This window comes from Scomber scombrus, chromosome 11 (assembly GCF_963691925.1).
Source record: "Scomber scombrus chromosome 11, fScoSco1.1, whole genome shotgun sequence".
In the NCBI taxonomy this organism is placed as follows: domain Eukaryota; kingdom Metazoa; phylum Chordata; class Actinopteri; order Scombriformes; family Scombridae; genus Scomber; species Scomber scombrus.
Genome location: NC_084980.1, coordinates 10,873,623 through 10,944,788, shown reverse-complemented (window position 1 = coordinate 10,944,788; position 71,166 = coordinate 10,873,623). Strand labels below are relative to the sequence as shown.

General features: G+C 39.6%; 6 protein-coding genes across 7 annotated transcripts in view; 3 read left to right on the top strand and 3 right to left on the bottom strand.

The window, feature by feature from the left end:
• Window positions 1–4,488, top strand: part of LOC133990633 (glial cell line-derived neurotrophic factor) — an 18,146-nt gene extending 13,658 nt beyond the window's left edge. The window contains exons 2-4 of the mRNA XM_062429005.1: window positions 825–895; window positions 2,176–2,395; window positions 2,600–4,488. Of these exons, the coding sequence (XP_062284989.1) occupies window positions 825–895; window positions 2,176–2,395; window positions 2,600–3,111 (803 nt within the window). The 3' untranslated portion in view covers window positions 3,112–4,488. The remainder of the gene's footprint in view (window positions 1–824; window positions 896–2,175; window positions 2,396–2,599) is intronic.
• Window positions 4,489–5,828: 1,340 nt separating this feature from the next.
• Window positions 5,829–7,386, bottom strand: ptger4c (prostaglandin E receptor 4 (subtype EP4) c). The gene is made up of 2 exons (XM_062428886.1): window positions 6,526–7,386; window positions 5,829–6,395 (listed from the first exon to the last, which is right to left on the bottom strand). The coding sequence occupies exons 1-2, from the start codon at window positions 7,384–7,386 to the stop codon at window positions 5,829–5,831; spliced, it is 1,428 nt and encodes a 475-aa protein (XP_062284870.1).
• Window positions 7,387–27,411: 20,025 nt separating this feature from the next.
• pif1 (PIF1 5'-to-3' DNA helicase homolog (S. cerevisiae)) lies at window positions 27,412–36,881 on the top strand. Its single transcript, XM_062429291.1, has 12 exons — window positions 27,412–27,963; window positions 28,095–28,218; window positions 28,435–28,560; window positions 29,584–29,737; window positions 30,522–30,636; window positions 31,580–31,686; window positions 31,830–31,969; window positions 32,419–32,525; window positions 32,670–32,757; window positions 33,864–34,009; window positions 36,250–36,441; window positions 36,694–36,881. The coding sequence occupies exons 1-12, from the start codon at window positions 27,412–27,414 to the stop codon at window positions 36,742–36,744; spliced, it is 1,902 nt and encodes a 633-aa protein (XP_062285275.1). The 3' UTR covers window positions 36,745–36,881.
• An 812-nt stretch (window positions 36,882–37,693) lies between these two features.
• On the bottom strand, window positions 37,694–40,099 carry LOC133990594 (cytochrome b-c1 complex subunit 6, mitochondrial-like). Its single transcript, XM_062428955.1, has 4 exons — window positions 39,968–40,099; window positions 39,418–39,468; window positions 38,208–38,369; window positions 37,694–38,103 (listed from the first exon to the last, which is right to left on the bottom strand). The coding sequence occupies exons 1-4, from the start codon at window positions 40,013–40,015 to the stop codon at window positions 38,071–38,073; spliced, it is 294 nt and encodes a 97-aa protein (XP_062284939.1). The 5' UTR covers window positions 40,016–40,099; the 3' UTR covers window positions 37,694–38,070.
• A 178-nt stretch (window positions 40,100–40,277) lies between these two features.
• Window positions 40,278–44,614, top strand: nsun4 (NOP2/Sun RNA methyltransferase 4). The gene is made up of 8 exons (XM_062428958.1): window positions 40,278–40,377; window positions 40,840–41,059; window positions 41,256–41,421; window positions 41,727–41,881; window positions 42,027–42,187; window positions 42,313–42,437; window positions 42,586–42,718; window positions 42,908–44,614. Exons 1-8 carry the CDS (start codon window positions 40,279–40,281, stop codon window positions 43,049–43,051), a joined length of 1,203 nt encoding a protein of 400 aa, XP_062284942.1. The 5' UTR covers window position 40,278; the 3' UTR covers window positions 43,052–44,614.
• Window positions 44,615–51,399: 6,785 nt separating this feature from the next.
• Window positions 51,400–53,956, bottom strand: dmbx1a (diencephalon/mesencephalon homeobox 1a). 2 transcript variants are annotated; one of them, XM_062429401.1, is made up of 4 exons: window positions 53,609–53,956; window positions 53,040–53,218; window positions 51,963–52,365; window positions 51,400–51,839 (listed from the first exon to the last, which is right to left on the bottom strand). In XM_062429401.1, exons 1-4 carry the CDS (start codon window positions 53,760–53,762, stop codon window positions 51,400–51,402), a joined length of 1,176 nt encoding a protein of 391 aa, XP_062285385.1. In that variant the 5' UTR covers window positions 53,763–53,956. The 2 variants fall into 2 exon arrangements, with proteins under 2 accessions (XP_062285385.1, XP_062285384.1); XM_062429400.1 differs by having other exon boundaries at window positions 53,040–53,235; window positions 53,611–53,956.
• Between the last annotated feature and the right edge of the window lie 17,210 nt (window positions 53,957–71,166).

Here is a 71,166-nt window from a genome sequence, read left to right as displayed (position 1 = left end):
CAGTGAAAAGGTCCAGAACAGCTACTTATTGACCTTGGTACACAATTTTGTCAACTGCTGTTTCCAAGATCAAAAATGAACTTTCGATGTCAACTTAATACATACTACATATTTGGGTTTAAACCCGTTAATTTCTTCTCATACTTTTTTCCACTACTTCTTTCTGTGCCAATAAACTGATGCAACATAGACGAGGAACATCTACAAACATGATGCTCTGATCTCCGCTGAGTTACATATTATGACTTCATGTTACGGATGGGTGGCACTCTGCAGCCAGTGCAACTCTCCACACTGCACGTACTATATATAAACATCTCTATCCGTGACACTTCTTATCACCTGTCCTGCATCTCTGTGGTTTTTGTCCAGGACCTCCGCGAAGTGCTCTCGCTATGCCTGGTTCCCCCTGCTTGTACCTCTGCCACAGGAATAACCCTGAAGAATGCCTTTGACAAGTATATCGCAGATGTTGCCTTTTGTTGCTGGACTGAGGCTGTTTGCATGACTGTATGAACTGACAAGCCAACACTAGCCACACTAGCTGGCAGCAAACACTGGTCTTTTACTGAAGCGGCAACAAACACGCCATCCTCGTGCATTGAGGACGTGATTTATGTGACATGTCGGCTTGCTCAGGGGCCCACACGGCTGTTTTTTTTACAGTATCTGGACAATTGTGAATGTATAGACTTCATATTGCCCGCATATTGTGCCTTTAGTTTATGTTACCCTTTTCAAAGGGAGTTCTGGGAAGGGGAAAGTTGACAGAGTGAAGCCTTGTTCTTGTTCTTACATTCCTCTCTCTTTCTCTTTCTCTCCAGGTGGGACCAGATGGAGGGTTCGGAGGAAGGATAGACAAGAGATTACTTCTGTAATGTCAGCCAAGGCCAAGGTTTGTCAGGAACAGACGTCACTGCCAAAAGAGCACCCTGAAACGTCCCTGTCTTTCTTTATCATACTCTTTGTCATCTATCTGTCATTTATCTCTTTTTTTATCTACTTTTCTTCTCTTCTTCCATTCATCTTTTTTTTGCATGATTCTTATTTGCCATCATCTTCTATGAAATCACCATCTCTGCAAATAACCTCCCCTTATCATTTTTCATTTCAACTCTACAGACCTCTATAAACCAGAGGATGAGTTATATGTGGGTATAAATTGTTAATGAAATCCATTCCCACTAGGCTCAGAAGTGAGCTTTCCATAAAATCATGTCAGAGCTGAGGCTTTCATTGCTAAATTATAAGCCAGTGGACAAAGCTTGATCCGGGGACGAAAGGAAGCAGAGTTATTTGACTTCAGAGTAAATGAGATCACTTTAGATGGAAAATAATTAAGTAAGAGTAGCTGTTGCTCCTTCATATAGCTTCTGGATTTGATGTGCTTACATGAGTATTATCTCATTGTCCTTATCAGTTTTTTTTGTCTGTATAGCATCCTGACTGTGACTATCTTTACTTTGTATGTAAGCTTGCTTATGAAAGAAAAGAGCTCAGAGCAAAAAGGAGAACTTTATGCTGCTGCATGTTGCTCTGACCCGTTGTATTCTTGCCTGACTAGAAGTCAGTCATCATACATCAAAAGTCAAAGAAACAAAATAAGCTTAGCTTAGCATAAAGAAAGGTTAAAGGTAAAGGTATGTTTATGTAAACAATGGAAACAATCTCCAAGCATTACATAAAAGGTGTTTTGGTTCAGTCTCACTGCTATCATCAGCTTTGTCTCCAGCTGTTTCCAACAAAAAAGTATGCTACCTGCCATGCACCAAATGACAGACACAGTTAACAACTAGCTAGTGTGTAGCTTTTAGCAGCTAAAGAGCCAAATATTTCCCTCAGTAATGGGATGAGACCAAACAGAGCTGAAAGAACAGTAAATATGAGATGTAGACTCATCACATGGACCTGAAACATGAATCCAAAATAATTCTAATTATATCATAAATGTTAACATTGTACCAAAGTACTTCATAAAGTACCATGTAATGAAAAAGCTACTCAATTACAGAAGTTAGAGTCCTTGTAGTAAGTTACTGGCAACTGCCTTTTTAAGGCAACCCTTGGGTTCATTTGCTCCTTCATTAATTTATTGTACTAAATGTTAGCATGCTAGAAAGTACCTGCAAGTTAATTAGAGAAGTCCCTCTCACATTTGTCCTCTGTCTCTTGTAGGTGCTGCTGTGGGTGCTCCTGTCTCTGTTGCCTCTGGCAGAAGGAGCTCATGTGAGAGCTGGTGCTGGTGTAGCTGGTGTGGGAGCAGACTCAGGCCCTGCTGTGGGCCTGCTGGGAGGCCAGGAGGAGCGAGAGCTTCCTGTGACGCTGCCAGAGGTGGTGGAGGATGAGGAGCAGGAAGACGACAGTGACCCTTACTCTACTTGGCATGCTCTATATGGTACTGAAGCCCTTATGCAAGTGTAATTTACAGCACATCTGCTGTAGCAGACAGTATTAGAGTGGAAAGAGGGCGCGAGTTATGGGATCTGCTTTGTATCTCAGCCATCAAAATATATTTCATATGAATTCAAGGAGTGTTTCTTGTCTATTGTATTCACTTGTCGTTCTGTCCACCACTCCTTTAATTTCCTCTCTTTTTTAGACCCCTTTGTAATGGATGAGGTGGATGACCATCCCAGTAGTCGCTGGGTGGGGCGCTCTCCAAGATCCTCCGACCCCTCTGAACCTCAACCCAAGGGATCACCAAAGAAAAAGAAGAAGAGGAAGAAGAAAGAAAAGGAGGAAGAGGAAGAGACAGGAAAAGGAGATAGAAGGGGTAAAGGTAAAAACAGGCAGCCAAAGCAGAGCAGCAGGGACTGCCGTGTGGAGAAGAGAGAGATGAAGGTTCGGGACCTGGGACTGGGGTTTGACTCAGATGAGATTGTCCTCTTCAAGTTCTGCGTGGGCTCCTGCCAGTCTTCGCGAACAAACTACGACTTGGCACTGAGAGCCTTGCTGGAGAATGGCTCGCTGCCCCGGCGTACTACCCGCAAGGTCAGCAACCACCCCTGCTGTCGGCCTGACCGGTATGAGCCAGTTTCCTTCATGGACGCGCAGACCACATGGAGGACCATCCAGTCATTATCCGCTGCCAGCTGCATGTGTATGGGCTGAAGAAATTAACAAAGGAGAGGGTGACAAAAAGGGGGAGGGTAGCTGTTGCCCTTCTTGAACAGAAATTAGTCAATAGGCTCAGTGTGGATGGTACAGTACGTACAAGAAAGCCGGGGTGCAAGGATGAGCCAGATGGGGGTGCTGTAACACACACAGAGCAGAGGACGTGATGGAGGCCGCTTGTTCGCTTCCTGTTAAGGAGGAAGAGGTCTGGGTGCAGCTGAACAACTGAGGGCAAAGGTCAAGATCAGAGCCTGAGGGGGAGGTCGTCAGGGAATCACAGTCTGGATTTATTGTTTGCCTCTTCAAAGAGTGAATTGTTTTCAACTGGTACCCAATGCAGTACACCCCAGACCGATTATTACTCATAAAATAGACTCTTAATGTGTAACAGGACTGTTTTGATTTGGGTGAGACCCAAAGGCTGAAGCTCAAGAGATACAAAGAAAAGACACTGTTAAAGGACTGACACTGTGTTTATATGCTGACTCAGACTAAAGAAAGAAAAAGACTGACACAATGTTCACTATTACTCACAGTGAAGACAGCTCCTCCCAGAAGTTCAATATAATTTTTTCCCACACAAAAACAGGGACATTACATTTTCTATGTTCAGGTGAACTCATCCAAATGGATGCCATGCATCTTCATGTATTACTGTATAAAAGTAAAAATATATTTATTTCTGATAAATTATTTATTTATTATAGCTTCCTATGAGAGCTGTTTTTACGAACTATATTGTAGATGAATATCTATTTATTTCAAGATTCAGATTTCATGTTGACAGTTATTCTGCTCTCGTACATCGTTTATAAAGGTGCTGATTTTCTTTTTCCGAGCTGTCAAATGCCTCATAAACTTGGACTCAACAGATTCTGAGTGGAACGAGACTGGATGCAATTTATGTTTCTAAAAATGTGGAAACAAAAACACCAAAGTTTAAATACTTCCTCACATTTCACACCAGATAGACATTTAGACAGATAGACAAAAATCACAACAACAGATTTTAAAAATAAATTGACCTACAGTGAAAGATGTGGTGTACTTACAAATATATATGCGTAAGAGTATCTCACATATTTGAGTCTGACAGCTGATCTCTACAGTTGTGGCTGATATTGAGTCATTATTTCAGCTTATCCCAAACTGTAATGGAAACTGAAAATCAGTTTTATGTGTCCAGAATGTAGCATGAAGCATTTATACTACAGGACATCAACATGTCTCATCTTAAAGTGGTTGAGTAATTCAGTTACACACTACCAGTATGTCATGTATAATTATTATTATTATTATTATTATTATTATTATTATTATTATTATTATAAATTTATTTTTGTATGGCATTATCCTCCAAGGGAATAAAGTTCTTTTTTTAATATATACCTGGTTATAACTGTTTATTACATATGACATAACTTCAAACTGATCTTAATGATGATGATACAGTAAAGGATAATATAACCAATACTGTTTTTTGCCCTATGCTGATTAACCTGGACTTTTTTTAATGTTGTTGCGCCACCTGCTGGTTGAAAATGCACAGGGCAAAATGTTAACTTCATGTCTCTCTCTTTTTTTTTAAGGCAGTATCGCTCTCCTGCCACCTGGCTGTTCAACTGGGAATGTTTGCTATAAATAATATGATTTCACTTTTCTTTAAACAGCAGAACAGACAGTGTGCCATCTTCAGTGTCATTTTATTTCTCTGCACAGACCCACCAACACATCCAGCAAACCCCACAGGTCATGCAGCTCACAGCAACAGTTTTTTTTCTTATTACGTTTTTAAACAGGTGATATGTTCACTTTGACTGGTTTACAGCAGCGGTGATCAAAATATCATATGCAAATGTATAATATAAAAACAAGATTAAACAAATGGTATACATTCAGTTTCCCCTGCTTTATGCAACACTGTTTAATTGCACAGAATAGATTAGCAGCATGTAGATTTAAAAAAAAAAAGAGATACAGTGTAATATCAACCCATGTACATGAGTGATGCCTGGTATGAATACAGAAATGGCACATTTTCAAAATTCATACAATCACACTTTTATTTGTACCCATAGGGTATGATAATATTTTGTATAACTTCCCCTGTTTGGAAATTGTCACAACTGATCTACATCACTTACGGCACACACTTTTTGCCATTAGCTAAATTTGCTAGGGAGTACATTGATACCCCGCCCTTGATACCCCGTGTTCACTACACACACACACACACACACACACACACACACACACACACACACACACACACACACACACACACACACACACACACACACACACACACACACACACACACACACACAAGTTAGATTAACAATTATACAGACAACGAAACTCCATTTGTGTGGAGCACTTATCCTCTCCATAAAGCACTTTAATTTTTAAGAGACACATTTCTGCAGGAAGCTAAATGATGATGTGCTAGAAATGCTTGATAGCCCAATACACCTGTTGAGAGGTTGATTTGAGTCACAGTCAGTTGCTAAGGGTTGACTCAAGTATTTCATAATTGAAGCTGATATGGCTCTCTGATGGAGAGTGATAAATTCAGTGATGATGGTGTACATTTAAACACCCACAGCGCTGATTTTTCTCCAAGTGTAATTTTTAAAGTGCCAGTTTGCGGTCCACCTGACGTAGCTGCTTCTGCTGAGATTTTAAAGTGGCGTAAGTAAATTATAAACTGTCTATCAAAGGCATTTCGCTGACTGGCAGGAGCTCGGTGTGCTGAACGTGCAGGTGACAATGTCCCCTCTTCGAATGTGTCCCGGAGAAGCCTTCGCGGCCGCCTCCTGTTTTGAATCAGCTACTTCCTCCTCACACCCGAGGATCGCGGTGGACTCAATACTGAACGGGTGGAAGTTGATCCGGGCGGTGTCGTAATCCCACGCTTGTCTCATTGTGAAGTCTGTAAAGGATTCAGTCTTGATGGTGACTCGGCTTTCCATACCGTTCCTGTAGCTGGCTGTGCGTAATGATGCACAACTTGTGTCTTCGCTGTTTAAAGACGGAGGAGAGTGCTGACCCCCCACCCAACCAATATTGTCCTCATGTCCCTCTTTAACCCGAGTCACAACCCTCTTCAGCTTCTCGCAGCCCTTTAGCAGCAGGTTCTTCCTGCACAGAATGTACACCCAGGGGTCTAAAATGGGATTGAATGAGGCGAAGCGGATTGCCATCAGGTCACTCCAGTAGTCAGGCTGCCCCCCAGCAGAAATATAAGCAGGGTCATAAAGTTGGTTGACGAAGATTCGCACCTGTCAGAAACACACAGAGAGACAGAGAACGTCTGAGATGTAACGAAGTGTAATACTTAGTAAAGCACAATGTCTTTGGCACACGCCCTGCATATCATAAAATATATGAATACAAAACTGTTGTCCTTACCACTAGAGGGATGGAGCACACCAGGAAAACGATGGTCATGAGGACCAGAAGCCAGAACATTTGGATCTCTGCTGCAGAAGTGACCGACGGCAGCCGAGGGAAGCGGCGACGTGAGCCTCCCTGCTCACACAGCTCCGTCCTCACTATTCCTGTTCTCTGGTTCATCCCCACCAGCGACCTGCACACCGCCAAGTTACACAGAACTGTCACTGCAATCAGCACCAGCATCACTCCGCCGTACAAGAAGGAGTAGCAGGCGCCGAGTGGATCCATCGCCCTCCAATCCAGGAAACACCAAGTACCCGGAAAGTGCCTGACGTGCTGCCCGAAGCCAAAACTGGGCATAATACACAGTACAATGTTGGCTAAGTAGGTGACCAAGAGCGCAAAGCGCGCCATGGTTCGGTCTATGTGCTGGGAGTAGAAATAGGCATGGTTTATGGCCAAGTATCGCTCCACAGCCATGGCGCACAGGATGGACATCCCGGCTGAGCCGAAGAAGAGCATGGAGAAGGAGAAGAAATGGCAGAGCAGGGCGCCTCCTGGCCAGCGGCTGGCCACATAGGTGGCGATCACCACCGGGCTGGTGAAGCATGTGCCCACAAGATCAGTGATGGCCATCCCGCAGACCAGAGTGTAGAAAGTTGTTTCCTTCTGCTCCTTTTTGGAGATGCACAGCACAACTATGGCTATCAGGTTCCCCAGGACTCCCACGGCGAACATCGTGGCCGAGGTGACCAGAGACTTTGACTCCAGTCGGAGTGCTGGGAACGAACTGTGGTTTTGGATAAGAGAGAGAGGCGGCAGCGGCTCAGAAACATTCGTGTCCAGTTCTCCAAACGCAAGTGTGTCGTTGATCATCCTTAAAACCAACAATGCACACGAATTAAAGAGCGGGAACTTTCTCTGATATTCAGAGAACCTGCTCTGGAAATATAGAGCGTTACTTAAAGTTAAAACAAAGTGAATTTAAAGTATTACATGATTAAAAATGTTATTCCAGAGAGAGCATAAAGTGCATCACTCTGAAGTGATGTTCCTGTTTGGTTCCCAATGCGCCCATATGCAGGTGTGCCTGGTTGTGTTTACAATGCTCCTTGCTGCGGGTATTTAAGCTCTGTGCTGATGTCAGGAGAGTGACGCGCGGGCTGTAGGCTCAGCGGTCCAGGTTTCCCATTATTACATTTCTGTAGTCAAACAATCAATATTCAACACTTTTCATTACTCGACACGTATTAGAAATAAAAAGCTACCAGCACCGGAAACACAAACCCAAGCTCAAAATGCCAATTCACATTTCGTATCGTTTAGAACAAATACGTCAAACTTAAGTAAAAGCAAGGACTATGAACTAAATACTATGTTCTATGATCATTATAATACGTACTCATAATAATTGGAGTTTCACCAGAATATTAGCCTTGAAATATTCCCTTATTTAAAAATATGACTATCTCTTACTAGATTTGCTTAAACTTTGCTCACCATTAAATTCTAACCATATAAACTGCGAGATCTACTCTGAATTGAGGCCACATGGAGTGTTCGTCTATACAATTCCCTATTGCAAGATTCCCATGAATGGAAGAATGTGATGGTTCCGCAATAGAAGCGCAGTATTATAATTACCTGGGTTTCTGTATACTGGGTAGGTTATTCAGGGAAACAAAAGCAGTCTCTTCAGCCACATATGACCCAGAAATAAATACAAAGACACGGAAATGGTGTAGGTCCACTTCAGCACCAAGGTCAGCACCTTCAACACAATCAGCACCACGAACAGAGACAGTCAACATGGTGCTGCAGCCGTTTGAAACCACAAACCCAATATTGATAACTATATGCCTGAAAGCTGCATTCGATAGTACAACCAATCCAAAACACACAAAAAGATCTATTGTTTCTCAGATAATGCTTTGAGAAAGTTTTTTGACGTTTGATAACAATCGACATCCTTTAAAAAGAATCCAAGACAGCTTTCTAATCCATGCATCCAAGGTATTTCTGATATGATTGCTACTCTGTAATCTGATTTCAAAACAGAGGTACAGTCTGATAAAGACAAGAGCCCAGATATTATAGTGAGAAGGCTTCCGGTAGTTGGCTTTTGGTAATCGGCGCAGTTTTTCTGTTGTTATTTATTCATTTTTTAAAATTTGAAACAAGAATTCCTGGAAGCAAAGTTTAACACTGAGGGTTTAAATGTTTAATGGAGTGTCTTCAGTCTTTCACGCTTAGTATAAAACATGATTCCACTGTACAAAACACTGTTGACAGCTCAGACAGCGACTTAAAACAAGGAAAAGTCTAGCACTAATGAATACAAAGGTGTCAGTCAAGTTCAGCCAAGCTTTCTTCTTTTTACTTTTTAGACGGGTTTGGGGTTTTTCACCAGTGGATCTCAACTCCAGCAAGCCTTCTGCACCTTGTGTACACGACTGCTCATTTTGCGTGGCTCGGTTTAATGTGGAAAAGGGTTCAACAGGTGTTAGGAAGGAAGGCTGTGTTGCGGAAGAGAAGCTTTAATTAATCTCTTTCTTTTTTTTTTTGCGCCAATCTCAGAAAGAGTGAGAGCAGCATAGAATATTAAGGGAGTTGTACTGAATCAACTAAAAGCGAACAAATGAATAGCCTACTAATAAATAAAAACGAAGATAAATAAACATCTGAAGAGATAAATGAACATCTAACTGACACGACCAACAAAGGGGAAAAGGAGAGTGGCTTTTTGTGTGTGTTAATTAAAGTTACTTTTTAAGTTGATGCTCAAGGACGTGTGAAAGAAGTGAAGTGAAAGTGTATTATTTCAGTCCTTTTCTTTTTTCTATTTCCTTTGAAGTTCGTTTAATAACTCCTACAATATAAATAGGCCCACGGCTTAGGCTGTATTCAAATTTGGTAAGTAATCATGATTAATAATTGAGTAGCCTATTTCTCAGCTGGAAATTGCACTGCGGGCTTGGTTTTGTTTGGAGTCTCTTCTATGCAGCATGTTTTTTTAACCTGGGGCTCAGACTGCAGACTGCGCCTGCAGGGCAATCCCGGTGCTGACTGCGCAGATACCTGCAGGCTGTTAATCGGGCACTAATGACAGTGAGCACAAATGAAATGTAAAAGGTTTCAAAGACTTGTTCTGTGGGAATCTGGCTGCATGTGTTGCGTTGCTGGCTCCTCCCTTATCATCACATTATGTGAATATATGAGTCATTGTGAAACGCAAGTTGCAGTTCTATTGAGGTTTTGGTTAAGAGCAGTATTTGGGGGATTTTGCAGTCTTTAGGGCATATAGGGAAAGACTGTAGTATAGCACAACTAAATTCTTTTGAAACGTTTGAAAAGACAGGGCCAAAAATGTATGATCCCATTAAAAAATAAACCTTCACACTTGGTTTGTGTTTAGGTGGAAAATGAAACCACAAACAGAATTACAATGTGGTGTGATAGTTATGTTTACTATATTTATTGTCATAATAACCTACCAGCTGCTAGATGGAGTGCAGTACAGACCTCTCACCAAAATGACTGTGTTGCCATGGAGATGACAAAAAAACTGGTTGGCATGTGAGCATAGAAGTTGAAAACAGGTGTAAATATTGGCTACATTGTTTCAATTGTTGGCTCAAAGTAATCTGTAAACATTTTCCACAACTAAACAAAAGATGAACAAACAGTTGAAATAATAAGAAAAAAAGTAATCTGACCTATGGATAAATAGTTGAAATGTCTTAGCTAAAATTAGGCTAATACATAAATGGTTGAAGGGTCCCGCTTCTGCCACTTATGGTAATGTGGTAATAGTAATAATAATAATAATAATTTTATTTCAAAGCACCTGTCAAGACACCCAAGGACACTTTAAAGAATGAAACCAAGTAATGAAAAAAAAATAGTAATAGTTATATATGCTAACTTGACCAAATCTGCCTAAACAGAAATTATGATTATTATTATAGAATTATAATTCCTGGCAAATACTGCAGCCTACATCAATAAACACTTGGCCTCGTATTTGCTTATGGCTACATGATAGTGTGTTATAAACTGTTTATCCTGTCAGACAAAAGAAAAGTAGGGAGGTTTAGTATTGCTGATGGTGATCTTAGAGCTATTTGATATACAATAACAGAGTAATATGTTCTAAACAATGTGGTATAAATGTATAATAATGCAAACCTCTACTGTAATAAATTAATTATGGTATGGTATAGTGTGTGCACAGTAGGTCTACTGTGCAGGTTGACTTCCCCATTTACAATCTTTACACACACACACACACACACACACACACACACACACACACACACACACACACACACACACACACACACACACACACACACACACACACACACACACACACACACACATACACACACACACACTTGAGACACCACTTTCTGGGTGGTTTAGAAGGAAGATACCACCATCGATAGATTACAAATGCCACCCATAGAATAAAAACCACATCACAATACAACCAACTAACCCTAACCATAACCATCAAAAAATCAGTGTTTTACCAATTAACTGGTCCTAAATCAGAATTTTCTCCCTGAAAGTAGCCTATTACACACACGCAAACACACACGCACACACACACACACACACACACACACACACACACACACACACACACACACACACACACACACACACACACACACACACACACACACACACACACACACACACACCTGTGAGCTCAGCAGCAGGATAATCTGATCAATAGGAATGATAGAATTCATCATATATAATGGAGGAAAGGTCTGTCTAATGGTAGACTGTGGCAGAGGCTGGAGCTCTCTGTCTTTGTCCATGTAAGTGGATTCCTCTCCTCTCTTGTGGACAGATGCCTCCTGAGTGTGTTTGTGTTGGTGTGTTGGAGTCTACTCTCTGTGGTGTAATAACCCAAAGCCTTCAGGCTGATACCCACACATAAAAATACAGTCTTTCATTCTCACACACGCACATGCACACACACACACACACACACACACACGCTACCTAAGGGACTCATTGCCGCCCACTCACTGAGCAGATATGGATTGGGCTTGAATAAAATTCGGTATTTCTTTGTGTGTGGCTGTGAATATGTCAATATTCTCCTCACGTGGCACATGTGAACTATGGTGATTCCCAGTTCAAATTACAGCACTTGAATCTCTAATTAGGGCCCCTGATCAAGTGTCTTTGGAGAGGCTGTGCACTCTGGAAGAATAAGTCTGAGACAGTGATATACACATTTATTAAACTGGCTATAAAGAGAGGGGGCTGATATACGTGGAAACCACACAGGCTGGATGAACGACTTCACTGGTCTTAATGGTTTGAATGGCCATCTTAGTTCTCATTGAGCAATAAAGCTCTAGAGCCTTAGAAGATTGTCCCTGATTATTATGTACAAAACACTATAATCAATGTTTGGTCTCGGGCCTAATCAATACCTATGCAAGTTAAGTATTGATCAGTATGAAACACATCTGCAAATTAAAAGTCACAGAGCGGTATTATTTTTAGCTGAACGTTGACATGCAGATAAAACAATTCATTTTTTAAAGTTAATTTGATATCACATGCTCTGTTTATTTGTGTTAAAGCACAAACGATCACCACTTTGACCTTTTACAGCTTCTAATGAAAAAATAAATCAACAGGCTTTTGTGTATGTGTGGCCTCTAAAAACACCTTTAGCTTATTTTTTTCCAGTTTTGCCTGTTGAAAATCATTGATTTACCCTCCTTTAAGAAAGCCTTCATTAATCTATGGGAAATGTTTTAAAAAATGCTTTTCATTTGATATAATTTGAGTGCCTGAATGATCAATGGCCTATGAGGAGGTTGAGGTGAAATATTAGTTCATAGGCAGAAATGAATGTAGGAATAAGAGTAAGTGCTTCAGTTTGCATTGGCCCAAAAGTGAAAAAGGTGTACAAGGACACCAGCACCTGGATTTTGTTTTCTCTCATCCCCATCTTTCAGTCCTGCTCCCAAACGCTCAGAGTGACGACAAGTTTCCTTTCTGGGTAAAGTGATTGAATGAGATACTGTAATGGCTCCACGTTGATGATGTCAGCATCGCAGTTGTAATTTGGTGGAGATGCTTTACTGTCTCACACAGCTCAGTGCTGCCGGTGGTACTGCGCCACTGCGACGTCATCATCCAGCTTTATCTGATTTTTCTTCTTCCACTGCTGTCTCTCCACACAGATATCCAATCATATGGCTGCTTCTGCTGCAGCCTGCCAAGCTTATTACACCGGGGAGCTAAGGCTCATCTCCCCTCTTCTATCCAATATATTTTTCTATGTTTCTCTCCATGCAGTGTAGACTTTTCTTCTTTTTTTCCTTTTCTGTTAATTTCCAGCTTTGTAGCAAAGCAGAGTCCCTGACTGAGGAGGAAAATGTAGTTTTTATTGCATTTAGTATCATTCCCTTGTTAATGTATGTGTTGATTCGAGCGATTGAATACTTTATTTGAATGTTCAATGTGGTCTATTGTTTGTGCTACATTAGATGCAGGTGTTATAAACCCAGGCACGATACACATCTGTTCCTCCCACACACAAAAATACAATTCACTAGACGGGTATTTTGTACTTTTTAACAATGTTAGACACAATGCGTGTGTGTGTGTGTGTGTGTGTGTGTGTGTGTGTGTGTGTGTGTGTGTGTGTGTGTGTGTGTGTGTGTGTGTGTGTGTGTGTGTGTGTGTGTGTGTGTGTGTGTGTGTGTGTGTGTGTGTGCGTGCGTGCAGATTGTGAAAACGAATTTCCCCATGGGACAATAAAAGGCTATCTATCTATCTATCTATCTATCCATCTATCTATCCATCTATCTATCCATCTATCTATCCATCTATCTATCCATCTATCTATCTATCTATCCATCTATCTATCCATCTATCTATCCCAGCACTTTAAAAGCTGTTCAAGGTGTGTCAAACTTAATAAATGTGATATTGAAAAGAGCCTTTAAATATGGCATTATATATATGATGATAGAAAAATACACCAAAATGCAACAAAAAAAAACCAAAACGGTGTATGTGGAGTAAGAAACTGGCAGAAAAGAATGTACACTTACATTTTCCACTCTGAGTGCTCTTACTCTGGTGTTTGTGCCAATAGAAATTTCATCATTATACAACTCATTATGAGGAGACACCCTACCACTCATGTGCTCTCTCTCACTGGAGATGAATTAACTTGTTCGGCCTGCTCAGACAAAGTGCCTCCATTAGTGATAATGGCCCTCCACACTGTTTTTTCTGAAGTGATGGTGGCTGCAGGATATTAAACACTTTAATCATGTAAGTCACTCAAAATGTAAACACACAGCTTAACATACAGGGAACACACAACTGGCTACTGTCACATCTGTGCCAGTTTTATATGTCCGTAAAGCCTAATTAGTGTCCTAATTTCTGATGTAGGAGTACGATGAAATAGTGTGGCATTCTCATTAAGGATGTATTCAGAAAAAGGTAATTATGTGTACACACATATGCAGAAGTGTTAGTCTTCAAAATCAAAAAGTGTACTGCATATGAGATGTTTATCAGGTCTATGATTATTTTAATTAGACATTCTCATTACATTCTAATATTTGGCATCTGTTACAATTTATATGATTGTGAAAGCATTTCAGCTGCCTCAAAAAAAATGATCAGTAAGCATGTGGCATAAAAGAGGGAGAAATTAAAAATTTTAATTCTCACTCCATGAACTGTTGGACAGTATTCCAACTTTTCATTGAAGGTTAAAATAATAAACAGTCCCACAACTCCATAGAAAATGGATCTACAGGGTTAATTGGAAAGGTGTTCTTTTTTATACATATTAAAGGAATAAAATAAACTTCTTGGGATTTAAAGCTTATTCACTTTCTTGCCTTGAGGTAGACAGGAGACGGTTAGCATACAGCCTGGAAACAGGTACCCTGACTCTATCTGAAGGTAAAACGGTCCACCAACCCACACATCTAAAACTTGTTCATTAACATATTATATCTTATTTGTTTAATCTTTAAAAAAGAAGAAGTGTAATAATGACAATTTGCTGTTTTACAGAAAGTTATGTGCCAGGCTATTTCTTGGCCAGGAGCAGTGACTTCCTGGAGTCTCCACTGGTTAAAGAGCCACTGTGAGGCTGTTTTGACTTGGTGGCCACACTTAGTACTGCAGTTTCACAAAATGCACAGTGGCCCATAAAGTATATGTAATCATTAGAGAAGAAGCAGCTGTGGAAGGGTGAGTTATTTTTTTCTAAACATCAAACACAACCTGAAATTACACTTACTTACTTTTCACTAGAGACTGTCCTTAATTTAATTAAATCCAATTCAAATCACTTTATTTGTCCCAGAGGGGCAATTTAAAAGGGGCATGACAGTAGCTAAAAAGAAACACACTCAACAAACACAAGCAGCACACACACTGCACAATCAAACAGCACACACACCGCAACAGACAACATTCAACACATGGATAATAATTTATAAAGTGCTTCGATTATAAAGTGCATTTAGATTTTGTGATCCAAAATTTTATGAGTTTATGTAAAAAAATACATTTTAAAAAGTTTATGCCAGCATGTTCATAAGTGGGTCAGTGATCAGCATTAAGGAGCTGAACAGCCCTGGGGATGAAGGTTGCCTTCCTCCTCTGTGTCCTGCAGCCTGGACAGTTAAGTCTGCATCCTGAAGGGAGCCACTCAAACAAGGAAACAGAATATGGGAGGGGTCCTGTAGAATCCTGCGTGCTGATTAAGTGACAGAAGCCCTTTGGCAGCCGTAGTAATTATGACAGAAGCAATGGAGGTGACATTTTATTGCAACGAAGAACACATAGGGAAGAGTTCAGGGTGATTGCATTGGTCGACACAGGAGATAACCACCCAGTTAGTTGTAGCTCTACAAGGGATGACGAATTTTCGTCATTTTAGCCCGAAACACACAATATGTGTTGTGTTGGAATGCACAGACCAACAAAGCACCACTTTGGAGCTCAGTATGTGGTTCTTCTGAATACATTCATGGCTAATAGACCTTCTTCACTGCAGACATGTTGACCTTTCAAAGCAGGATGAGCACAGCTGTAAATGATTCCATCATTCCTGTAACTGTCCTAGTAAGCTACGTCAGTGAGTGACCATGCACAGTATCAGAGCCCTGCAACTGGCTCACATAAATGTAATGCAGCCAACATTAATAATATTAATTCCACCTGTGCTTTTCCTGCTTTGACAAGTCAAAACATCTGTTGTGAAAAAAGTCTACTGCCTGGCAACTGCCTCTGGCCAAGAAATAGTCAAGCAAATAAGTCCTGGAAGATGTTTTTACACTTCAGTTTTTTTCGATGGATTAAACAAACAATCCAAACAAGATAAAGCAAGTCAATTAATGAGCTTTAAAGGTGCTGGGAGGCAGACTTTTTTTTTTTTTTTCTTAAACTTAGACAGATCCAAGCCAACTGTTTCCAGTCTTTGTGCTAATTAACCACCTGTTGGCTGTAGCTTCCTATTGACATGGAGACATGTTTGGTAAATAAATGAATAAATGTCAATGCACCTGAGTGTGTTATCAGGTGTGTTAATGAGTGTATTCCCCAAAATATCAAACTATTCCTTTGAGAAATTTCAGGTAAGAAATGATGTGAACAATGCTCAGGCTACTAAACAGTGTTTTCCTTTTTATAAAGGCTCATTAATTGATGTTGTTTTGATAAAAAATGATTGTTAGCAAATGTTTGATAACAGTATTTGTCCATAGCCACAGTGAACAATTATTGCTTCTTTTCCTGCAGTTTAGTTCTACCTTAAAGAAAGTCTACAGAACACAAAATTCACAATACAAAACTGTCTTCAGGGTCATTTAGTTTAGCATTCTGTTAGACTAAAGGTAGGAGGCGGCAGCTTGCTTCCACATCACCTCCATAGGTTTTATTAGTGTGACACTAACTGGTATTATTATCATCATCTCACCTCGTCCTTCCTCCTGTGAAATCCACAAGCAATATTAGTCTGCACCTCTGAAGCAAATAATGTTAATCCCATTATCATGCCTTAAAGTATCAGTTTCACATAAAGCGTATTGGTTGAATAGCCTACTGAACCTGTGTGAGGAAGAAATCACATTATCTCCAGAATTTTGACAAGTTGAATGAAACCAGGAGGCTTAATAAAGCTGATTTTAAGCCCTACCCCACGAGACATAAATATTAGATTTCATATCTCTATTATAGAGTCACATCATCTTTCATTGCCTGTAATGAAAGAAAAATTATGATTGATTTTACAAGGGTATATCCGCATCACAGAGATAATTGTTAAAATATCTGTGCAATCCAAAGAGAAAACACACATATCTGGATTTCATGAAGGTTACATTTCACAGACAGTGGGCAGTGTGTAGGATGAACATCTAAAAGCAGAGTTGCAGGCTATAAAGTTGTCTTAGGGGGAATGTGTGTGTGTGTGAGGAGAAGGGGGAAGAGAGGAATATCTCCCAGAACAACTTGTCTCTGCTATTTTCACCCTGTGGGTTTTTCTTCACATCTAATGCACACCCTAGCACAAAATATCCACAGGAAGGATCATAATACAAAAAGTACCGTACAATTTAGCGATTCTTGTACTTCTATTTCTATATGATACTATTTATACCACTACATTTTGAAAGGGAAATGTTGGACTTTCAGCTGCAATACATTTATTTGACAGCCTTAGTTACTTTTCAGATCAAGATTTGACACAATGGATATTATAACAGGCTTTTAAAACAAAACACATTGTTAAACCTTTTCGTCTTTTGACATCTTATAAAAAGCAGTGTGTAGTCGGCTCACATTTCAGATGTCTATGAGTTGTTAACAGCTCCACCAAATAGTGATTTTCCCTCTAAACTTCTCACATGGTTTCATTACATTTTATTTTAGATTAGTTTAAATAAATGTTTCACAGGGTCGTGTTTTTTTTAAACATACCCTCCAGACATGTTTTTAGATGAATATAAAATCTTTGAAAAATAATTTGCATTCTTCCGCTTTTTCCACAGAAAAGTTATTTTGTTAAAATCCTTTAAATTACATCTACACTTTCTCCATCATTAAAAATTCTAGAAAAATATATTTTGTTTAAAAGATTTAAATGCTGGACGCCACATTTGTCATACTTCACCGTAAAGTCCATTCTCTATTTTTGTGAACAGGTTTCCACATCACGCTTCAGTAAGTCACATACTGGACCTGGACTGGCTTCCACACTTTACAGTATAGCAAGTACGGATTTTGTCTTGGAACTTTCAGAACCACTGAAATGTGTTCAGGTGATTTTCTTCACATAGCAATCTAAACCAGTGGTGGAAAGTAACTAGTATATTTACTCAAGTACTAAAGTACAATTTTGAAGTATTTGTGCTTTACTTGAGTCCGTATGAAGACTTTATAGGAATAGTTCATGTAGGTTTATTTGCCTCTTGCTTTGAGTTATGTACAGTAGATGAGAAGATTGATACTTGATTGATCTTGTCATCTTCTCAAGCATAATTCCCAAAATGTCAAAGTATTCCTTTAAAGTGGATAAAAGCGTCACACACTCACAAGGAGGCAACTTTTTGTCTGAGCCAACCTAGTTAATGTGTAAATAAGTGTTGTTCTCACAACTTGTTTCCACACCCCCGGTAAATGCAGGTTTATCTTAAATGAATTGAAATAACACAACTCTTAACATTTGAGAAACAAATGTAAAGAGTTTCTCCACACTTCTTGTTTTATTGATCATTTTTCAGCTATTTAAGACAGCTACCATTTAACTTCATCCCAATACCTCTTTGTCTTCCACTGCTGAGTCTCACCCTTGTTTAATGATTCAGCATTTTCCTTAACACAGCAGCAATCAGTCAATAGTCATGCATTGAAGTGAGAAGGATTCGGCCAAACTAGACCATTAATACCACAAAAGACAACATCACAGATGTAATTCTTTCACCCCCACCAACACAGCTCATGAGTGGATACGCAGCATCGGAAAGGTATGAAACAGACTTCCTAATTGGCAAGACCTGATTTGAGATGAATCACTTTCAAAGGCAATTAAAAGCAGTTTGACACATCAGTTAAACAGAGCAAGTGAGTAAAGCCATGAGGGGCAGAAACATGGTGATGAGGGCAAACTAATTAACTGATAGAATAATATGTCTGTCATCATCTTCTCCACCAAAGCTCACAAGCCTGTTTGACCACACTAATTGAAATTTTTTATTTGTGAAAATCTGCTACAGTCAAACCAAGAGATGATGCTGCAGATGTATTTATATATGCATTTACATTAATAAAATGTTTGCCTAAAATTGCTCTAAATATCTTACAACTATTCTCCAAGGATTTTTCTGCCTTTGTGTTCATTAAAACTTGACAACATAGCAATCAGTGTCAGCACCTCTGATTACTAACCAGCCGCTGAACATAAAGTACTGATGACAGGTGATGTCAGTCCCACCTGTCATCAGTCCTTCATTAGGAGAAAAAGGAAAAAGACTGTCACAGCACTTCAGCATTTTAGACAAGCTGAAGCCACATTTTTGAGATAATTATATGTAATTGCAGTTTTTTCTCAAAATATGTCACTGAGTATTTACATTCTTAACCCAACTCAAAATATGATGCATACAACTGTCTAATTCAACTGTAGCAAATAACTCATATTTTTTGCAAATTATAATGAACGCATTTTCTTCTGTATTTTTGTATGTCACAAATTCTGTGTTGATGTTTTATGCTACATCCTGAATCGACAAATAAATAGAGGAGGCTGTTATTGCAGTAGATGTGATGATTCGATGGAAATGTCACAAAGCATTTTTTTTTTAATGCATGAACTTGTTTGTTCGAGAAAGGGAACCTAATTAAAATAGAAAATTAGATCAGATTATTCAAGTTTAAAACTAAATGATACGTCAAACACAATCAGGAGTTTTAAAAACATGAATTTCTTGCAGTCAAATTAAAAATTTAAAACGAAAATTTCAATTTCACAGGAGAGAAGAAAAACATTTTTTTAATGGTGGTTTTAAGGTATTTAAAATAGTTACATAAACTCACGGGTTGGTAGAATTTAACAAACCATAGAGGAATATAAATCAGAAAGTTCATCCCTCACTTTGGAAAACATAGTTTGACAATAATCTTGACTCAAAGTTCACTAAATAGCTTTTTTCAGAGCTTCAAACATGTTATCTTTCCATTAGAGTTCAAACTATAAAACAGTCTAAACTATAAAAATACATTTACATTCAGTCAGTTACTGCCAGTTTACTTATAGTTAAGTCACTTCCTCTTTTCTATTCATTACTGTCCATCTTAATCCTAACTTCTGCATCACCTCCAGCCTTCAGCCAGTATTAACGAGAAGCCTCCCTGCACCCCACCAGGCCTCCATCTGTCAGGGTGAAGTTTTCCATGACACCACCTAAATACCTGGCACAATCAAAAGGGTCCCTGCATAGGAAATCCTGGTGTTGGTATGACAGCATGGGAGAAGAAATGTATGAAATACGACTCTCAGGAGGCATTTTTCACTGACAATCAGTGCAGACTGATCACTCAGTGGTATGATGGGTCTATGCCCTCCAACTGTGAGCCCAGACATGAAAACTAACCAGAGCCGCTGTCACCATAGGAAGATCCGAATGGCCGAGATCAACTTTCTGAACTATGTGAACCACAGTATATAAATCAGCTTCACACTGCTCATAAGTAAAAGAACTGGATCCGTGGGAGAAATATCTACTCCTCAGAGGCAGAATTTATAGAGCGAGCAGTGCTGGAGGTGAATGCTAAAATCTATAGGCACTCTTTAAATTAACCTGTGTCAGTATGCTGACAGAACAGAGATGTTTCTTAATGTTTGAAGAGGATTTCCTTTTCATTTCTGTTATCTTGACTGTTATCACTTTATGGAACAAGTTGTTCAGGATTTTATTCTTCACATATTCTTTGTTTGCGAGATGGTACAGCACCTACAAAAGCATGAAATTTAGTACAAATATTTGCTTGGTGATCCCTTGACTTTTCAACTGGTTCAGTCATAAAATCAGATGTTTCAGATATCAGACAGATGTATCAGTTGTATCATTTGTAATGATTCTTTAGAACAATTTCACATGATAGATGTTTGTTACAGTCTGTTTTAACCAGGATCCTCTACTGATGTAACAAATGTCTGAACTAAACACGCCACTCGGTGTCTACTACTTGTCTTATGATACTGTATGATGTAGTGATGTCTCTCTTTGGTGGACACTTAGCCTTAATAACACAATCTATCCTAATCTGTGTACCTTCCATCCCTTTCAAGGTATTTCTCTTCCCTCAACTGATCTAATAGCTTGAGACAGTCCAAGATATGAGTCATTGGGTAGGGACTGGGTTATTATACTGTCGTAGGCCCGCTGTCATAGTCTACATTTGCATACTCAGATACAGCAGGGTGAGTCATAAGACATAATATTTCAGTCATGAAATAATGAGCCATTATTCCTCTGTGGAGATCCTATCTTTTATGTCAAAGGCATGTGCAAGATTTTACTGCCTGCAGAAAAAGATAGTGCTTTATGTACAGAAACCGCAGATTATTGCATGTTAATCCAACATGGATGTCTAAGGTCGACTGTATTAGTCCAGACCAGTTTGAATTTTCATTGAGGTTTATGTAAGACATCCGCTTATTTGAAAATGCAAATGCAAAGTCCATTTCACACGTGATTCATTCTGCATATGGTAGTGCTTTGGTACAGTATACAGTAAATGTATGTATTTTTGTGTAGTAGATTGCATATTGTATGTCATAGGAATTTGCATTTCAAAGACAATAAGAGCTACAAAACATATTAAGGACAATAAGAGCTGCACAAATGGAAATGAAGAGGGTATTGTTGAATTTTAATATTGCAAGATGTTGAGGAAATTTGATTTCATTGTTTTCCCTTTTCTTCCCTTCTCAAGTTCCACCATCGTGGAAATATAAAGTTGTATTCTATTATATTTTATTATATTCTATTAAAAGCAGAGATGCAATTGTTTCAATTAAAGCAATTTCCTCTATCCAATTAATTTCCTTAACAGAAATCTCTTTTTTATTTTATTGAATTCAAGATGAATGAGCAGTTACTCAAGGCCAAAATGTTCACTTTCAACCGCTTTATGGTAATCTCTGATATATGGTGGAAGATATGTATATGTTTGTATGATGCCATTACATACAGTAGTTTGGGGGGGGGGGGGGGGGGGGGGGGGGGGTGGGCATGAGAGGGCAAGAGCACTATAGGGGGAAAAGGAGATTGATCCATAAAGACGCAAGAAAGGAAGAAAATATTGTTAGAAAGGGTTGGGTTTTTGTATTCAGGGCTTGAATGAAACCTTAATGCCAGGCGGGCAAGCCAAGCAATTTAATCCAGTGTTAGAAGCAGCTCTTGTCTCAGCGTCAAAATTGTGTGAAACTGATGTCAAACGCACCACAGCAGCACCAACTAAATATAAAAAAAGGTACATTAAGCTAGTGAGTCATAGTTACCTTGTTTATAATGTGATTTGTCCTGATGGTCATAAGTGAGGCCTCTGTATTTAGAGAGGTGACAGGCACAAACATTCACCATTTTTCCACCTAATGATGGGATTGTTAAAGGTCAGGTGAAAATTACAAATACAGTCCTCCTGTGTCAATTGATTCTCTCAGCCTTAATGAAAATGTGTTCTAATGAGTCTTACTGCTAAGGAAAATGGACCTTGTGAGCTCCCAATCAATTTAAGAGAGCACTGTGCACTTATTACTTAAAGCGTTTAAACATGACCTCCTGTAATGCACATTAGATGTATTTTCCATTTTCACATAATGCCAAGACATAAATGTTGCTGGTTTCAAAGCTCTGTTTATCTGGAATACAGAGTATTAAAGGACCAGTGTGTAAGATTTAGTCATTTCTAGTGGTGAAGTTTCAAATTTCACTAGCTGAATATCGCCCTCCCCTTCCAAGCTTGTGGGAGAACCTACAGTGGCCACGAAACCAGCGAAAAAAGCCAGTGTTTGGTTTTTGTTTTTAGGGCTACTGTAGAAACCTTAAACTCAGAGCTTACATTGGTTGGCAGATGGCTGGATGACAATAAGTTATCTCTCCATGTAGAAAAGATTAACTATTTTTCTTTTATTTATTCCACTTCCTTTTCCCCACTTACCTCACTTCCTTTCTTCTCTTTTCCTTCTCACTCACTGGCTGTTTGGTTCACCCTTCTTTCACCCCTAATTGTCCTGATTGATTTCACTTGGTACACTTTTGAATATCTGAGCTGTAAAGTTTGTCATGTGCTGATGACAATCAGTGTCCCCTTCCATCAAGGACCACAATGGAAATAAGCAAACTAGCTTTGTTGTGTTATCCGTGACAATTTCTGAAAATGCGTACATGGGGCCCACGTCCTGTATTTATATTTTTTTATTGTTGAATGAACTCGATCAATCAAAATTGTTGTGGCTTCGAGGGAGCCATGTGTTGTGATGTGAGTATCTGCAGTCACATCACCAGTGTTTACTATAAATGTACCATACATGCAGAACTTACAAGAACAGGCTATTTAAAACCCCCATGCTGGGATCACAAAGCCCGCAGGGTCACAAACTAGCTCCTATTGCAATTCAAACATTAACCAACTGAACTGTCAGTGAGGTCGGCCTGACACAGAAACTGTGTGTTTTTTCATAACAGGAATGTTCTATCCTCAAAAATAATCTCTGAGATGGAAACTTTTAATGCTTTGGAAATTCCCTCTCCTCCTGCTGAGCACATATTAGTCTGCATTGGAAGAATATTGATTATTATTTACCTCCAGTGGTCATAATATCACCAAAGGATATAATCACATCTGACAATAGAAGTTATCAAAATCACGAAAAACATAGTAACATTGTCAAAAGTGTGACTTCACTGGCCAATGCTGTAAGAATTGTGTGCAAAACAAATGAAAAAAAAACAAACAAAAAAACAAATGCTGAGTATCATTGAACATGTATGAGGGTTATTTTCAATTCAAAGCATTTGATTCTTTGTGTCTACCCAGGGTGTGTAAGTATGGAAATGCTAACACATCAGCCATTTTATGATACATCTGATATATGTTGAGGCTGCAGTGTAGTAGCCAAAAAAATCAATTTATGCCATTTTGGGATGCCATTAGAAATTTAACAGTTTTATCTGTTCCAAAATGTTGTAATACTGCCTTTAGACATCTGAAATCCCACTACATCTCAATGGGAACATTTTGTTTTGGTATTTTGCCTCAGGCAAGTGGCAGTAGAACTCTTTGCTTTAGCTAAAGTGCCAGTTCAACAATGTAAAACACTCCATTACTGGTAAAGGTGCATTCAAAATCCTACATAAGTAAAGAAGAATTATCAACAAAATATAATTACGGAGTGTCTATTTGCACCCCTGGTACAAATAGGCTCGGCCACACAGCTGAGCTATTTGCACCCTAGACGAATAACAACGTGAAAACATGGCGGACATTCATCTTCCACGCCAGCAGAAAAGGGCGAATTTAGAAAGGTTTCATCTGTAATGTTTGTTCTAAAGACATTTCTGGCGGGAAAGTTGTATTATATTTTCATAATCTTTCCTCAGTGAATGCATTCACGCGTCAGTTTATCAGTCAGAAATTATTTGTCGCCAATATCTATCTTCCGTATTAGCAAACATATTGGGCTGTCACATTACTTTGTAGGACCGGAGCGGTGGCGTTACGGGCATCGTGTCAGTCATTAGTTCAGGAGACTCAGGTTCGAATCTTTGCAGCATTGATAATGTTTTCAGCGGAAAAAACTTTGCTACATTTTCACTTGTTAAGTAAATGCATACAACCCGGAAATGTCTGAATTTACAACCTTCAGTTTGTTAGATCTGACAGATCTGTGGTTGCCATGGTTACCAAATACATTTCAGACATCTGAAGTCTCAGGCCGTGAGACACACATTTCAAGCTGCTCTCTCGCTCACACGCCACACCTGACATTTCTCACGCCGAGAAGTGATAGCTCTCACCGGACAGAAATTATTATATGATATACAGAAGAGAACAGCGTCATGATTAATTGGGAAGGACAGACGATGAAATAAAGTTCTGCTTCATACATTTATATTATGTTTTTTCTCTAATCTTTATTTCTATTCTGAAATACTGGATAATTTTACCTCTTTGGGCTTTAAACAGTCTACCAGAGAAGTTTGAAGGAGGAATCACTCTTTGGTGAAACAACTGGTAGAGATCTGAAATCACTAAGAAAGTAGACACGTCTTTTTTGTAAGGGGTCACAATCCAAAAATGCTGGGAACCACTAATTCAATCTTTTTTTTCCTAATATTCTGTTCTGGGCATTTTTGCCTTCATTTGAAAGTAGATGGCATAGTGGCCTACCGGAAACAGAGAGAGAGAAAAGGGAATGACATGCAGCAAAGGTCCCTTGCTGGCATTAAACCAGGGATACTATGATCATGATCAAAACCACTTCCACTAATTCAATCTTTAATAAAGCATTGTACTTTATGAGCTCATCATGTTCTTTTTCTGTGTAAATCTTTCTCTGAGTATAATTACTAATAATTAGTAACTATAGCTGTCAATTACAGGTACTGGTGTAAAAAGTACAATATTTCCATCTGAAATGTAGTGGAATGGAAGTATAAAGTAGCGTACAAAGGAAATACTCAAGTGAAGTACAAGTACCTAAAAGTTGTAATTAGTTTGTGCAGTACTTGAGTAAATGTACTTAATTGCTTTATACCATTCAGGATACCAAAACACTACATGTGATCCTCCTGACAAGTGAAAACATAACCAACTAGCTCAAAGCTAGCTGGGAGAAGAAAAAACTCACTGCACTGTATTTTTTGACACGTTATTACTTTTTTCCATTCTTAAACTTAAAATGATAAGATTGCACTTATAAGTGTCACATACTTTTTCAGCTAACCAAATAAAAAAGCCAAAATACCCAAATTACTCTTTTCAAATATTTATAACAAATTTGGATATTGCTTTCACAGTACAATTTTGTGCAAATAGCAAAATATGCAAAACATGACAGAGATTATTATATTGAGGGACTGTAGCTTGGACTTTTTTTCTGTCTCCACATGCCTGCTGCAGCACCAGTGACAGGCTCAGGATGTGGATTCTAATGAACAAATGACTAAAGAAGCCAAAACTGTTAAATATTAAAGTCAGCCTCACTTGTAATACTTTAAAACCCAATTTTCAGTGCAACATTATTCACACATCACCCACCAAGACTGTAATACATATCATAGCAGTGATGATACTTGGCTTATTACTTTTACCAGATCCGGGCTGGTGGTCGGTGTGTATCTGAGACTGTGTGGTGGATGAAGGAAGGTGATTGATCAAACAGCCTCACCCTGTCACAGGTTATTGCCCTCCAAGCTGAAACATCAGGATGTTAGTCACTTTCAATTGGCTTCAGTCAGGCTTGTTTAATGACACTTGTGTCGACTGTGGATATAACCTCGGCCCTCTCATCAGGTTCTGGGAAGCTTACTTCATATAAAGTGCAGCCATGTGAAAATTATGAATGGTTTGTTGAAGGAGGTGTGCATATTTATTATTGAAAAATAATGAGGGTGTGATAGTGAGTCATCACATGAAGCAACATAATGGATAGCCCACTTGTTGACATTTGATTGTTTGTTCATTGCCCATTTTGAATCGTAACCTATAACACACTGATCCAGGACACCATATTGAGTTGGCTATCATACACCATACACACGGTTGTTTATGTTGTTCCCTGTGCATCTTCCTTTCTTTCATCCCTTGATCACCCTTTCTTTCATTCTTGTCTCTTTCTCATGGAAGGCAGAGTGACTCGTGATCAGTTATAAAAAATTTAAAAAAAAATAAAACATAAACATAAACATGAACAATTAGTGCTGACCTACATAATGTCTGCTGACTTTCCAGTGAGCCCACATGTTTATCAGCTGGAGTCATATTGCCAGAAATACACAGGACACTACTGGTCTCTTTTCTTTTTGTGACTTGTTTGTTTGGCTGTATATATCTTGAGCCAGTTTAATGTTTGTTAATAAAACATTTCTCAACATAAACAAATTAAAAATATAAATAAGGACATGACCCACAACAGATAAAACAAAAGAAACTGAATTTAGTCTAGATGATCCTCTTTAAAACTGTTATTACTGCGTGTTGAGTTAATCGTGATGAAGGTGAGTAGCACTTATGATGATGAGAATTTCTTCTAATAAAAGTTCTGCAGCTATTTCCAGAAACCCATGTGTAGGTCACGCACACATGACGTCACCTGCCTCAATATCATTGATTGGTCGTTGCTCCTGGAGGGGACGTACTTTCTCGCATTTCATTGGCTGCATTTTTAAATCGCCCATCCTGATTGGCCAAGAGCGTGGCTGTGCTATTGGCTAAATTCACGCACCGAAAATTTGAAATCGGAGGTTGAGAAACGGAGAGCAGCTGTACTGAGAAAGGAAGGAGTGTTTGATAAACAAAGGTAAGCTCAGAGCTCAAATATGTTTCCGAACTTCACTTTAATGTTATTATGATGATGAAGTCAAGTTAAGATGTTTGTTGATCCAGCGAGATCACGACATGCTGGATGTTTGTGTTGATTGAATGAAACACAGCTGCGGTCATGTTACATTGTTTCAATTCAGGCTTTTAAAACAGATATACATATCTTATAAAACAGATGAGCTGTTTTGTTTTTGTTTGTACCTTTTTCTCAAACTGCTGGAGCAAACTGATTCAGTCATAATATTAACTATTGTAATCCTGCTGAAGGCTGCTGCCATGTTACCCGGGGAGGACGGTGCCCAGCTGCAGTGCTGTGTGACGGTGGAGCATCTCAACACCTCCGGCCAAGCAACCCGCAGAAAGGTCATCCGTAAAGCCTCCGTGACTCTGGGACGGAACGAGTTCCAGGAAATCATCCTCCGGGTCCACGACGGCAAAGTCCCGCAAAGTTACAATTTGAAGGACATTAAACTGTTCACAAAGTTTGTCAGAGATGGAAAGTGCACCGTCAAACTGATACCCGAAAACATCCAGGTGCTCATTTCCAACTGCCCGCCTGACAGACTAAACCTCTTCCTCAAAACCCTGAGCATCAAACATCAGGCCTGGCAAGGAGGCAAACCCATGACCGACCGAGAGAAGCTCAAAGCCGGTCTGCCCCGCAGCTTCGAGGCCATCAGCCCCCTGCAGCAAAAAGACATCCAGAAGGTGAATGAGCTCAGATCCAAAGAGCCCCCCAAAGGGCTGACAGAACGGACCAATAAGATGAAAGCGTCAGGAGCAGGACAGCAGGTCAAAAGGTCAAGGGGTGACTGTAACTTCAGCCCTGTGAGTCAAACTTCACACATTTGATTTTATTTTTTAAAGTGACCACATATCTTATTTTGAGACTGTAGCAGACAGCTGCACCCTACGCTCTATCTTTGTGTCTTATTATCTGTCATTATCAATTATTTCAGGTGAAATCCAACCCCAGTAAGAAGCCCATCCTGTCTCTGCCCTCACGTAAACTGAACAAAGAACAGACCGCTGTCCTCAGTGCTGTGCTGAGCGGGAAGAATGTCTTCTTCACAGGAAGTGCAGGTATGAATGTGGGGTACAAGCTACATTTTCATAATAAGATGTGAAAAAGAGATGTGTATATGATCTATTTTGCATCACTGTCCTTTTGAATTATGTTACATCTTACTGATATTGCCATTTAATAACAGTTTGTCTTTCTTTTATAATGTTTAAACCCAACTTGTTCTAAATCCTGTGATTGTTGGTTCTTAGCTCATTTGAATGTGTGTTTTTCAGGTACTGGAAAGTCCTTTTTACTCAAGAGAATCATGGGATCTCTTCCCCCAAAGAGCACCTTCGCCACAGCCAGCACAGGTGTTGCTGCGTGTCATATCGGAGGAACAACACTACACAGTTTTGCTGGTCAGTTATTAAAACTTCTTCAGATATAAAATTTATATTACAAAACAGTGACGTAAGTGTATCTCTTGACGTAAGCTCACGCTGTTTTTCTTTCATCAACACGTTGCATTGTTGTCCAAATAATTGGTCAGTTCACTGGTTTCAACCAAGGTCTGCCCTTAAATGAGGCTGTATGGACAGGCACACAAATGTTTTGGGTTTTTTTGTCTTTCTTTCTTTCTTTTGCTGTCCTGATAATGAAAAGCATGAGACACAGCAACTAACAATGATCTTCATCACTATTTAATCTGCCAAATGTTTACACAATTATTCATTTAGTCTTCAAAAATATTCAACAGTGAAAATATGCCCGTCACAATCATGTCTTTTGTGTCTAAGCAACAGTGAAAACTCAGAGACATTCAGTTTAGTGATTATAAAAGCAAATCCTCACATTTATGAAACTACAACCTGTGAATATATACTTATAATATATAAGTGAGTAAATGACTTATTGTTCCAGCTCTAATCACCAGTCTCCTTTAGTTGAGGAAACTGTCTTTTTAAAAATATTTTTACTATTTCTTCCGTGGTACCTGCTTACAGTGTCTGTGATGGTGTATTGTTCATTATGAATCTTAAAAGTCGGGATGAAATTAAACCTATTTAACAATATCTGCCAAAAATATACCCAAAAAATCAATTTCTTTGTATTCTTATATCAAAATCCAATCATGTTTTCTTCCTGTAAAACAAAACCTGGTGTTGGCTTGAACCAACCAATAATATGATGATCACCCATCAATCAACCTTTTTTTCTTCCTCTCCACATTATGTCTGTCCTGTTTCACTTTGAGATACAGAAATCAGACAATCCCAAAATGCCATTTCATCTGGATTTTAATAGAATCCAGAGGAGGTATCCATGTCTTTCCACATAACATATAGTATGAAGTGTAGATTGAGTATTTTGCCTAGATGCTTATCATTTATGTCCCTTTCCACCCTGTGCTCCTCTGCCTCCCACTCTCAATCTGTCTCTAGGTATCGGCTCCGGCTCTGCCCCATTGGAGCAGTGTATCGAACTGGCTCAGAGGCCCGGGGTCCTGCAGCATTGGACCAGCTGTCGACACCTCATCATTGACGAGGTCTCCATGGTGGAAGCTCAGTTCTTTGACAAGCTCGAGTCTATAGCCAGGTGAGATTGGATTCAAAGCTGAACAACACACATTTCAGGGTCTGTAACTGTAACCGTGTGTACAGTATGTTACAATAGAAATGAAGGTGTATTACATTACCACAAGGGCAGAATGGCATGTTTTTTATCTCTGTAAACACAAATCAACTGAACAATAAATTACTCATGTAATAATTCTTGGCACATTTTACACAAATTGTACAAATAAATATCATGTCACTTGTGATTAATGTGACTTAGTTCATGAAAGTTCCTTCAGGCAGCTGATGTTGGGTACAATCCAATTTTATAATTTATAAAACTGTGAAACTGTTATTTGAAATGTTAAACAATGAATTAAAAAGTTTTTAAAAAATGAGACTTGGAAGTTTTAAAAGTCTCTAAAAGCAGATTCACACTCACTGCTAAAATTAAACCAAAGTTAAAACTTTTACTAACATACTTTAAGCATTTCAAACTTAGTGTCAGTTTTATAAATTGAGAATGTTATTTTACCTGATTTACATATGTTGAGGAAAGTACCTTGTTTTTATATTCTTTGTAGTAGAAACAATCAACCTTTTGATATAAGTAGAAGGTTTTATCCAATGATTACCAAAATCAACAGGCTACATGTAATGCAGCAATAATAACCTGCACAATCTCATGAACTTGTGTACCTTTGACCAAATTGAAGTATTGGACATGTAAACAAACAGATTGGTTCTCTCGCTATAGAGATTTGGTACACTAGGTATATTCACCTTCAGTGACATACTGTACTCCTCGTTGTGCACTGTCGCAGGTCGGTGAGAAGGTCTACTGAGCCATTTGGCGGCATCCAGCTGATTGTCTGTGGTGACTTCCTCCAGCTGCCTCCTGTCTCTAAGGGAAAGGAAAAGGCCAGCTTCTGCTTCCAGGTCAGTGCAAACCATTTTCATATTTTTATGCCTTTACCTTGAAAGATAAGTTCACTATTTTTCACATCTGTCTTAAAACACTAGTCAGGTGCCCAAATGAACAATGAAATGAGTTTGTTTTTTTGTTTTGTTGTTGTTGTTTTTTTGTCATTATTATTCCTCCTCCAGTTTATACTTGCCAATAAAATCATAATGTGCTCATAATGTGAGTGATGGGGGGACAAAATCATCAAGCCCCCTGTGCAAAAATGTATTTAAAAGTTCATCTGGAGCTAATATGAAGTTTTCATCATCCAACATCATCAAATCAAGTGGATATACTGTATTTCGACTCTTTGTTACAATCCATCCACTGAGATTCAGAAGGGAAAATTATGCTGAAAAGTCTGTAAATGTGGCAGATTTGACCTCATTATCTTCAGATAAACATTTAAATACATTTTTGCACACAACTGGAACGGGGGATTTTGTCCCTCATCACTTACATTTTTAGTACATTTGGGGAGATCTTTCAATGGCCAGTTTTAGCAGGAGGAATGATTAGAGGGTAAAACCTTTTTCATTGGTAATTTGGGCATCTGACAGTTGTTTTAAGACTTTGAACCCATTCTTTTAAACATGTTGCGTATCAAATGCATAATACTTTACATTTAAGCTGGCACAGTAAGAGAAGTGTTAAACTATATAGTCCTTTTTTAAGGTAATAGTTGGCGGTTGATAGTTGGGTATTTATGTGTTTGTGGTTGACCAAATTTTCATAACAGTAAGATGTACTGTGGTGCATTTGCTCTGGTTTATAGAGGTGTTCCTAATTTTCTGATATTTCAGTATTCCCCATATGCCCAGAGGCTTAGCTGGTACGGTTGCCATGAATACAGGTTCTCTACTTAACTCCCAAATGGACTTTTTTGACAAAGACCATGTCATTTCTATGACCCTTCAGGCCAGGAGTTGGCGTAAAGTCATCCAGGTCAACATGGAGCTTATGGAAGTGCGGCGCCAAACAGACCAGTCCTTCATCTCCCTCCTGCAGGCTGTGAGAGTGGGCAGGTAACTTCACAGCCACCCGTCTATTTTTGAAGCAATCTCATGGCCAGCATGTACAATTATATAACTAATCCCAGTTCAAATGCAAAAGTTGGTTTTCTACAAGAGAAGTTTAAGCAAGCTTTTTCTCAATTGATCCCACTCAGGGTGACGGAGGAAGTCACTGCGAAGCTAATGGGAAGCGCCTACCATCACATCGAGAGGGACGGTATTCTAGCAACCAGACTGTGCACACACAAGGATGACGTAGAGCTCACGAACGAGAACAAACTCCAGCAGCTGCCAGGTCTGTATTGGTCTGATTATTTCCTTTCATCTGGTCCAACAGGTGTCACTTCTGTTGGTTTGGATCCAGGTGAAAATTGCAAAACTGGAAACCATGGCCGGACTCATGTAACCTTATTGAAACTTCCCCTCCAGAGGTGTTTTCAGCCTCAGCTGGACACCACTTGTTTTCTGACTTATTTCCTGTACTGATGTACATTTATTCTCTAAGACATAATTGCATCAGGAAGCTGTGCAGAGTGTATATTTGATCCCCCAGTTTTTCCTTTTCCTCTTTTTGGGCAGTCAGTAAGGCAGAACTACCATTTACAACATTACAACATTCTTGTTGTGTGGTTTGTCACTCGAGATATATTGGGATGCGTCACATGAAGTTTTGCCTGACTGCATATTTTGGATACAACAGTTATGTTCACAACAATATTATCTGTTTGTTTAATGAATCATCAGGGTCGGTACGGGTATTCGAGGCCCTTGACAGTGACCCAGCCTTGGTGAAGACTATAAACGCTCACAGCCCCGTCAGCAGACTGATCCAACTCAAAGTGGGAGCTCAGGTAAGTGTGTGTGTAGCTTTCATTCATTTTCCTCAGACTCTGTGCCTGTGTGTACCTAATATACTGTTGTCAGTTTCAATGAAAAAATGCTTTGAATGTTTTGGTGATACCTGTGCCCCTTTCTTTTTTCTTTTTCTTTTTAAGGTCATGTTGACAAAGAACCTGGATGTTGCTCGCGGTCTGGTGAATGGAGCACGAGGGGTTGTGGTGGCTTTTGAGTCTGGAAAACCTGGTCAGTAACTTATTTATTTATTTAACATATTTCACTCTGCTCAGAAATGCCAGCCTTCATATCTTCTATATTAATGTATCCCAAGTGGCAAGAGAATTGCAGATTACTTAGTTTGATTTTTTTGCATAAAACACACTAATTTATTATCTTGCCAAGAGTTAAATGAGAAGATGAAAAGGTAAAAGAATCAGTCTGCCTGTACCTGCTCTGTTATCAACACATTATATCACATTTGTGTAATATGTTCAAAACCAAAATGTAAAGAGGAAAAGTTGTAGTTTATCTGCTCAAACTCTTTTTTGGCCAGGTATTGTCAATTGTTCCACTTTTTAGCTAAACAGTCTCCTGGCTCCAGCTTCTTATTTAGTGTGCACACATGACAATAGTATTAATCTTCTCTTCTAAGCAAGAAATTAAATAAATGTATTTCCCATTTGTCATGTGTGTTAATTTACCAGGAGCTTTTGACACAGGAAGGGCTCTGGAGGACCAGATAGCTGTGATAAAGATAATAAAGAATAAAATGCCTCAAAACAATTCAGGGGATGTTATTAGAGTAAAAACTTTCCGTTTCACATAATTTTGGACCATTGTCATTACAATATTTATATATTTTTTTAAAAACAGGTTGTAGTTTTTCACAGTACATTGACATTAACAAAAAGAAAAAGGAAACCAATATGCTCACTGATGAAGTGCTGTGTGTAATCCTTCACATTTTCGAGAGTGATTGCATTGTGTGCCATACAAAATAAAATTGGCAAAACAGATTATAGTGAATGGATTACAACTGCAGTTTTCTCAGCCTATCATAGACTGGTTGAAGCCACTATTTAGCTGTAGGCATGGTGTCAGTAGAATTTTATCTTTATCTTATCGATACTCCTTATTGGTTTGATTCTTTATCAATACTCATCAGTTCTTTTTTTATTACTAAGGAATCGTTCTGTTTATTTAAAAAAAAAAAATTTCATTCAGAATAGAATTAAAATTGATTTATATGTTAAATGAAACTCAATATTGTTTCTAGAGCAGCAAGAGTAATTTTTTTTTCAACAGCAAAGTCAAAATATTAATAAGCGTTCATTCCTTCCCTGTTTCTTCAGGACTCCCACGTGTGCGTTTCCTGTGTGGTGTTACAGAGGTGCTGAAGCAAGAGCGCTGGGTGTTTAAGTCTGGGGGCGGGATCCACCTGAGTCGACAGCAACTGCCACTCAAACTGGCCTGGGCCATCTCCATTCACAAGAGCCAGGTGAGCAAAGGTTCTGTAACATTGGTTACAACTCACACAAATATCAGAGAAACAAATGCTGACCAAATCTGTGATGACCTTGTTTTGTCTTTGCAGACAACACATTGTTGCCATGGGACACCAGTGTTTTGTGTGATTTTTCTCTCTGTGAGTGAATGACTCACTCAATTGTCTATTTTGATTTAATTGACCAGACACTCATTTATTTTCCTATTTTGTAGTCACCTCCAGACAGCTAAACACATCTGCAGGCTTGATTTCAGTGTCTGAGCCATCCACAGACTTAATCAAGTCCACGTTATTACAGTACTTCAACTCATCCGAGGTTACGGTCAACATGACCAGGAAGACAAGAGTGGTGTCAGAAATACAGACTGTATTCAACTAAAAAGTATCATTTCTAAACCTTAATATAGAGGAGGATGGATTTATTTCTGACAGCAGCTCAATAGAATTTCTGACTTTTCCACTAGAGTCACAGTGAGGTTTGCATTTGTAGCTTTGAGTGAAATATCTCCGACATGAATGTACAGACAATTATTGGTCCCCTCAGAAAGAATTGTAACAACTTTTCATCTAGCCCCATCATGTGGTCATATTTGAATTTGTCCAGTACTTAGTTTTATGCCCAAATAGACTTAACTTTTTCTTTTATTGGCTGGTTTCACTGGTTTGCTGGTCTGACAGTGTTGCGTAAACAGATTTTATTTCTTTTAGTAATCAATTAATCATGAAATGAAGTGAACCACCTGCCAAACCAGTGACATCCCCATCAGCCTCAGCTTTGCTGTGTGTTCAGTGTTGATGTAAGCATCCTGAGATGATGAAAATGGTAAACATTTTACTTGCTTAATATCAACGTATTACCATCGTAACTGTTAGCATGATTGTGTAAGCATTAAGCTCAGCCTCACAGAGTCAATAGTGTGATTTAGATATTTAATCAATTCAATTTGATTATAAATTAATTCTATTGAAACAAAGAAAGGACTTTTTATCAAATTTGAAGAAAATTCAAATATGAAATGTAATTTAAAATGAGTGTCAATTAAATGTAGTAAATTTGATTTAAAAAGTAAGTCAAATGTTAATGTCAAAAAGTTAATTATTTTAAAATCAAATTAATTACAATTTTGATCTCTGGATTTTCTTTCATCTGTCTTAAACGTACTACCTACTTTTAGCACTAAATGCTTTTTGAATGACTTTGGGACCAAAAAAGTAGTTTCTGAAATTCAGACTGACTTATTTGCAAAGGATTTTCGTAACTGAGCCAGTCAGGAGCTACTTTTAATGTTGGGGATATTTGTGAATGCGGCCCCTCTTCAAACACCCTGAACACTCACAGCTAGTGTTTCTGCTTCCCATGACTGTTTCTTCACCAATCACTCTGTTGTCTCATGAGCCGCTCCCACTTAAAGCGGCATATAAGTGTTTGTTTTAATGAACTCCTGGTGTACTTACAAACTTTCCAATGCACCGATTTATGAGTAAAGACCCTATTTGTACTACTGTAGAAGTTTGATAACAATCCAGGCATTATTAGTGGGGTAATTTACAAGATGCACTGGTGGTTCCGTTAGAGCCTGTACTAAATCATTCGGCTGATGGCTCTAATTCCATTAATTTGCGACCAAATGAAAAAAAAAAGGGCTGAGGCTGTGATTAGATGGACCTCATGGTGCATATGACGCTAGGTCGAAATTACGCCGAACCATCGCTTTAACTCTCACAGCAGACTCCAATATCCTGACCTTAGACTCTGGAATTGGTTTGAGAGGAAAAAGGGGCCCTGTGGGTAATTGAGTTTATTGGTCACGACCAATGTGTCACCGGAGTTTGATCTACACCAGAATAAACAAAACTGAGACATGAGAAACAAATCCCACGCCAGCATTCCCTCAGAGGAAATGAGTGGACATACTAGAACTATAATACAGGAGGGTCATAGCAGAGCTGGCTTTAAATTGTGAAATAAGTGCTCTGACACCACTCACCCGGCAGGAAGGTTAAATGAAATCTGAAGCACTGAGTAATGAAACACTTCTCCTCTGCAAGGAACTGATATTGACCTGTGGATGAATCCTGGAGTCTGCGGTTGTTCTTGTTTACGTCAGATACGGGAATATCCATCCATTAGTGCAGACTGCTTCATCTTGAACTACAAAATGCCAGTCAGTGGTTGAAAAATTGCTTTTGTCCCCCCGACTTTAACTACTGTTTTTATTTTTTTATTTTAGGGAATGACATTGGACTGTGTGGAAATCTCTCTGGCACGTGTGTTTGAGAGTGGTCAGGCATACGTAGCCTTGTCTCGGGCTCGAAGTCTGGAGGGTCTGAGGGTCATGGACTTTGACCCCAGCGTGGTGCGGGCAGACCCAGATGTTCTACTCTTTTACAGGAAACTGAGGAAGGAGAGGCTGCTCATGCAGGTGAGTGAAGAGCTCAAACCTTAATGACATCATTTTTATAACCTCAGGACATTTTTGTTTCTGTTGATATGTTAAAGTTAAGGTGAAATGAGTTGAAAAACATTAAGTCTGCACACATCATTTCCAGATTACTATGAAATCCCAAACACTTAAAAACCCAGCCAAGACATAACACCATATTAAAAGTTGTAGCAGTCACATTTCAGCTATTCAGTCTTTTTAAATTTCTTGTGTCTGTAATGCTCTCTACAGGCCTCCATGGATGAGTTTGTTGGCAGCAGAAACAAAGAAAACTCTTGGTGAGAACTGTAATAAGTCATCTGCATGTTATCATTTCATTCCTCTGGCGACAATCGGCACTTCTGAAATATAACTACAACTACAAACATCGACATTCACCATCTACCTCTCAGATTTAGACACAATACTTGAAGTCAGACTGCCACCATGTGTTCAAAACTGTTACTATTTTTAAAAGCTTATTTTTTTATAATGCCTTGTTTTTTTAATTTATTATCATGATTGTTTCAATCAAATAAAAGTTTTACTCAACTTATACCTTTTTAGTCTTGTTATTTTTTTCAATGAGCTCTGTGTCCTGCCTTCAGTAAACATAATTAATAAAAACTTGTTACACTATAGGTGCTTAATTTTACAGGCCGTGGATGGGAAAATAAAATGTTTTCCTGCCATTTGTAGAAAAGCTTATATTTTTTACTTAAAGCAACCTGTCTGTAATGTCACAATATTGTACAGAGTCACTATGTCCACTTGGACGCATCCATTAATTGTGCAAGAACTTTTTTCCAGTGTGATAATTAATTTTCTTACACTTTGTGGATCAAAATATCTAATCCAGAGTTTTATGTAGTGAGGTTTGTGAGGGCATAGGGTCAGCATTTAATCATCAAGGCATGAAATGGGCTGCAAGTCTGCTATTGCATGTTCCTTACAGTGTGATTGTTTTTTCATCTGCCCATATTATTATCAGGGTAACCATGATGGAGATGCTATGACTATGATAACCAAAACATGCAGGTTAAATGTCACAGCACAGAAAAGCTTCATGAGACACACTGGAGTAACAATTTGATTTTGAGTACTTTCTTATTATAATTAAGAAAGTACTCCCTTATATTACAAACAATGACAGCCAGCCTTCTGTGCTTGAAGTTGGTAAAGTATACTGTGAATATGCAGTCAGGTGACCGAAACAACGTTAAAAAAAAAAGATGCAACGCAGACAAACTGGAAACCAAAGAAAATGTATTTTACGGTTCAAGTGAGATATCAATACCCAAACCTGAGGTAATTGCTGCATTACTGGAAGAGGAGTACTTGTTCTTTTCACATGAACTGATCACAGGAAGACTGATAATCTGAGCCGTTTCTATGTATAACCTTAAACAACTTGCACTTATCAGCCAAACAAGCAGCGACACGCAATTTACAAACTGCTTAAGACTGTCTGAAAATAGTGGCATGTGTTAAGTCCAGGAGTCTGAGAGAATTCATTTACATTAATACACAGAAGAACAATAACAGACTTCAGAACTGTTCTAATTATTTTACCATTTTAGAAGTTAAATAGATACTACAGCTGCAAGTGGTGGGAACTGGGTGGGCAGGTCATTTCACATTGTGGAACAGCTTGTGAGCTACCTATAAAGAGAAAAAAAAAAAGAAGAGGCGTTTATTATTTGGAGACAAATGGAAGCAAAAAATAAGTTCTTTCATCAGCCTCTACTTGTGTCACACACACTTACACAATGGTCCCGTGCATGCAGGAAGTCAAACAGTTCTTCAGTGCAGTCCTCCTCGGTACTGGACTTGGAGCCGACTCGGGCTTCGCAGGTCTCCAGACGTTCCTTGTAGTGCACACAGTGTTCACTTTGTTCACACTTGGTTCGTATTGTTTCTAAAGGGTCCTGAGGGGGGACAAGAAGGGAATGTTGTGTATTAAGGAAACTAGAGAAATGTCATGAAGAATGCAACTTTTTTTGTTACAATGACAAACAGTTAAGTGATTTTGAAGCCAGATTCTTCAGCTTTACATGAGATATTTATTGAACCTTAGGTAAATCATACTCAATGCTCAAACTCGGCCAACAGATGATCAATACATTAAAAAGCTATAATATGTAACTTTTTCCATATTAAAATGTTACTAGATCTACGTTATACATTTTGTTATGTAGTTTACAGTATCCCAAATGTTTCTAACAATGTTCAAACATTGGCGTTGTGATTGTCTGCTAGAAGCTGTCAGTTTTAAACCACATTTCAACAATACATTTGCTTAGATCTTTTTTAAGTATATCTTTTACCCAGATGAAGGATTTTAAACATTGGATGTCTGGTTCTTAAGTTATCAGAGAAACATTAGCGGCAGATCAGCTCACAGCCCCTCTGGTCATCATATATCAGCATCAGAGAAACACTGATTTTTAACATGAAACTGCTTTATTCAGTATTTTTACCAGTTTGTCTTGGAGAGGTGGAGACATCTGTCTTTTGTAACGGTTTTGATTAAGAGCTGCAGAAATGACTGTGTTTAGAGCATGGTGTGCAGAATCATGGCTGCTATAATCATTATTTTGGAAGCAAACAACTGACAAAAATTGCTCTGTGATTCTGTGTTGTTCCGTAGTGGTAAACAGACTTTAACCCTTGACTCTGAGCTCATGTCTTTGGCCTATATTGTGCACAACATGTCGTACATATGCAGTGCTTTATAAGCACATGTATGTATGCATTGTCTGGTCAGTCAGAAAGATCTGGCTGCACTTTTTCATTTTATTTAGCAAATTTCTGTCATTAAACCTCCATTCCTGTAAATATGTGCCATTGAAGGTGAATGGTGTCCATACTTTCTGATTTACATCTGCAAAATCTTTGTGTGTGAAAGCGGGTGAATCCCATATTTCTACACAAATAATATTCTTCGAATATAAAGAATACGAAGAACAAACATACCACCATATCTTCCTCTTCCTCTTCTTCTTCTTCCGCAGGCGCATCTTCCTCCTGGTCCATGACAATAATAAAGACATTTATTGAGTTTGGTCTGAAAAATGGGAACTTGCTGGGGAAATAATAGCAATGGCAGCTCACCAATTTAATCCAACGCCTTTTATATTTGAGTGGAATGTGTCATTTTGTGACTGATTAAATCCTGATTAAATTAATCAGGAAAATCAACAGGAAATACATGTTTTACAGATTAACCTACATCATTGACTATAATAGAAAAGATCAATATGATTCATGGTTGTTCATTGGTGACCTGAAACCACAATAAAAAAACAGCTGGATATCCCATAAAAAACATAAAATCACGTATAGTTGTTTTTAAATTTTTGTTGTGAAGCTGTCTCTCAATTTAATAAACAGATAATATCCTATTGAGTATTGACCGGTTGAGCCGACATTACACTTTCACGTTAGCTGACGGCTGCGCAGAGTTGAGTAACTCGTCCAAACACAAAAATCAACCACGACGCAACATAAGCGTATTTTTCTTTACCTCGTCGTCGGGGTCGCCGTATGTGAGCATTTTCCTCTCGAAACCCATGATCACGGCGCTGATATTCACCAAAAAGTGGACAGAAGTCCCGACTTGAGCTGCACTGCTTCTCTTAAAGGACGTGAGGTCACACGCAGGAAGCTACTAGAACGATCACCGGACGTCGTCTCCTATTGGTTAGAAAAAACGCAACATAATCTTGCCCAATTAGCGCCGCAGATTTTGTGTGAGTCCCGCCTATCCAAAGAGCCAAGGCATGCGGAACTTTTGTTTTAGCTGTCGGACCAAAAAAGCTGTTGCACCGGGGCATGATGGCGCTGCTCATGGATACCAGACTTTCTTATATTTTAAGAAGAGTTAAAGATTTAAGGTGTTTCACTCCCAGACGAAACCGGATGAAAGAAAAATGGGTACGTAACCCTAACCCTGACCCTCATCACAGTAATGGATAATGCCATCGATAATGGTATTTATCAGGGGAAATTAGATTCACTGACATTTATATTTGGAGCTGTCTACAATGTGTAAGATATAAAAACACAGAATATATATTTCTTTTAATTTTTACAAGGTAGTCGTGTGTATAACTTGATGAATGAAGTTAAATAGAGCAGGAGTGAGCAGCATTTGTGCAAAGAGATGACAGTTATGTTTTTAATGAATGGAAATATCTGCAGTTGTGTCTTGTGTAACTAAATATCATCAGTGAGACAGTGCATTCATCAAATTATGGAGTATAAAAAATCAAATGAATCACAGTCTTACAATTTCACATGTCCAAGCTTCACAGTATCAAAACCTGTTCCTTATTCCTCATGACATACAAGTTAACATTTAAACTCACTGTTTTGTTGTCTGTACATTTCTGACAGGCTACCACGCGTCCCAAGCACCCTCCTACCACTCTCGCCTTACAGCACTTTGATTCCACCTACAGCGTTCAGCTGGGGCAGCTCTGGCCTTCAGTTCGAGCTGCCTTGCTTTCAGAGAGGAAGTACGGAGCCCTGCTCAATCATTTCTCCCATGATGCTTCGCCGGCAGACCTCGAAGCCCAAGGATGCAGAGACTTCATCACTGACACAGATACACAGGGTAGGTGTGCATTTCCAGTGTTCACGGTAAACTCTTGGCTAACATGGTAGTTGTGTAGCCACTTTATTTGTACACAATTGCTCTGCGTTATGTTTTTTTATTACGCACAACTACTTCTTATTTTCTTTTGCCTTGAGATTTTGGTGATTATTCTCCTCCTATATGATAATTTCTATGTTACTCCTAATTTCCGCAGCTCAGCTGTGCTCTGAGCAAGAACCAGAGGTCAGATTGGAGGAGGAGGATGGCGTTTCTTTGAAGAAATCTCATGCTGATCAGCAGTTATCATCTCTACGTCTTAGCCCTAACATCAAGTGCTTAGTGTTTCCAAGAGGGAATATCACAAGATTCAAGCCTGCTAAGTGAGCTTATTTATCATTTGTTAATTATGAAAAATGGTTTAATTTGTGTCTCTGTTGATCAAAAACTATCATATATAAATCTTATAAAAACTGTCAATTGTCAATATCATTCAATCTGAAGAACATTTCAAGGTTAGCATAGTGGCTCTGGCATTTTGATCTTTTCACATGTAGTTTTTTTTTTTTGGTTTTATTTGTTCAAATTACCTGAAAATTTGTGAATAAAAAAACTATATTTGGAAAATATTAATGTCAGAAATATTTCATTCCATGATGCTGACAACACGATCTTTTGTCCTCTCAAGACCAGACATGTTAGGGTATCTGGGGTACTACCTGATGGACGCAGCTTCTATGTTGCCTTGTCTTGTGCTGGATGTTCAGGAGGGTCACAGTGTGCTTGACCTCTGCGCTGCCCCAGGAGGCAAAGCCCTGGCTTTACTTCAGACCCAGTCTATAGGTATGAGGTCTTTCTGTTTTTTTGTTTTTAGTTTTTTTAGTTGATCCAAAATCTTTCCTGCATATATTTTGTTTGTCAGAGTTTGTGCAGTTCCTCTTTCACTCAGTTTGTTTTTAACCATCCACTGTTTGTGTGTATGCCAAAGACTTCCTGTGTGTAAATGACACCTCAGTGTCACGGACAACGCGACTGAAAAGGGTCTTCCACAGCTATGTTCCCAAACAGCTTTTGAGCAAGCAGAAGCTACGCATCACCTCCTTTGATGGCACCAAATGGGGGGAAATAGAAAGGGACACTTTTGACAGAGTAAGAAAATGCCACGTAATCATGTTTATCCTTTTTTCTGAATAATTACAGACCAGCAGGGCCTGAATTGAACATGTTTATTAATATACTACCACTTTGCTCACCTTGTTTCTCCCTGTGTTCAGGTTCTTGTTGATGTTCCCTGTACCACAGACCGACATTCACTCATAGAGGACGACAACAATATATTCAGTAAGAGCAGAACCGGTGAGAGACGAGGGCTCCCACAGCTACAGCTGGAGCTGCTGCTGTAAGTCTTACAGAATGTCATTGACTATGATTTGGTAAAAATATGAATAAAGTTTACATGTATGTACTTAAATTTTGTCCTCTTTAAAGTTGTAAGTGAGCATGCTTATACAAGTGTTTTGTAAAGACAAAAATAACTCATCTTGCAGGGCAGGGATTGAAGCAGCGTGTCCAGGTGGTGAGATCGTTTATTCAACCTGCACGCTCTCTCAAGTCCAGAATCAGAGCGTGGTTGAACAGGCTGTCTCCTTGGCTCTGGAGGACCGCGGCATCCAACTTCAGGTCAGCGAGACACGTGCTGTCAGTATCAACAGCAAACAGAATAATTAGAGTTGTGCTGGAGAGTAGAGAGGAGGATGACTGGAATAGTAAGAATTCCTGATGATCAACTTGGGAACCCAAATGACACAATGTAATTTGACCTTTTTGTCTACTTTGTTTTCCTCCCTTTCCGATCAAATCCACCTCCAGGTTGTGGATCTGCGGCCCCTCACACACATGTTTAGGAAAACCTTTCACTTTGCTCCTGACCTCCATGTCGGTGAGATGGTCATCCCACACTTAGCCGCTAACTTTGGACCCATCTATATGTGCAAGCTGAAGAGGCTGACTTAGACCGTGGACTGTTGGACAGATTTACCCGTAAGCTTATGGATATTTGAATCATTGCCTTATCACCGTGCGGACTACTGAAGCCATCCTTACTCTGCTGCCAGACTCAGACTCAAGACTTTACATGGTAGACCACAACTGATGGACTTGATTGCACTTAGTTTAATGCCAACATATCTAAACTTCAGAATATATGAAGTATCCAGTTCATGCAGCTGGCTTGTGTCATATAGGTTGTTATGGAGACTTTTTAAACAATGAATTAAAACTCTCAAATGAGACAATTTGCAGGCTGTTCATGTAGCTGAGAGCATGTGTATTTAAATTGCAGTTTTATTTTTGCCCCTTAGGTGGCAACAGTAGATTACAGATTAAGTGTCCTGTATATTTCATACCCACTAGAGGACACTAATGATATATCCATAAAGGCTATATGTGGACAGGAACTCTAGTATGTATGTCCTCCTGCACTGTGTCAGACAGATAAAGATAAATATGTGCTTTCAGGTTGGTGAATCACATTACTGAGACACACATTTTCCATCAGAATTACCAGCTCTCTTTAGCCCCCCAATTTAAATGGGTTGGTTATTCATCAGGTTTGATGGCTTTGCCTAATAATGCGATATGTGTGTATGCGGCAGGAGGGCATAATGAGAAGGCAGGTAATGGCTTATTTGACCATTTGCCTCCTCACATCTGAATCTGTGCAACTTTCATTATGATAGCTGGATCGACTCCGTTTTTGCATTGACATCACTCAGAGGTGAAATGTTTTCTCTTATTGTAACCTAATGAGAGCGGAGAGGTGCCTCTTTTTCCATCACACCGCCGATGACCCTTTATGTTGTCCTGGCCAGGCAATGTTGCGTGAAAAAGGTGTGTGTGTGTGTGTGTGTGTGTGTGTCTAACGAGTGGGGCATGCGAGAGTGTCATCCACATCCCACTGTCATTAAGCTGCTCCAAGTGCAGGAGCTGACTCCCATCCCTGTGCAGGGATGGACGGCAGCCATGCGGCTCCCAGATGAACATTAAAGAGGCAGCAGAGAGCTAAAATGGGACGTCTCGCCCTGTTTTTGCCCCTCCGCTTTTTTATTCCACAGATGAGTGCAGATAATTTTCTGTGCGATTGTGAGTGATTACTGTATTACTGCGGTAAAAGGGGGATGTATCAGGGAATGCAGAGGGAATTAATGACACATAAAAACTATTTTTGTATTGACTGCTTTCGTCTCCAGGGCCCTGAATGCCTGTTCGCATATCTTGTGATTACCTAAACGTATTGTAAATATGTGTTTCCTATGGGCTCTTACATAAATTTACATGTTTTAACACTCAGGAGACGGCAGACTGTTAGAGATGAGTTACTCTCTATTCTGCCCGTCTATAGACTCGACTGGCTGGTTGCTTTATTATTGAATTAGCCAATGAAGCGCTGTGCATTGTGTCCCTGTGTGTAAGCCTGCGTTAGGCAGACATATGCTGTGTATTAGAAAGATGAATATTATGGATTTAACTACACAACCGTGTTTCTGTTAGGTTTTCAGATACAATTTAAATGTTACATTTTTGTCAATAAACATGCAAAACACTCTTAATAGTCTTATGTTTTCACCTTGTACCACACAAGCTACTGAATGAATGATCTGCTACCCATTATGTAAGTAATGAAAGTCATATATTAAAACAGCACCTACAGTAGACTATTAAAATGACAGAAGAAAAGGGAAAAGCGACTGTGAAACTTTAACCTGTTAGTAGAAAGATGGCTCAGTTTAATTTGAATAGGTTAATTACTTTACACTGCTAATGACAAGACTCCAGTTTTGTGTATTCACCAGTTACAGTTGTTAAAACTGAGCATTGAGGTATTCAGTAAAGAAAAGGGACTAAGTTGTAATACAGATTGTAGTTGTAGTCGAAGTTGTGTATTTAAAGCAGATGCTGCCGCTCCTGCTGTGGTGTTTTGCAGCCCAGAGGTGAAGATCAGAAGTGTGTCCCGGTTGGCGGTGGGAGAGAGGATTTCACCAGTGGGGGTCTTTGTCGCTGATGCACTGTGTAGTCTGAGCCCAGCAGGATGTGCGCTCCGCGGTGTGCAGCCACAGGGCGGATAAAAAAAAATGCCATACAGTGTTTTTTTTTTTCTTCTATATTCACTATTCATTGCTAAAAGTAATTTGCATCCTGTTGTCTATTAACATAAGCAGAGGGATTTGTCATTTGTAAAATGTGTTTTTACAGAAACTTTAAGTAATACCAGGCTGAGGAGCTGGATAGTGAAAGGTAACATTATACTTACAAAGGTTTCCTCCTTCCCCTCCCCTTCGTTCTCTTTTTTCTCATCTCATGTAATGTTGGGGGGGAATGTGTAGTAGGAGCTGGTTTTGAGGCCATCATCATGCATGGATGATTTTCCAGGAAATTATAATAAAAGAGTATATCTACCAGCACATCACAGAGGCACACAAATAGATTTTCTATCATACCTGCTTGTCATACAGACCTTTGGACATTATTGTGCTTTTTCTGTAAGTTTCAAGGTTTTTTCATAATGTGTGTTAAGTTTTGCTTACACAATATACACTGTGTGCCAGCATAGATTTAAGATTTTTGCCATATTTTTGATACTGAGGTTACTATTGCTTTAACATCTATTATTGTAGGAGGCCTTCCTAGGCTGTGTTTTAATCAATTAGCAGGATTTTTATCTTATTTCTGCATTAACATGATGATGTAGCTTCATTTTTCAAGTATTTAATCTGCCAAATAACTTTTTCCCGTCAAATTATTTTTTCCTTATACTGTATCAATTGATTTTCCCTGAAAATCTACTATATTAATATCTCAATATAAAATTGCCTATACTGTGATAGAGGACTTTACCCATATCACCCATGTCTAATGTGGGATTTTTATGTTTCATATGGACAAATCTGACCTGAAGAGTACAATCTTAGGGGATAAACTGGAGAAGATGCATATTATAACCCCAGCTTGCTTTTACGCAACATTTGATCACGTCACATGAGGTTCTTTCATACAGTTTCTGTTCCTGCAGGTGGGAGGAAGATTTTTCCTTTTCATTTAACAACCATCCTTCAAATGACTTCAAATCAGCCTCATATAGCAGACTTGTTTTTCAGTGTGTGATCTAAGCATTCACAGACAGACTTGATACTCCATGAAGTGGCTGAGAGCTCTCCCGTTTGGTTCAGTGAGGCCCACATTGGAAATGCAACCGTAGGTTTAGGCTGCAGCCAGATTAAGAAGAGAGAGAATGGGGGTTTTCTTCTCTCTAAGAAGATTACCCGGGGAGGGGCGAGGTGGCAGTCAGAGTGTTTAAGAAAAAAAGGACAAGAAGAAAATGGAAGATGAAGTGGAACTAAAGGAGGGTGGCCCAGGATACACAGTTTAGCCACCTGTTGTCTGCCTCTTGATATCACTCCTCTCTTTGTTTCTCTATCTCTATAACTATCTTTTATCCGTCCCCTGCACCATTAATTATAAATAATAAATTAAGATAAAAGTCATAGTTTAAAACAACTTGAGGACAAAGGGGTGTGAAGAGTTTTAACACCTTCAAGCATCATGTATGAGTTGATTTTCCTTGAGCATTACGTGCTTTCTTGCAAAGTTTTGGTTTTTTTGCATGTCTGTCTGCAGCTGTGAGCTGGATTGTACTTTGCGTCCTTCTCCCTTAAGTTCCTGCTGGTGGTTTCCAGGAGGGCTTTGATGTGTATCTGGGCAATGTGCTATTAGAGGGATTTCCCTGGGCCTGACAGCTCAGAGAATATGCAGCGAAATGGCAATGCCAGTGGGCTAAAAGAATGCTGGAAATAGGATTAGGATCATATTCTGGCAGACCCTGTCACCTCCTCAATGGGCCGAGGTTTCTAACGCTGGCACTTTTCATTCTCGCCATGGTTAAAACCTTTAAGAGAACCATGGAGAGGAGGGAGAAAAGAGCACTGATTGAATGGTACACTGTGATTTTTGTGTGGGGGGCTTGCTCCGGGGGGCTGTGTGTGTGTGAGAGAGAGAGAGAGAAAGAAAGGGAGTCAAAGCAAGAGATACAGCAAACCAGTGGGCCTGTGTGGGTCAGACACAAAACTCTCTTGTTTCCAGATATGTAAAGTTTTACTTTCTATTGTAGTCTTAATTCTATGGTACATATATTCTTAGTATATTCTTAGTAGTGCAGTGAAGTATTGCTGTGTTATGTTATTTCTATAAAGTACTTCTCTAGAGAAAATCATACTGCTCATTAGGTAACAGACTCAACTGAGGTGTTGGAGCTAAAAAATATCAAATTGAATGAAAAGAGCACCCAAACACTAAAATCTGTGCAAGAATCTTTTTACTTAGCGAGCTTTTGGTCCGACACCTTCTTCAAGACATGAACAGGTAGCAAATGAGCATGAATGTGTGTGTCAATCAGTTGAACTTGTGTGACTAAGCATCACAGGGGTTGTAGTCCTGGGTGTAGTGGACTACAAGTTAAAGACATAGTATATACAAAGATGCTCAACAAATCAATAAGCACATTGAATTAAAAAAAATGTACAACATACACAACAAAATGGAATAACCTCCGGGCTAAATCATCCCTTTATGAAGAGTTATCTGCTCAGCACCCTGGAACCTGAGGGAGGAAATGGGGTGTGAGTGGTTATTAACGTGATAGGCTACAGTATCGTTCATATCTTTGCGTCTTACGAAACTTTTGTGTTCACTAATTCTTTGCTTAAAGGGACGGGTAGTTTTACCAACATTGATTTTATTACATGGGTCGACAGGAGATTTTTCCAGAGACAACTTTTTTCTTTTTTTCCCCTTTTTTAACATTTTTTTTTTTTTTTTTTACATCTTCTGATTAGGAACATTGACACGTATACTGCATTGAAGTTGATCAAGTGATGCTCCCTCAGCTCTTTGTTTGGATGTTTTTTTCCATTCAGTTTCATGAAGTACTTTTATGACATCTAAAATTTAAAAGTTGAATCTTCTGACCTTAAGGTAGTTGGTTCATGTCTTTATTATCACTATTTATTGGGCAATGGATTTTTTTTCCAAATCTCACAAGCCCTCACTTACACACAAATACACACGTTATCAGTTGCTTAAAGGAAACTAGATGGAGATACATGTGTGTGCCTATAAATAGGTGGTTAAGGCTTTAGTGGTGAGTATACAGCCTTGAGTGTTAGAGATGGAAGCACCTGATCCAGCATCAAGGGCTCAACACACTTGACCCTGCAGCAGTACAATCTAGCCATCCCTGTTCAACCCTCAGGCGATTGTGTATATGTGTTTGGGGGATGGGTGTTAAGAAAAGAGAGAATATTTGGAACAAGAGTATTGTGTTGTGTTCTCCGGTCAGGAGTCCCATGGGAGAAAATCCTGCCTTGTACCTGGACAGGTTCCTACCCTGGATAACAAGGACATTCACTTCTGCTGCATATCCACACCACAGTCTTATCAGTCATGTAATCAGGATGCCCTTGAACGAGGACACACACATGTTCGTGGTGTAATAAAACACAACAAGGTTAGGGTGAGGTGTTACACCCACATTAACGCTGCTAATCTGGTGAGATCATTATCCCCCTCTATCCCATTTTTGGAAAGTGGTCATTCATAACGGTCAGAAAAATTGCTCCATGCAACACCCAAGGTGCAGCTGTTATTTACACACTGGGAGGAAATATATTTTCAAGGCCGATTCAATTAACAGCAGAGCAATGTCACACAGTTTTACAGTGCATGTTAAGTTTACTGCAGGAAGAGCAAGGGCACATTTTGGAGGAGTTGGGCAGAGATGCCCAATTGCCCTGTGTGTGTGTGTGTGTGTGTGTGTGTGTGTGTGTGTGTGTGTGTGTGTGTGTGTGTGTGTGTGTGTGTGTGTGTGTGTGTGTGTGTGTGTGTGTGTGTGTGTGTGTGTGTGTGTGTGTGTGTACCAGCAGGATTGGGGTGGGGGTCTGTGCGTTTTGACAAACCATGCTGTTAAAGATATAATAGCAACATAATCACCGCCCCAGGCCGTCATTCTTCAGGATAATGGGCTGCTTATTCATTGGGGATGGCTTATGTCTCCACGCGGCTTTTTATTTTTCTGATTTTACAGATTACATTGTTCTCTTTCTGTCTCTTGTGCTTGTATACTCTTTGTCTCTCTGCAGATACTTAAACATTGTATTTGTTTGGGTTATTTTTTTTTGTTCCCCTTATTTGACCTTATTTCCACCCCTTCATTGTCTTCATGCTTTTCTTCATCTTGTCATTTCATTTCCTCTCATTACTATGCACTCTTTCCATGTTTCTCTGAGACTCAAGAAAATCTGAATTGATGTCATACTAATTATATAATATGTATAATATTATACTTTCTACAGCAGCACATTGATTGCAGAACACCACCCACCATCACCATCTTTATAAAAATGAATATTTACATATTCAGAAAGATAGACAACTCTTCATTATAAAGATCTTCAAGCAATGTTTTTATTTGTGATTATTTTACAACAACACTAGTTCAAGTCTACATTGTTAGGGAGGAAACAACACTGCTGACGGTCCAATCACTCTCCTCCAGCTTTATAAATCTATCTACCACTGGACCAAGTAGTTTGACAGAGACAGTGGAGCGAACAGCATTAGCAACAGCAGAACAACATAACTCAAATAGGGTCAAGACAGCAGTACACAGAGGACTTGGCTCAATTATTCAATGAAATCTTCTCACTTTCTTTGACTTCACGCTTTTCTGTCTGGATTGCAAAATGGACCGCAAAATACAGCAGTTGGTGTTGGCAGTTTTCTTAGCAATCCCAATTTGTTTCATTACTTCTAGTCAACTCCAGAGCAGAAACTGAACACATTTAAAATATTAAGTCAACACAGGATCGCTACATAGACAACCAAAAAAGGGAGGGGGGGGGAGGGGAGGGGAGGGGGGTGGCGGCTGCCGGTGAGCTCAGCAAATACAATCTTACAATCTGACAGCTAAAGGAATTTTATCTGAGACCATTATCAATTATACAACATAATAGGAACTTTACAATTACCTTACCAGTAAACATTAATAGATAGATTTTTTTGTATTTTACATATTAAAATAATGTGCTTTTTTTTCATAATGAAGACATTATCTTCCAGAACACATGAACAGAAAAACATCAGAGACTTGCGTGATTCTTCTCATCAAGTGCTAACAGTCGGTGTGACTTTCAATGAACAGCGGCATGTTTCCTCAAGAGAATATTAAGGCTAAATCTGCACCAACTATAACATATCCAAATTTGTTTACACCATCAGTTTATATTCACTTTTTATAAGAAAAATTGATCAACTCATTGTAAAGTGGTATCAATCATGCGGCCACCTTAATAGACCGTTTTAGTGTACAGACCTTTTGAATTGATAAAGGCGTTTTTTTAAATGGTATGCATGTTCATAATTGCATTTGCCCCCGCTCTCTCAGCCCAGGGCAAAATGTAATTAAAGGCTTTGAGAATTTAGTCACTGAAATCATTTTCTCATTGTCAAGCCAGCCTCTGTAAAAGTGCCATATTACTGGCCATTAAACTGGTAAATTAGTCACTTTTAATTATGCTGTTGAGGACAACATGGCTTGAGTTTATTTTTATTTATGTGCTGTTATGTAGTACATGCTATGTACATAATAGCTTAATTGAAATGTCAATGGTCCTGTGACAGAAATGGTCTCTTTGCCGCATGAGCAATGCTTTTTTTTCTCCTCCTGGCCGACGAAGCCTAGTTCCTCCAAAAGTGCCTCATTTATTCACATTATTCTTGTAAACATTATTTGCATTGTCTTTAAACTTTGTGCCTCCATCGCCAGCTGTGCACATCATATTCAGTGATACTTTTTGCTTTTTTTTCAGATGTTAAATAGGTCCAGCATTACATGTCTGTTGGAAACATGATCTTATAATGTCATGTGTCAGAAATGCATTCAGTTTCCTTTTAGTCGAGACATTCACTTTATTCATCACATTGTATTCTTGCAAAGTTCAGTATCGTAATGGTTGTTTCCCGGGGTTACACTGCTGGACCTTTAGCTGCAACAGAAGCGAAGAGGAGTTAAACAGGCTGTAGAAGTGTGGTCTTTCTCAAAAAGCTGAGTTATGGAGTTCTGTAAATCCGGTGCATGCTGGCAGGTTTTATTTTTGGACATTTCTGCATGTCCTGTGCCCATCTACTCAAGAAGGGGTCAGTATACGGCTCCTAAAGAACTATCACAGTCACACAGACACAGGAGTAGGATGGGGCGATGTGTAAGCCGAGGTTCTGGCCTAGATTTCACTGTCCTCCGTACAGTCTCATTCTCAGTTAGTCATTGTGTCCAGTCCCAGCGAGGCGGCATGCTGTTTGGCCCTCAGACGCAGGTTCTCGATGCTGGTGGTCTTGCTGTTGTGGCTTGTGAGGCCGCCTGCAGCTGATGCCTGTAGCAGCGGGCTGTTCCACACCTGCTGGGCATGATGAGACAGGGACTGGTAGTAAGACTGGCAGGGCAGAGAGCCCAGCGGTGCAGGGGGCATGTTAACATTCATTCCCAGATAGGGGAGTGAAGATGGGGCAGCGAGGTCAAAAGCAGGGTAGTGCACCAGGTTGTTGGTGGCAGCCATGTGCTGACGAAACTGCTCCTGCAGACGAAACAGGCTGAGAGGGGAGGAAGAGTAAGAGTGGCTCTGTGAGAGAGAACCGCTGCTGGCCAGGCCGCTGCTGGAGGAGGAGGGGGTCACCGACGGAGAGACCAGCGGAGAGTCTGGACAGAAAGAACTTTTGATCAGTACAGTATGTACATTTAATTAGTGAACTGATGGGTTTGAGGAGCGGCCATGAGACGAGTGTGTGAATGATAAAGAAATTAAGTATCCTATGTGCATACCTGGTTTAGGGCTGAGTCTTTTGCAAGCGGGGGAGACATCTCCAGGTGTCACCGCTCTCTCACACTTCATCTCCTCTCTCTGAGATTTAGTGTCGTCCTCCTTGTCTGTGGCATTATCCTCCGTCGCTGACTCGCTGCCAGAGTGTTCTGCTGACGTGACGTTCAGCTCCATGTCCAGCGGCACGGGACGAACCGCAGGACCTTCTGTCTCCAGAGAAGAGGAGGAGGACGAGGAGGAGGATGGGGGAGGCAGTTGGGTGTCAGGGAGGATGGTGGTGGAAGGAGGTGCATCCTCCTTCTCAGTTCCTCCTTCCCCTGATGCCTCCTTCTGCTTCTGAAGCTGCTCTTTCTGGAGGCTGCGCTGCTTCTTACGGAACTTGGCTCTGCGGTTCTTGAACCAAACCTGGTGAGCAGAGAGGAAGACGGTCAGAGGCTAAGCAGACAAAATAAGTGCTGCTGATGATGCACACTGTGTTAAGGACTGAAATGAGCCCCGGCGATTGATTTTGGTGAATGCCAAAATGTTTGATTGGTGCATAAAAAAATCTAAACAACAATGTGCAAGTGCCACAATGCAGCAATGTGCATGTCTACAAGGTTCTAACAGCAGTAAGTTGGAGTTTAAGAACAAAATATAATGAATTGATTCAGTTGACCAACCTACTTTTTTTTGTGCAAGAGTTAGTAGAAAATTGTACTGCGTGCGAATAAGCAATATGATTTTTCCTGTAGTATGATTTTTTTTATTTAAGTGCACACAGCATTGTTTTCATGAGTTTTTATGACCTGATAGAGATTTAAAATAAATTAAAATGTCCTCTTGTTTTTCCTATTTTGATTCTTGTTATTCCAAAAGAACAGTGATCTTAAAAACTTGTAGGATAAATACCTCATAAAACTCCCAATATTACAGGAAGCTGTACATAATTTCACATAATATTGAAAGGATATTTCTATAATAAAATCACAGACATCTAAAACCTCTCCTAATTCATTATTTAGCTCTACAATCACACCAGTCCACATTTGAATATTATCTGCGTAATATTTAGTGTTTCAATATTAGGTCATTCCTACCTGCACGCGGGCTTCGGGCAGGTTGGTGCACATGGCCAGCCGCTCTCTCATCACCACATCCGGGTAGTGGGTCTTCTGGAAAGTCTTCTCCAGCGCTTCCAGCTGCTGTGCCGTGAAGGCCGTGCGGCTCCGGCGTTGTTTGCGGTGCTGAGAGCCGTAGCGAGCCTCCAAGATGATGTCTTGAAATGCGCAGCCGTTGGAAGAGAAAACACGCGGCAACTTTTATTGTACTGGGCATGATGGAATTATGAAACGTCTATCTCTCTCTTTTTAATACCAATATAAACTGCAGTGTTTCCAATGCCTAAATAGGTTATACAAATACAAAAATCTAACATGCAAGTATTCAAAACTAAATATTGGCAAATTGGCCTCAAGCTCATCTGTCATCATTTCATTAAGCTGCCAAACCAAGAAATATGAAATATGTGCCGTTTTCAAAAGCTATTTACTTAAATGTTGGTCATTTGTGTGTGTGTGTGTGTGTGTGTGTGTGTGTGTGTGTGTGTGTGTGTGTGTGTGTGTGCGCGCGTGTGTGTTTGCGCATGCGTATGCGTGCACTCAATTACCAGCTAGTCTCTCGGCCAGTGTGAGCGCGTGCACGGACGGCCGGTAGTCGGGCGCGTGCTGTGCCTGTTGCGCGGCCTGCTGGTGCAGGTTGTACATGGCGCTCAGGGAGTTCATAGCGTGCAGAGAGTAGCCGTTCACCCCGTAGTGCTGCATGGTGAGAGGTCGCTATACCTGCGGAACAGAAGAGAGGATTGGGGGGTTCAGTATTTTACTCAAGGACATTTTGACATGAAGGGCGCGTGGCTGCTGATGGACACGCTGCCACTATTGGACACGTCAAACCAACCCTACATTTTGATAAGAGTAACACATCAGAAACATCTATTTCTGGGTGATCCAGCGATATGACATGCACGAGCCTTTTTATTTGTAAATGACAGCCCACGCGCTCAAGGGCCAATAGATTTTAATGTGCGCACTCAGACAAACGTGTTATCCATTAACATCCAATTATCGCTCTGTTCATTCCATTAATTATACAAAAGACTTTTAATTGGGGTAATTATCACTCGTTCCCATAATGAACCGTGACGGATGCCTTATTCATGAATGTATTCACTACTTTTCTGTGATCCCGGAGAAGCCAAATCCCCATTGAAAACGTTGCTTTGACAGATCAGCGCATTGATGAAATGTGTTGGAAAATGATATAAGGAGATTTGTTCCGGGTCTCGGTGGCAAACCTGAAACGGGATAGCAGGATTATTTTTTAATAGGCTATGATTACTGAAATGCTTCTCTCGGTGGTCTTAATTTTTGCGACTTACTCATCTTCCTAAATATTATTTTACATCTATCGCCAAAGCTTGCGATTTATTTCGGGCAACTTTATGTCATTTATAATTAACATAAGGTATATATATATATATATATATATATATATATATATATATATATATATATATATATATATATATATATCTTTACTTTACTATATATATATATAATATATATATATATATATATATATATATATATATATATATATATATATATATATATATATATATATATATATATATATATTAGCTATTATTCCAGTATAGTAATAGGAACAGATTAAACATATAAATTACAGTCTTTCACAAGGCAGCAGCTTCCCAAAACTCTATTTTTGTGGTTCTCCTTCACGACCAAGATTTTCATAGATGAAACGCTTGAGGACACGATTAGATATGTATTAGTACGGAGGAGGCTGACAGGAGGGGATATCTCGGAGGCCCAACCAGTTATTATAACTATTAGGCTACAGAGAGACCACAGGGAAAAGATATAAATCTTTCTGCTGTGTGACAGGTACACTATCCAGGGAGCTGCTTACGTTTTTGGACTTGAAAATATTTTAGAGAAAACTTTAAGTGTATCCTTTCACCAATTCCATCATTGTTTTTGTTAATTTGATTATTTTACAATATCAGTGGACATGGGCTTATAAATGTCACCAAATTAAATACAAGCTTTTGGTTTTATAGAACCCAATGTTGTACCAATCTATAAATAACCAATAAATGACCAGTCTATAGATCAATTATCACCGTAATGTATAAATGTCCTGAAATAATACAATATATATTGGTTTCAATGTTGGTCTTAATCAATCGATAAGTGTAAAATTAGTAAAACAATCCCATGTTAATTGTAAGCATTGAATTCCAATATTAATCCAGTAATTTACCAACAACAACAAATAATTATAACAATAATAATAATACAATGTTAATTGTGGTAATTATTGTCAATAATTAATGGAGTCTTAGGCCAAAGGCTCTTGGAAACCAGCCTAACTTTTATAAAACAGAGAGGACTGGGTGGTCGTTCTCGGAAAACAGTTTTTTCTGCCCATTTCTCAGATTTCCAGTGCGTAGACTGTGTGTGTGTGTGTGTGTGTGTGTGTGTGTGTGTGTGTGTGTGTGTGTGTGTGTGTGTGTGTGTGTGTGATGCCCGCAGTGTCCATTCCCAGCCTATTAAGTGGCTGCGGCGGCTGATGAATGTGATCAGAGGGCAGTGGGGAATAGTTTAATTCGCCGGGACAGAAGGTGCTTCGCTAAACATTTACTTTACTCCCCCAAGTATTTGAGTTGAATGGGCCCCCCTGCCAGTATCCCCCCTCATCCCCCTCCTCTTTCGGGCGGCCTCTTATCCCATCGCCCCGGGGCAACGTTTTGGCTGAGATGTATGGCTTCTCCGCGGGTAAAAATATGCATGTTGATCCCCATTTGGCTCCCCGTCTAATGGAAGTGCAAATAGGTTTCGACTGCAAGGCCCTCCATTTATCATCAACGCTGACACGGACGGACGTACAGTGGGACTGGGTGGTTAGCTCTGGGTTGGAGATTCCGCGTGTGCGTTTGTGCGTGCGCGCGTGCACGCGTAGGCACGTGTGCGTGCGTGAGTGTTCTAGTAATAGACCCAAGATTTTTTCAGGTGCCTTTTTTTTCTTTTCTGCATGTTATCTCTGAAATTTAAAGTGTAGATTTAAATCGCAGTCAAGTTTATATGAAATAAATGCATCTTGTAGGCTGTCGTCTACACGTTGTTTGTTTGTTTATTTATATAAGTTATGCTTGTTTACACTTGCTTGTCTGCAAGCATAGATGAAAGTCTGAGGACTAAATTTTGTGCACTGATTTTAAACTCTCTAGTGCACATGGACACTATCCCCCCATTTAATATAACTGCAAAGAAAAACATTTGTTGGCCTTTTTTGAGGATGTGTAACTCCTATTCTATGTTTTGCAAACTTTCTAGCTTGCATGTTTACCTTCTCATGATTACCTTCCTTTTATATTTACCGTTACATGTCTGGTTATAGCCTGTATCCTCCTGCCCATATCAAATTCAGCACAATAGCTCATCACTGTGAGCCTGTCAGTGCTGTTATTGTCATTCATAAGCCTCTCTGTGCTCCAGGCACTGGGCCCTCCTGGCAGCCCAGCTCAATGCTTCGATTATCAAACCGTCATTATGTAAATTGGCATGTACAGTGCAACTCTTTGATCCGACTAAATGAGGAAAAATGTTATTTGATAACAGCCCTCAGGGGCACGAGTCGACCTGACAATCTGCTCTTTGCTGTGTCACCGGTGTAAACTGTCAGAGGGCGAGGACCATCTTTGATTTTCTCTCTGAGCAATTATTATGAAGGGTTTTTTATGCAGAATCCAGATTGAAATTTAAAGGTATTTTAATGTATGATAATTTATTGTCAGCATTTATAAAGTCTATTAAACCGTTTTAAGATCACATATCACTGAATAATTATGTAGCAGGAGTCGACAGAACAGTGACATTTAAAACAGGAGAAAAACGTACATCACCATGTTTGTGCATCTGTAAAATTGATTCAGTATTAATTTAGAGTAAATAATATCAAAAACTCCAAAGAGCTTCCTTTCAGAAGAGACTGGGTCATGTGTGTAAAACGAGTCAAACACAGGAACCTTTTTTATTTTCGGAGTGAATTATTAATTAAATTTTTTGCCCCATAATATTGAAATGTAGTATTATTTGTGATGTGACAGTGAGAAAGGTTAGTTCTCACGTCAGGCTACATTTTTGGGTTTTACACATAAGGTTTAAAAATTAACCCGGATTTATGATAGAAATAAAAAGATGGTTCCAACCAAGAACTGTCCTCAGTAAATGAAGATTTAAATACAGGTTTCATATAATATAGCATACATTTAGCCTGTTTCTTGTTCACTTTACACAATAGATAAACAATACATAAACTTAATTCTGAGCGAGAAACACTGGCAACTTTACTTACTGAAGTGAGACTGGCTGATAAAATGTGAAAAGCTATACACGGTAAAAACATTATACTGTTACAACCAGCATGTTTAATGGAATAAATAGATACCAGAAAAGTTTTTACCTCCTCAGGAGACAGTCGTCTTTTTTGTTTTGCGAGTGTGAGCTCCTCAACTTCTTCAGTCTGCAGGTTCCTCTTCAGCTGCTGTTTATCGGTTTCTAGAGCCCAACTTTCTCCGTTTATTTGTCCGGCAGTGAGATAAGAAGTTGGGTAATGAAAAGTCATCCAGTCTGTTTGTTTCACTCCGGTTCAGTCCGCTCGCGCTCCTATCGCGCGCAGCTCTCCTCTGTGCTCGTGGTGAGTTCTCCGCGTCTCGCGCAGAAGTGGGAATCCGCCATCTGCTGGAGCGCGAGAGCCTGGAGGAGGGATTTTAAGGAGAGCTTCGCGGGGGTCATGCTGGCTTTCTATTGGCTCTCCTTAATGTCAGTCAAGTCAATAAAGACGGCTGATCGTCCAGCTGCAGACTGCGCCGCTCTGACTTCTGGAGTTATTTTCAAATATGAACAATTTAAGCACATTATATCTGCCAAATCCCACAAGTGTGTTTGTTTTTCTTCTCGTTTTCTGGTGTCGTTTAACATCACTGAAATGTAAACAGTAAAGCTTTTTGACTGCTCCATTTAGTAAATGCCTACTTAGGTTACTTTTAGTTGACATTAAATGGGATATAGCCTATAGCTATGGGACCACTTTCGCATTCACCTGGATGATCTCAGACCTTTGAACACTGTATTTGATTTTATTGCAAATTTGTGCTACAATTTACATACATTATTGTGGTTTATATTCCTCAAGCTCAAAACTTACTGTCAAGATACGTCACTATGAATTATCCATAAACAATGTTTTTATTACAAAAGACAAGACACTGTGTTAGCAAATTTTGAACATAAAATTATGAGGTGACCCTGACAGCATGTGAAATGATTTTACTTGTTTTTGTTTGCAAATATGCTCAAATCAGCTCCTCAAATTGCTTGTATGCACTTTGCACATCAATCCAATTGCCTTTCTTTAGTTTTTGTGATAAAAAGGAACCAACCTTTGGTTTGTTTGCTTTTCGGCTTTTTTCCCCCATGCCACTGGAGGAGAGAGAGACTTTAGAGAGATGGCTAATAGATGCCAGGGTGCTGCCTTTAAACTCTCTCCCAGCCTGGAAGGATTTGGGATGGGATAGGGAAGACAAGACGCCATCTCAGCCTCCAAAAACCCCTGTCTTAAAATGACTGCGGGTAAGAGGATTAGGGCAATAATGCCCTTCTCTTCTTGAAGGGTTTTTAGAGAAGATTTCTTCTCCCGGAGCAAAACCGTTTAGGTAGGGAATTAAGGGCAGCGCAAAGTAGCCTTTTAATGTAAAGCTTGCATATTTTGTTGGGAGATTCTTTGGGAAAGTGCTTGGCCTATGACGCAGTTTTATCTCTGACCATGTTTCTCACTATTCTCACAAATTTAAACAGGAGACAAAAGATTTCATGGAATAGAGAATATTAATGTTCATGAGTTTTTGCGCACATTAAAACACACAGCACATAACTGCAAAGAAATACACTTTTAAGGGACAATATGTGGCTTTCGGACATAGGGTTACTGGTTACTTTAAATTTATGAGTGAGTGTGTGTGTGTGTGTGTGTGTGTGTGTGTGTGTGTGTGTGTGTGTGTGTGTGTGTGTGTGTGTGTGTGTGTGTGTGTGTGTGTGTGTGTGTGTGTGTGTGTGTGTGTGTGTGTGTGAGAGAGAGAGAGAGAGAGGGGGGAGAGAAAGAGAGAGATAGGGGCGTTTTTTTAGTATTTCTTCTAATTTTTATGTCAAAACAAACCTTGTATTTTAAATAATTGGCAGCTCTCAGTCAGTTTATTTCCTAATATGAAATTATTGAATTGATTTAAAATTTAGCTAATTTGCTTTGGTAGGAAATTAGAAAATGTTTGGTAGGAGGAGTGGTTTAAATACTGAATGTTTATTTATTTAAATGTTGTTAAGTATTAGCCTAAAACATGAATAAATCATTGAATGTGTAACTGTGGTTATTGCCATATCTAACAATTTGGGCCGGGTAATATTATTAATAATATTATTAATTGTATTATTAATTGTATAATAATGTTAATAACTGGCATGATTGATGTCGATTTCTCTACTAGATTTGTTTTTTTTTAACCACCTGAAAGTTTTTCCATGTGCACTTCAAAGTCTCCCTCCTGGAAACTCGTGTGCCTCTCTGGTTCTGTCTTCTTGGTAGGCTCCTATCACTCGCTTTTCTCCGAGGTCTGAGAAAGAAAGAGGATTAACTTGTGAACCAATGGAAATAAGAACTTAAACGGGAGGTAAATCTGGCCACTGTCTCTTTGTGAGGACCGTCTCTAAAGCAATTAAAGCGAGAAAGAGTTTCTTCTCAGCGCCTCTCCACCTAAAGCTCCTTAGAGCGACTAGAGCTGTCCAGCGCATCTGAGGGGCTTAAACGCCCAAAAAAACAGCTCCCCTTACCCCTGTACCCGGCAATGCACTGCTCAATAAAAGGTGGGTAAACAATGACCTCCATGACGAATATAAAAATGTTCATTTGGCAGAAGCATTAATGATTCTCTCCCATCATTTCATTCAAGTTTTAACCCCCCAAAAGTGATCAAACTCTATTTGGGGGGAAAAAATGTCAGCTTTTTATTTTTCTATATTAATACAGATATCTAACTGAACTGCCTGTAACTGTATTGCCTGTATTTGACAGAGGTATGAAGAACAAAACCATCTTTAATGCCGGTGAATTCTGCTCTTTAATGGCTAATTAATACTCTTAATGATGTTTCTGCAACTTCATGAATACATTAGGTCTGCAATCCAGCAAGCTTCAGCCTCCCCGGCACCATTCAAGGGTATTTCAGCATCTGTTCATCCCACGGCAATTAATCATTTTGATGTGTAGTTTAAAATCGACTTCTTGCAGGAGACCTTTTTGACAAGAATAACAAAGCAATTTGCCAGGAGCCACCTCTTAGACACGTTATTAGCAGCACTTCCACTGTAAGACCCTGCTCTCCTTTACCTTTATTTATTTATTTTAATATTTCTGGATAAATGAATTTAAAGAGACAGCCACAACTTTGCGGGTTTATTGTCAGCACCACGCCTCTGAATCCTCCTGAAATCCCTTTTATTGGTGACAAGATCTCAGGATCTCCTCTGCAAATCCCTCATCTAAAAGTTTTCAACCTGTCAGTTTCCTCTTAGAGCTGTATAATTCCCCCCTTCTTTTTTCTCCATCCATCCCCTTCTCTTTTTCCTCCTGCCCCATTTTCTCCCTTGTCTCAATCCCTCTGTCTCATTTCTTTTCCTTGCCTTCTCTCCTCTCTCTCTCTCTCTCTCTCTGGCCCGGATCCCTCTGCACAAGGGGCCCCATTGTATAGTCCTAATCCAGAGGCAACACAGCTTTAGGGACATGCAGGGATAAAAGGCCCATCAAGCCCACAACTTTATGGGGGCAAATCTCTCCCTAATCCTTCGCTTTATCTAAACAAAAGCCCCTCTGCCTTAATCCACCTATGTGTTGAAAAAAAAAGAAGAAGAAGGAAAAACTGGAGAGAGTGACAGAGAATGAGAAAGAAAAGGAGAGCGAGAACAAGAGATTGTTGGAGAGAGAGAAAAAAATCTCACACACTCAAGGATTGAACCAGGAGAGCTCACACAGGGAGGGTCAAAGTTTCCTGGAAGAGTTCAGTAATACTGACAAACCTCCACCAAATATATACCTGCAGGGAGGAAACATCATGTGTCAACATTAACTCCTGCATGCACCACCATCCTCTTTCATTTAAAGACCCAGTTGATATTTTTGACCACATAAATGCACATATATAAAATATAAATCCATATTGGTGAAGAAATTATTAATAGTGTGATATTAAAATGGACAAATTAAAGTATGTTTTCTCTGCTAAAAGCATGTTGAGGAACTTGGGTAGAGACGTAAGACTCTTCACACATTTATGAATAAATATAACACATATATGAATATAGATAATTAAACAGTTAGACAATATAGATGGAAAGCTGGTGGGTTTCCATAATGATGTGTTACTGCTTACAAATATGACTGGTGTAAAGAAATTATATGAGTGTCACAAAACATGAATAACCTTAGCTGTTGATTACGGTTACCACCTGTGTTAAAAGCCATATATTAATACTACTACTACTACTGAGTGATCAAATGTGAATATGTAAAGACTGTCCCTTAAAAAAAAAAAAGAAGAAGATAAAAACAGTATTATTTACTTTTTTTTTCTCCTTAATATTTCAACAACTGCAGGTCCTTTAACAGTGCCTCATGGGATATGTTGTTATTGAATGCAAACAAAGTTAAATTGATGAGGTGCTCAAATTTAACTCGCTCATACTGCAGATACACATTTACCTCAAATTATGGACAGAGAGACTCAGTACCATGTTGCATCTCTTTAGTTGTATTTGTTCAGGAAGAAAAAAAAGGGGGCCGACATTTCAGTTCTCTGTTAGGACTTCTTAAACATTTACCTCCACCTCTACAAGTTTTCATCATCTATATGAAAGTACTTATATTTTTTTAATTACATTTTGTCATTTTAACCTTCTTAGAGTTTTGTCATGGTTTATTAAAAATAAGTGTCACATTCAAAAATTGCTCAACCATTCATCTGTGATGCTCTCCACAGATTCAAGATAATACTATTTGATGCCAGAGTGGCTCTCCTTCTTATACCCTCTGTTCATAGTGACACTGGTTGTGGCCCACTTTGCCCAGATTCCTCCTCCAGTTAAAGTAATGGGTTCATGAGGCCAAATCTTAACAGCGATGACAATGCTATCCCCTGTAAAGCTCCTCTGTAGAGCCAGAATCCCTTCACTTCCTCTAAAACATCTGTCTTTACAACAGAAAATCCCACTGTATCTGCTCCACTGCGGACAGTCAGACCTTAATCTGGAGCTGGGTTTTATGAGACTGAGAGCTCTAAATTTGAAAGGAATAGGTGGTGAGATGAAGTAATACCTGCAGTATTAGAGACTAATGTTTACAATCAATCAAAGTCTAGTGTCTAGTGTGTTAAATATGGTGTCATCTTGTGTAATTGATGGGGTTTTGGAAAAGTTTTACCTTTTTGAAAATCTCACTTATATACATTTTTAAATGTAATTCATCTGGTATTATTCCACATAAAAACCCCCCACCAATGCATCAAATTTATGTAAAGCAAAAGCATCACACTTTTACTTTTAATTTTAGCCACATTCAGCATGGCACTCATCATGTTGCCTTCATTAACACTCTCAATTACCGTCTCCTCCTCGGCTCCGTTCCTTCCTAATAGAGCTAATAGAGCTAATGAAGCAAGTAGTTGGGACAATTTAGTCATTACAGGCAATTAAGACAATCCAATGCAATCCAACTCAAACCAAGAGACGAGGAGAGCTGTCGGGGAGAAATCCAACAAAGCAGCCACCCAAACCAACACAGTCCTTTGTGGAGTCAGCCAGTGTAAAGAAAGCTTTAAACTGGATTGAAGGAATTTTCCCTCTGGTGGTATCACTCGTAATACTTGAACCATTATAAGGCTGATCAGCATTTGGCTGAAGGCATCTGTGTTTCCTCCATGCAGGGATTACACCTGGCCTCAGGAAGGGTAAAAATGTTTCCCAAAGAGGCAGGCAGACGGAGAAGGAGACGCAAGGAAGCCGTGATGCATTCCACCACAATAAAGTATAAATCCCCTTCTTCACAGCGTATTACGGGAATGAACATAAGGGATTGTGTCATTGTTGCCCAGTAATCTGGCTTTAAACTCCTTGTTTTACAAATGGTCCTCTTTAAAAAGCTCATTCTTTTTGTGTGGGTCTTTTTTTTCTTCCCTCTTCATCCTGTATTAACCTGCTGTTTCCTCATCAACAGCCTAAATATAGCCATTACCCATATTTGTAGAATCACGGGTATGGTTCTCCCTATGGTGATGCACTCAGGTAATGTGTGTTTAATTACACACATTACACACAGGGAAGGTGGATCTGCTCTCCTTCTAAAGGTCAGATGTGCATTGTATTTCCTATAGTGATAGCACGCTCCTAACTTGGCCTGTCACCAAAATAGATCATTCACATTGCAAGATACACTATATGCTAAGATATTGTAATTTTCCAAATGCCTTTCCATGTGTCCTTGCCCTCAAAAGCTAAGGGTAATATCCTATCCTGCTTTGGAAGTGGAGATGGCGGCACTTTTTTCTGTTCGTTGAACAGGCAGCCTGCATGAAATAACTCCTGATAGAAATGCTGAAGCTGTCATCCTGCCTTGTGCCTCTATCTTCTCTATGTTTACTCAGCCACACATGGAGTTTGTGGTATTTGAAATGAATGAAGCCATTTTTGAATCGTTCTTGTCACATGTAGAGATTTCTTTACAAGGATGTTTCTCTAGAAACTCTCTTGTTTTAAGTCAACTAGAGTGATTCTCCACGAAAACAGATTCTTCTCTTCTAGCATTAATTAGCAAGCAAGTTATTTTGACAGGCTTTCAGTTCTCCATCACTTTCTTGTTAAGATGAATTAGTTGTGGTTATCGAGTTTTCCAGAGACTTCTGATAGATTAGAGAAACAAGCAACTGTGACTGATAAGAGACGTGGCTCAGTGAGTGTGGGGTGCAATGATTTATGGAACATCAATGTTTTGGCTTGCTCTAAATCCATGCCTCTTTTCTAAAAAGGAAAAAAAAAGAAAGAGAAAATAGTTGTTATGACCTTGTTTTAAAGTTCTAATCCTTAAGGTTTTCATCATGTAAAACCCTAATTTTGTACTATATAAATTTGGCATTTCTTTTGATGTAATCAATAAACATATTAGCACAAAGTTACCTTCCCACAAAGTAGTTTGCAGTATCAGTGGCGGAGTCCGGTGCTGGAGTCAAATTCGGAAGACAAAAGCTGCAGGTGCACGTTTTATGTAATTTGTGTCCATGCATGTGATGACGTAATCTAGAAGAGCAGAACATTTAGAGAAACATATGCATTTGTTCAAGTGTAGCCACAGTGATCTATAAAGAAGAATCCACAGGTGTGGCCAAACATATCAGAATTTAAATTTTAAGGGTTGTAACCCCACTGAGCAGAGTTACGATACAAAAAATATTTAACTCTTTATTTACTTAGTAATATATTGGTCTCCACATGTTTTGTTTTGTAGAGTTTAAATTAACAGTTGTTCCAACACTATTGAAACAATCACACACACACACACACACACACACACACACACACACACACACACACACACACACACACACACACACACACACACACACACACACACACACTGACAGATTGGGGTGAGGCCAGGCAGCAGGTCTCATTTCAGCCTCTTTACTTGTTCTTTCCCTTGTTTTCTCCATCCTGCTCCTAGCGTCAGTCTCTCAGAGCCCCCCCCCCCCCCCCCCCCCCCCCCCCCCCCCCCCCCCCCCTTTGCTCTCTCCATCGCCTCTGAAAGGAACCTTGCTGGGCCCAACTGTCTGTGTAACGAGCTGGGCAGGGCAGTCACAGTGGGGTATGCAACGGTGTGTGTCAGTGTTTACACTAGTGTATATGTGTTTGCTGTGAGCACTGTGTTTTTTTAGGGAATCTCCACATGAAATCATATACTTGAGGCCGTATTTGCCTTCACTGCTCACACTCACACGCATGTGCTGTCACATACACACACAGACAAACGCACACACACATGTTCTCACCTCTCAGTGATCCTCCAGTACTCGTCCACAGCAGGGAGCAGAGGGAGGAGGTGGAGCAGGAGGCTAATGGATATGTTTGTTTACCTATTTGTCCTTGACATGATCAATTGATCAGCAGGCTAATTCACTGCCACATGGGCTCATTACATTTCCATTTAAATTGCAAATGGATTTCTGCAAGTTTTCATCTTCCATTCCCACTGCCTGTGTGTGGCATGGATGTGCAGGAGGTGTGTGTCTGCGGACACCTCTGGAGCTTATATACTGCACAACATAATGCCTTTGTCTGTATAAAAAAAGTTGTATTTCAGAAGGGAAAAAAGTCGCACCTTGTGTCACCTCTGTCTCTATTTTCCTTGTTTTAATTTTATAAAGCGTACAATAGGGATAATTACCTGTATCATGAAGTGGATGTCGGTCATTAAATGGTTGTCATCAAGTCACACATACTAACACACTCACCCATGGGAGGAGTGTGAACTAATTCCTGAGTGTTAAAAGCCTGTGATTATGTGTTGCTGGGAAGATTACAGTGAACGATTACTGATGTGGAATTTAAACAGTGGGGAACGAACAGCCAAATTGAGCAGCAGCAGGAGATTGCTAAACTAAGTGCTAATTGACACTATCGCAGATCAGCTTCTGGTGAAGCGGTTTGGGCTGCAAAGCTGCATTTTGAATACATTGAAACTGCAGTTCTTGACATTTGAACACTGTGGTGTCTTATTTTAATTTATGTTAAATGGCAAATTTCAGCTCTGCTTGTGCACTATTTTAAAGGAATATTTTTGATATTTTTGGAAGTACACTTTTATAGAGAACTTCATGCAGAGAAGAAGAAATTTGATTACATTTTCATGTCTGTATGAAAAAGATGGAGTTGGAGTCCTGGGAGTTAGCTTAGCTTAGCATAAAGTCTGGCTGGTCGGACATGAGAGTGGCACAGATCTTCTCATCGAGCAAGAAAGCATATAAGCATATTTCCTGAGATGTTGAACTGTTCCTTTAAGTGTGGAAAGTTTTTTTTTAAAATCACACCTCAAATGAATGTAATTTTAAAATATCGTTTTGTACTGTGCTATATCATTATTAAAGTAAAAAAAAATTGATGGATAGTCAGATGGATGGATGGATGGATGGATACATGAATGGCAGGGCCTTTACTATGACATCTCAAGGGATTCATTTGTTTCATTGGCTTGTTAGGCCATAATGGGCTTTATATGATGACTCCTCACCCCTGTCAGATTCCACCATGATCCAAAGAAACACACATTCATCACCACCTCACACACACACATGCACGCACAGTTTCGATCAATGGTCATAAATTTGATCCCTGACAAGCCTGACACTTGCACCCACGAGGCCTTTGGTCGCTCTGTTTCTCTTGACCACTCCTTATGCAACACACACTCACATGCACGCACACACACACACACTCACTCAGACAAGCACTTCTTTCCCACTCCTTCCTTCCCCTGACGCACTTGTCAAGCACCTCGTTGACCCCTGACCCTGCCCCACTTGGCACTGTTATTGATTTTTCCTCTGACCCTCTCAATCTGGGATGAAGAAGGGTGAGGACGGGGGAATTAGTCGCCATAGTCAGGTATAACGGAGGGGACGCTGAGGATGAAGGGGAGCGATCAATGCGTGCTGATGGCTTGCAGCAGCAGAAACAACAGTCAGCCATGGAGAAAATCAAAAGGGCTTGAGGCAAGATGGGTGAGCAACACTGATGAGGGTGAGAGAGGGGAGACTGTGGAGGAGAAGAGGAAGGCAGGAGGACAAGGGGAGAGGTCTAGTTTGTTGTCTTATGTCACACATGTATTGAGTATTTATTGACTTTTACTAAATACAGCTGCCAAAATGGTACTAAAGATGGAAGATATGCGAGAAATAGTCACATAGTACAATAAAAACAAACACATAGCCTTCCTTTTATCATACAATACTTCTCGAGTAAAACGAATGTGTAAGTTTGATAGGAACTTCCCAAAAGCCTTTCAGTTGACAGTACGATGATCCATATCACTTAAAGTGGGAATGTTCAGTACAACTTTCCTAAACTACTATATGCACAGGACAGTTAAACATGACAGTTTAAACTGAATTAAAGGACTTTAAATATACGTTTGAAAAGTTTCTGTACGTCCTCTGATCCCTAACCCTAACCCTCCATCTTTATAACCTCTCTCCTTCTATTTATTTTCCTTTTCTCCTTCTTCTCCTCTTAACCTCACATCTCCAGTTATTTGAAGACAGAAAAGAATATTGGGTGAGGAAAAATGGACATTAAGAGAGGTTTAATTACTTAAATTTGATGCCACCTCACTACAATGAGGTTTAGGTGTTGACTAAGTGATGAACTTCTCTCAAGGTGTCAGTATACTCAAGATGTTCAATCATGCCTGAAGGTCTAGCTGTTGTTAACAGGCCACACTGGAAGCTGGTGTAAACGCTGGCTGTCATAAAGAGGGGCAAAATGTGATGAATTGTTCAGATGGGCGTAACAGCACACACCTTCACTCAGTCCCTTTCACAAGTTTCATGAAAAACAGCACCTCATGTCGACCATGCCTGGATTAACATGCTAACGGAAATTAATTGCTGAGCCTCGAAATTCATTCATTCTGCTCGCTGTGCATTGTGTACAGTATTCCTAGGCTTGAACATTACCTGGCCCAAAGTTCGCTGTATGAACTGTAATCGGAAATATTCACCTTGCAAGCTCAATTTTCTGCTGAAATAATACAAATCTGCAAACTAGACCCCTGTTGGTTGGTCACTTTATCCAGTTGGTAATCCAATTAAAATCCCCAACACCACTGAGAGTTAATAGTTTATTACATTTTCCACCTTTTTTCTTCTAGTTTATTATGAATGTTTAACCCCTTCAATCTGAACTCCCATTGGCTTGGTTCAAGATTCAAGTTTATTGGAGCTTGGAGTTAGCTGTATTACATAACTTTATCTGAAAGATTTTGAATTTTGTAGCTATTTTCAAATGACTGTATGAATATCGCCCTGTGTGACCTCGCAGTGCTTGAGCTTCATTCTCATTGTATGTTTGTCTGTGAGATTATACGTTTCAAAGCAGAAAATATAGGTGAAGCATGTTTCACAGATGAATTCAGATTTCCAGCCCAGATGACACGTTGCCTCCTTTTGTCTTTGCTTGTTTTTGTGAGTCACACATAAAGTCAATACATCACATAGACGTTTGATATGTGTGTGTGCTCTCTCTCAGTGGAAAGCAAAAAGCTTTTTAAGCAACCGTTTGTCCTTTTTCAACGCGGCTTGCAATAATCTGTCCCCGCTCCTCCACTCCACCACCACCTCCTCGTGGATCAGGTTAGAGATTTCACAGCAGTGTTCGGAGGTGACACACTTAAACATAATCTTTTTTTTTCTTATTTAATTTCCCACCATCCTCTCAGCTGATTCTCCCCCTGTCACTTTAGACGCAGCTGAGAGACTGATTTGGCTTCCATAATCTCTTCTTGCACCCCCCCACTCCTCTACTTGAAGAAACCTCGAAATATCATAAGGAGATTATTTCATTCGTAATTGATTGAGTGGCTCCTCACCACAGACCAAGATACTTCAAAGTGTCTGAATTAAGACTTGGGGTAGGGTGAGTGAGGCGGGGAGGGGTGCGAAGGCAGTGTGGCTCCATGAGGCCGGGGTCGTGCAGCTGAGCCTCTTTGGCTGGCAAAAAGGAGTTGAATCTGATCCTGTGATGGGAGCTAATTGGCTAAAGGAAAGACGTATCGGTCAGAGGAACATTTAAATAAGGAACCCTGAGCCTCTACAAACTGGTTTTCAGGCTGCAACTTGGTTCATAAAGGCTACTTATAAGGAAAAAGTTTGTAAACTTCAGACACCTTTCACCCCTTTCTAGACTCAGAAGTTTTGATGCAGTCTTTTAGCAGACATTTGGATGCTGCTGTTGAAGAAACAGTCAGACATTTTGGGAAATATACTTAGTCACTCTCATGCTGACGTGTTAAATGAGATGATTGGTACCACTCCTGTGTGGTTGAAAATGAAGCTAAAGCCAGGAAATGTTAGCTTAGCTTAGCATAACGCGTGGAAACAAGGAAAAAACAACCATAGTTGTGTCCAAAGGTAACAAAATCTGCCTACCAGCACCCTCTAAGCTCAATAATTAACAAGTTATATATCATTTGTTTAATCCATACAAAAAGAGAGTAAAGACGACCAGTTGTGGTTTTACGGTGGGCTATTTGAAAGGCTATTTCTTGGTCAGGAGCAGTGACATCTGGGAGTTTACTTGCTTTACTTTTGTACAAATTAAATGAGATGTGCTCATTAGTGAGCTTTGGAGGTACTTGAGCATACATTTTGTTACCTTTCGACACAGCAGAGCTAGCTGATTCTCCTTGCTTTTAGTCTTTGTGCTAAGTCAAGCTAACCACCTCCTGATTGTAGCGTCATATTTACCAGACAGATGTGAGAGTGGTGTCAATCTTCTCATCTAACTCTTGGCAGTAAAGTGAATATGTTTATTTCCCAATATGTCAAACTATTTCCTTAAAAGATAGGTAGGGTCCAGTGGAATGCAAAGTCTGTGTCCGAATATCAAGTCATTTGTCAGAGCATCTCACTGGAGGTTTTGCTCTACACAAAGACTTCACACTAGCCTCTAAAGCCCATCATCCTTCTCTATTACCTCTAAACGCTCAATCCTGCAGATTTCTAACTTCCTGAGCGATCAGCATTTGAACTCCCAGCCTGCTCATACGTTCCTTCATGCAGCCTTCAAGCTCTTCCCTTAGCGGCACAGATGGTGTTAGCCCCCTAATTGTCTCTGGAGCCAATCCAACTATCAGGTTAAGCGTTATACTGCCGTTCACTATCAGGGGGACACACAGATCCCATATGATCAGTTATGAGTCCAAAGCAAAGTCTTTGGGCCCTGAAAGCGAGAAGATGAGAAGGACAGTTTCCCCCCCGTCTCCATTACATATCTTTCCACCCCAAATCACCCATCTCTGTCTAATTTGCTCTTCATCTCCCTTTTTTCTCCTTCTCTCTTCTTTTTCTGCCCCTTTTCCTTTCTCTGTTACTCATCCTTTTGTCCCACCATCACCCCATTCCTCACTATCAGTCCTGACCCAATGCTGATCTTAATCCTCTTACCTCACGGCTCCATTACCCACTTCAACCATTTTTGCATATACGCCAAAGAAAGAGGGGCTCCTCTCTCTTTCCCAAACCCCCAAAGCTCAGTCCTCCTAACCCTCCCAAATATAGACCCCCCAAACCTCTGCCTCATATACCTTTTCTTATTATATATGAATTCATATTCTATCAAATGTGAATGTTTTTAAATCTGAGGGGACAATTTTATGGGGGCAATGAGGCTTTGGAGGGAGGGGGTAAATTATTCGTACCCCCTTTTCTTCTTCCAAGCCCTCATCCTTCCCTCCAAATTGAAAATGGCGTAAGTCAGTTCCCAGGCGGGTGTGGCCGAGCTGTGGGATTATCTCTTGTTTTGTGTTGTTTTAATCCCTAAATGCCACTTCTGGTCTTTTCAATGCTGGTAGAGAAATGCAAATGTTGCACTACACTGTTCATTTTCTGTATAGTAATTTAGCACGTCATTGTTAATAACATAAGTGAGCAAGAAGTCATCCTTCAGGCAATTTATTTATTTATCTGAAACATGCTTTTTCATGCTCTGTAATTCATCATGTCAGCTATCTTCCTTTCAACACAGCCATTTATGATCTCTTCTTTTTCTCCCCTTTCTTTCCTTTCTAATTTACTATTTCTCTCTCTCAAGGGAGAGATTAACCCCTAATCCCCTGATGTCCCATGGTTAATTGATATGATTTAACTATTACAAGGCCCTGGGTGGTTCCACACTGCTACCTCGGAGAGTGTGCTCTCTCCGCTGAGAACCACGACCTTCCCTCGTTACCCCGCCCGACCCTCCCCTTGCCTCCCCCTTCAAGCCTCCTTTCCTCTCT

Bases quoted from the DNA above. Each gene is read 5' to 3' on its own strand.
- nsun4 (XM_062428958.1), top strand. From the start codon at position 40,279: ATGGCGCTGCTCATGGATACCAGACTTTCTTATATTTTAAGAAGAGTT. The intron at 41,422-41,726 runs GTGAGCTTATTT...TGTCCTCTCAAG, and splicing joins ACAAGATTCAAGCCTGCTAA to ACCAGACATGTTAGGGTATC. The intron at 41,882-42,026 runs GTATGAGGTCTT...TGTATGCCAAAG, and splicing joins ACTTCAGACCCAGTCTATAG to ACTTCCTGTGTGTAAATGAC.
- pif1 (XM_062429291.1), top strand. From the start codon at position 27,412: ATGTTACCCGGGGAGGACGGTGCCCAGCTGCAGTGCTGTGTGACGGTG. The intron at 28,561-29,583 runs GTCAGTTATTAA...ATCTGTCTCTAG, and splicing joins AACACTACACAGTTTTGCTG to GTATCGGCTCCGGCTCTGCC. The intron at 29,738-30,521 runs GTGAGATTGGAT...GCACTGTCGCAG, and splicing joins AAGCTCGAGTCTATAGCCAG to GTCGGTGAGAAGGTCTACTG.
- dmbx1a (XM_062429400.1), bottom strand. From the start codon at position 53,762: ATGCAGCACTACGGGGTGAACGGCTACTCTCTGCACGCTATGAACTCC. The intron at 53,236-53,610 runs TGGTAATTGAGT...TTTCTCTTCCAA, and splicing joins ACACTGGCCGAGAGACTAGC to CGGCTGCGCATTTCAAGACA. The intron at 52,366-53,039 runs GTAGGAATGACC...TCTGCTCACCAG, and splicing joins TGCCCGAAGCCCGCGTGCAG to GTTTGGTTCAAGAACCGCAG.
- LOC133990594 (XM_062428955.1), bottom strand. From the start codon at position 40,015: ATGGGTTTCGAGAGGAAAATGCTCACATACGGCGACCCCGACGACGAG. The intron at 39,469-39,967 runs GTAAAGAAAAAT...GTCATGGACCAG, and splicing joins ACGGCGACCCCGACGACGAG to GAGGAAGATGCGCCTGCGGA. The intron at 38,104-38,207 runs GTAAGTGTGTGT...TTCTCTTTATAG, and splicing joins TGCATGCACGGGACCATTGT to GTAGCTCACAAGCTGTTCCA.
- ptger4c (XM_062428886.1), bottom strand. From the start codon at position 7,386: ATGATCAACGACACACTTGCGTTTGGAGAACTGGACACGAATGTTTCT. The intron at 6,396-6,525 runs GTAAGGACAACA...TGTTTCTGACAG, and splicing joins TGTGCTCCATCCCTCTAGTG to GTGCGAATCTTCGTCAACCA.